General features: G+C 38.5%; 4 gene segments (V, D, J or C); 2 read left to right on the plus strand and 2 right to left on the minus strand.

The window, feature by feature from the left end:
- Positions 1-9931: 9931 nt before the first annotated feature.
- LOC131906354 (immunoglobulin kappa variable 1-39-like) lies at positions 9932-11110 on the plus strand. The segment is given in 2 exon segments: positions 9932-9935; positions 10767-11110. Coding segments are annotated over 2 exon segments (348 nt in total).
- A 5060-nt stretch (positions 11111-16170) lies between these two features.
- Positions 16171-19179, minus strand: LOC131906355 (Ig kappa chain V-V region MOPC 149-like). The segment is given in 3 exon segments: positions 16171-16215; positions 18703-19004; positions 19128-19179. Coding segments are annotated over 3 exon segments (399 nt in total).
- Positions 19180-36352: 17173 nt separating this feature from the next.
- On the plus strand, positions 36353-36847 carry LOC131906357 (immunoglobulin kappa variable 1-39-like). The segment is given in 2 exon segments: positions 36353-36401; positions 36525-36847. Coding segments are annotated over 2 exon segments (372 nt in total).
- Positions 36848-45919: 9072 nt separating this feature from the next.
- LOC131906358 (Ig kappa chain V-IV region S107B-like) lies at positions 45920-46494 on the minus strand. The segment is given in 2 exon segments: positions 45920-46269; positions 46446-46494. Coding segments are annotated over 2 exon segments (399 nt in total).
- Between the last annotated feature and the right edge of the window lie 25595 nt (positions 46495-72089).

The following is a 72089-nucleotide window of genomic DNA, read 5'->3' on the forward strand; positions in this document are numbered from 1 at the left end:
CTTAGATTTCTACCAAGAATTGAATCAAGAGAAGCAGCAACAAGTTCAGATAACCCAATGAAGATTCATGGGAAGTTATGTATTTGTGTTGGCTAGACCCTTTCTCTTTCCAGGGATTCTTCTGGGTTTTTAAGATGCTACCACACTATGTGAAAGATAGCTTTGGTTTTCTGTAGTCTCTCATGTAGATTAGAAGCATATTGGCTTGCCATAAGGTGAGGTCTCTTTGAGTAGGATATAGAAGATGAATCTCACTACAGGACAACTGACACCAAGAGAGATGTATCCCATATCAAACTTTACTAACATGTTCTGGTAAGCTGTTAACAAAAATACCTGAATCTTGAATGGGATTAAAATTTCAGATGACAGTTTTTCTTTGTCAAGTATAGAGAGCCAAGGTAACTAGAAACTAGATTACGGTATTATCAATTTTCACATCTGCAATATCATAAAGGTGCTATTTAAAACATATGATTATATATATATATATATATATGTGTGTGTGTGTGTGTATGTATGTATAATTGTGTATATACACACATGCCATATATAGAGAGTATATAATATGTAATATATTATATGACATATAAAATTATATATATTACAAAATTCAAAGGAAGAATTTCAGGTGAAGAATCAGTTTTCCAAGGATAAAAAGTCTCTCAGTACATAGATAACAGGATTAAATTCTTTGGTATTCCTTGGAGATCCTCTGTGAGAAGAAGTCTTAAGAAGTCCTTTTTCCCATGTTCATTCTCATGCAAGGTGACAGCAAACAGAGAGCACAAAGCTGAGATGAAGACCTTTTGTTGCTTGGAAAGTTCTACTCCACTCCAAGAAATCTTTTGGCCCTCAGAGGAGCCAACAATAGTAGCTGTCTTAGTGTGGAATCTGTAGGAACAATATGCAAAGCAGATTCAGTTTTAGTTGAAAGTAAAGGGGTGAAAACACATTCTGTTTCCATTCTTTTCCACCAGCTACACTATTAGATGTGGTGAAATGTATTTGCCTCGGAACACATGGCAAAACAATTCATATTGGACCATGAACTAAACCAGAAAGGCTGGTGGGATGATTGGGAAACTATTTGGATCTAGGTAGTTTTCTTAGTGTTTTCAAAACTATGTTGTCAAGGTCTGCAAAAATGAACAGTAGATGACAGTTGATATTCATAAGGTCTACCCACCAGATGAACAACCATCTGATGAAGAAATTTTGTTAAGCAAGGCTTATGAGACCATTGCCTGTGAATAACTGATTGCTTCTGTCTGTAATTCTCTTGTGTGCTATCATAATTCTCCTTTAAAATGGCCATGGGATTCTTCCCACAACTCTTGGCAATGTGTTCCTCCTTTACTGGGCACTGTTACTCCTGTGAAGTGACAGAAGGATTATTTCTTCCTATACTGTATAATTCTGGTAAATAAAATAAATCTTGATAGTAAAGCCTTTGTTCAACAAAATGGTGAGAAACTTAGAAGCCTGCTTTCTATTACTAGCTAGCTGACAAGGTAATTAACTAAACTATCTCTGCGAACAGACCACAAGTTAAACTTTCACAGATAATTCACAAGGACAGAATTGCAAATGTCTGATTTGTTGAATCAAAGTCTTTTAGACACAAAAGTGACCTAAATTACTTGCCAGTTTCTAGCCAAGTCTAGCTGGTAGCACAGACAAACAAAACTCCCCACTCAAGATTCTTTAAGCAATTAACACTCTGCATGAACTTCTAAACCCAGTTTATGGTATAAGATTTGGCTCAGCTAACTAACTGTTTAAGTCCTGAAATTTATGTGTGTAACAGGAAAAAAAATCAATTAACCAATTAACCAAGTCTGAAGATAAACAGCTTTCTGTCCAGATAACCATGGGTAAGGCTTCACAAATGACCAGGACTGTAGAAGATGGCCTGGCCTCACAACCTTGAATAAGAAGTTACAAGCTTCCCTCATTGTGCTCTGGGGTTGCATGCAGGATAAGAAAATGTGTTTATAGACTTGGAACACTTTTCAATGTCTTTCCTCTGTAACCCCCTGTAGGCTATCTCCTTAAGACATGAAGTTATAGTCAAACTCCCCTTACAGCTGCCCGCTGATCAGAAAGCTGACAAATTCATTTTTGCACGTGTCCCTTATCATTTGCTTTTGTAACCTTTTTAATTGTCTAAAGTTTGTTGTTGAATGTGTATTATAAGCTGTGTGAAAAAAGAAGCTGGAGAGAATTAGAGCTGGAAAAAATAAATCTCATGACTCTCAGCTCATGTGTGAGTTATTCCCTCAAATAGATATGAAATATTTCTATGTCCCGTTACTCAGAAGGCATTCTTTCTGTAGCCCTGGTGCAGTTCTGGGAGCTGGTCTTTCAGGCTTTAATATGTTTATTTGATAATTTTTTGTTTCTGATTATTCTGATAATTTCTTCCATACTCTTCATATCTACAATGTTACAAACCAAAAACAACCAAAAAAATCCTGTGTCCCAGAATTCTGAAATGAGTCATATGTCATCAACATCAAAGGTGTCGTCTTGGCAAGTTCCCAGGGCAATATCTTTTAGTTTTTCTACCTTCTCAAGTCTGTCCACCTTCCTGTGCCCATGGAGTTATCGTTTTATTGTCACCACCATTCTTGCCTCTGATACTCTCATGATCTCTCCTATAGAATCTTATCATATATCCTTATCATATAGATAGGATATGAGGAATATCCTATCCACAATAATCATCCAAGACAATCTCCTAGTCTCTACATCATTAAGACAAACATTTGTGCATAGTTGTTTTCCTCTGTGGAGACATCTTCACAGATTCTTGAATTATGATGTTAGAGTTGCTAATATTTTGCTGACAGAATATTCAATATTTAAAATGAAATGAGTCTCCTGTGCCATTTGTTTTTATTTTAAGATTAGAGATTCAATCTCTCTTCTAGATATAATATTTTACTATTGTATACCTTAATAATTATTCAGTTGTTTCCTGAATATATATAAATTAAGTGGTCAACAATCACATATTTCATTAAGAACTAGAAAATTGAGTAGTACACTAGAAACTATTTCAGGCTTTGGAAATGAAGGACTGAGTCTTCTGATCTTTATCACAGGATAATAAGAGCCCTAGTACTAAGAAAGACATTGCTTTTGGGGGGGGGAGGGCTGGAAGCAATTTCAAAATGATGTTGAAATGTGAGAGAATCCTAAGAGATTCTGACTCTTTCATTGGGGTGAAAATACAGAGATTGGATTTAGAGGCAATAGAGGTACAATTTTGCAAGAAGGACATTCTCTAGAGGAGGGAGCTGCTAGTTGAAGGGTTTTCCAACAACTGAATGGTCCCAGGTAACATTAATCAATACTATGTTGAATATATTACATGCATGTACATTCCCAGAATGAGTTCCTTTATTCTTGGCACAATTGTCATTCCAAATGCAGTTCCAGGAAGCAAAGTTCTGACAGTACTCAGAATTCAAATTCTCCAGCTGGGTATCATGTGTACAGTCATTAATGCTTTACCTTTATGAGGGTTTGTAGACAGGTCTCAACTCTCTGTTGTACCCTAATTTTGAGGGTAATTTGAAGATGTTATTATCTTGACACTTCATGAAATCTATCAAACCATGTGATAAATCTAGTCCTTTACCAATATCAGTGACAAAAAAAGATGTGAAAGTCAATACTTTTTATTTATGAGAGGAGTTTGTGGTTTAGTGAAACAGAATTTGAAGGACATATTTCTTGGAAGTTGAACCCTTGTTACTAGGAGTTAAAGTTCTTGAGGCTTTTTTGTTTGTTTGTTTTGGTCTGCTAAAGACAGTTGATTTTCAGGATTATCAGCTCTCATTGACTGAATGTAGATGAGTGCTCCATGTTCCCAGGCCACTCTCAAATAAATGGTCAGAAAGTAGAGGAAATTGTTGGTTGCTACATGGATTAAGAGTCTAAGAACTTGTATCTGTTTTTCCTAAAGTTTCAGTAATTGTGCTTTTTGTGTATGGTAACCTTGACCAAATATACATTTGTGCTTCCCCTACTGGATAGATTGTAAAATAAACACAGAGTTATGTACTCTTCCAAGTCGCAAACTAGAAGACAAACTATGCTACATTGACAGTGGGCAATGAGTAACACACACACACACACACACACACACACACACACACACACACACGCAAGTCCAAACAGGAATTTTCTCATGGATTGGCACTGTATAATAGAAGAACTGTGCATATGCAACCACGCATATGCTACACATAAATGTTCTACTTCTTGCTTTCAGGAAGTATGAAAACATTAACTAGAAGGAGTCAAAAACACAGCTGCAAAAGGGTATCAATTCCTGTGAATATATCATATCTATAATGACAGATATTCCCTATCTAAGCGTGCCCTCCTAAACTCCTGTAGATCAAAAAATATGGCAAGCAGGGAGATATTTCGGTTTTTTTATTATTATTATTATTTTTACTATTACCTCAACAAATATTGAAAATTTAAATTTTGGGTAAAACATAATATGCACTAACTGTAAATTTTATACATTTCTCTTAACTCAGTCATTAAGAGCTATGTTCCCTTGTGCCCAGTGTGAGATTTGATGATAGTATAAAATGCAGACTTAGGGATCACACTGGATTGAAGAGTGTAAATGACTACATGGTAAATAAAATCCTCAACTTCTGTAGGGAATGGCCTGGGTTAAGAGTGGGTAGAGAATCCAGAAACCAGAGGTACCCAGGGAACATCCCTCACGGCTATTTTCAATTACAAGCAGAGCTACCATTGTACCTCAAAAAATTCAGACTTCATAAAATGTCTAGTAATAATTTTTAAATAAAAATAAAACAAAGAGAAGAATCTGAATAATAAGCTTCAAGGGAAGAGCATTCGACCATTAGATGACATTTATCGATAAGCCAAGGTAAGAGGCCTCACAGAAGAATAATACTGCTGATGTCTTAATTCTGTACAGCTCAGCAATAGTTAACAATAGTTCAGGCTGCTCAGTCCTAATGTTCAGGCTGTGGTGCTTGATAGGGGACTTTATGGGGACTTTTTCTGGGGAAATGCAAAGACACTCCTGTTAATAGCAAATAGCACATCAATACTCCAAAGAAAGGATTTCATCCAAATTAATGTTAGCAAACCAGTTAATTTAGTAAGTTGTTGGGCTATAGATTATTAGGAAGAAGCATAATCGATATGTCCCACTTGAGCTTGGATAATGTGTCCCAGCAGCTGCTTCACAAGAATCCTAGTTCATTCACCGTCTATATATTGTAGTAACCATGTGGAGTTGGGGTGGGATTATGCATAGCTATATGCTCATGATTGAGGGAGTGTCTGGACTCTCAAGTGAAAGTTGATAACCACTACATTTAAATCTCTCTCTCTCTCTCTCTCTCTCTCTCTCTCTCTCTCTCTCTCTCTCTCTCTCTCTCTCTCCCTCTCCGTCTCCCTCTCTCCCTCTCTCTCTCTCTCTCTCTCTCTCTCTCTCTCTCTCTCTCTCTCTCTCTCTCTCTCTCTCTGTGTGTGTGTGTGTGTGTGTGTGTATGTGTGTTTATATAAATATGAATGACTATGGGCATAGTCATGGCACAGCTGTGGATATCCAAGGACAACAATGTGTGTCAGTCCTTACTTTCCACCTTCTTCGAGGTTGGATCACTTGCTACCCTAGTATACCAGACTGGTTTGTCTCACATCACATCATAGGACAGAGAGCTGGAATTACATATGCATTCTACTTTTGCTTGCTTTACATTGTTTGTGGAGATCTGAACTCAGATTCTCACACTTGTACCGTACCACAAGGACTTCACCTACTGAGCTATCTTCCCAGTCCCATGATTCCCTAGACTAAGAAATACCAACAGGTACAGTCTTGTGAGGGTACCATAAGAGTAATCAAAGCTGCTATGGTTTGTTGTTGTCAACAGCCAGGACATATTGACAAAGTTCTACTACACAGTCCTGCAGAGAAGCACAGTATCAGTGGTACAACATTTGCACAACTACTATGCTGAATAATTAGAAAAGAAAAAAATCCAAAATGAAGGATATAATTATATACTCAAATATCTCTTTGACATGGCACACAAATCTTCTTTATCATTTATTGTGGTTTGGTTGAAATTTGCATGTCAGCAATCAATCATGTGCTGGGTTTGCATCTTCTATTGTGCACAAGCAGAGGCTGAACACATTGACAGTTTCCAGAACTACAACAGGACTTAAATAGCTATTAGAAATGGAAATTTATGTCTGTGATACACGTGTTCGTGGTAGATAGAGTACAAAACTCTGGACACGAGTCTTAACAACATAAAAAAAAAAAACCCCACAATTGTTAGAAGGATCTTGATTCTTGAAGTAGTAGAAGCAACTACTCCAGAGTTTGTAACTCAGATCTCATCAAATGTTTGACATAAAAAACAGGCCTTATGAAGCCTCAAAATTCAGCTCTTCTTTTTCTCTTTTATCCTTGTGTTCTTAGTGATCCAAGTCAGAGCTGTCCATATGGACATGAAATTTCTAGAAAAACATCATAAATTTGATAATTATTGCACCATTTAAATTTCTTTGAGTGGTAGGCAGTCTGATTATAGTTTTTAATCCATACTCTTGTTGTGAAATTTAATTACCATTGTGTTATAATCAGAAGAAATACATGATTTAACTTTTGTGTCATGCTCTTTTCTATAAAGCAGGATTTCTTTGTTGTTGGAGGATTAAATTCTTTGTAAAAGAGATCTGCTTGCTTCAACTTCTCATATACCTTGGCATATAAGCATCCTCTATCATACCTAGTGATTTTGTGCTTTTATAAATTTAATATAAATTGTTTTGTGAACTACTATATTAGGGAGAATGTTTCATAAATCTTTGAATTGGATATCTTTTCTCTTTTTTAAATGAATGTTCAGATGTCTTTTCGAAACAAGATAATTATTATATTGTTTAAGACATCTATGCACTTAATATATTTTTAAATTTAATTTTTGAGATTTAATTTTAGCATTTTTATTTATGTGTACATATGTTTCTGTATATGGTGTGTTCACATGAATGCATGTACCTGAAGTGTTCTGGGGCTGAGTAACAGACATTTGTCAGCCACCGGATGTGGGTGCAAGGACTGAATTCAGATCCTTCACATTTTAATCTGAGATTCCTCTCTAGATCCTTTATTAAAATTGTAATTTTAAAGTGGTATCTATTTTCATGAGTCTGTGTAGGTTTGCCCATGAATGGAGTGTCTAAGGAGAGCAGAAGAGGCAGCAGAGCTCATGGAATTCAAGTTAGAGGCAGTTGTGAGCCAACTGACATAGATGCTAGGAGTCAAACTCTGCTGAGCCATCTCCCTTCCCTACTTAAAGATGTTGAATGTAAACTATTCTATACTTTGTTGAAACTGTCCACTTAATTTTGAAACAAATCTTATGGAACTCTTTTTTTTTTCCAGTAAATATTTCAGTTTAGGATCACAATATATTAGAGCTCGATCAGGATCCTGTTATTTATGAATGTTACATTTTCTTTATAACATCATTTGAGAATCATTCATTCCTGGGATGACAAGATGACTCAGTAGGTAAAGGCTATTGCCAGCAAGCCTGATGATCTGAAATCCATCCACAGGACCCACACGGTGGAAGGAAATTGTCTTCTAACCTGGGGACATGGCATGTGCCACCTCAATGCATAAATAAATATAATGAAAAAAATTAAAAATCAAAGTAAATAAATAAAGGAACTGACCTTTTCCATTTGCGTGCATGGACACAATAACATTCTTTGTGTCTTGTAACTTTTTTTGTGTTGTATTCCACATGCCTGATATTAACACAGACATAGCTTTTTCATGTGTGTGGACCTTGTCTGATACGTCCTTTTCTAGCTTTGTATTTCAAGATATTCTGCCTTGAGATACAAAGTGAATCTATGGTAGATGACTAATATTTTGATTATCTGGAAAATATTATTTTCCAGATCTGCACTTGGCTGGAAAGTCTAATCTAATTCTGTTGTTTTAGAGCTGATAACCCAGGAGAAGCACTTCTGCCTGTCTGCTGTTTCTGGAGAGCACAGTAGGAGAACCACTTCTGCCTGTCCCCTGTTTCTGGAGAGCACAGTAGGAGAAGCACTTCTGCCTGCCCGCTGTTTCTGGAGAGCACAGTAGCTCACTTCTCTTTTTGCAGCATCAGGTTTGCTTCTCAGCTCTTCCGCTTACTTTGTGTTGAAAATCTTCCAGATTTGACTTACTTATGTTCTTTATTTTCCTTCTTTTTTTTTTTTTTCTTTTTCGAGACAGGGTTTCTCTGTGTAGTTTTGCGCCTTTCCTGGAACTCACTTGGTAGTCCAGGCTGGCCTCGAACTCACAGAGATCCACCTGGCTCTGCCTCCCGAGTGCTGGGATTAAAGGCTTGCGCCACCACCGCCCAGCTATTTTCCTTCTTATATATCCTTTCTTTTTATCTTCTTCCTTTCCTTTCTGCATTGAATATTACAAGGATTGTTTTAATCTGTAATCATTTTATTGTATTTAATACGAACTTAGATTCAGTAGTACCAAAAACACTTTGCTCCTACAAAATTGTATTTCTCACCCCCCCCATGTATTCCCTAGCAAATCGCATTTGTGTACCCATCAGTGTAGGTTCACAATTAATCACCACTTGTTTTTGCTTTTAAGTCATAGGACAAAAGAGAAAAAGTTCAAATCCATGTTGTTTTTGTTGACTTTCATATTTACTCCAGTATTTACCTTTTCATTATTTCATTGTGTGTGTTTTAGTTACCATCCCATTACATTTCAGACACAGATGCTCCCTTAGCCTTGTAATGTAAGGGTTAAACACAAAAGAACATTCTGTTTTGTGTATGAGCCTATCCTAACTTCTTATTTATTTGTGCATCTATTTATTATGCTTATATTTATTAGCTAATTTATTTTAATAATTAATATTTTATTTAACAAATGCTTTGATGAAGTCTGATAAGGTCTATTTTGCTTTGATAATGTATATATTATAATGTAATGTAAATATATTTTTAATATTAAGTACAAAATTTCCTCAGATTTCCCCATGATTTTGTAGCTTCTACTTTATATATTTAAATAAGTAAACTAATTAATAAATAATCTGAATATTAACATGCATCTTTTTCACTACTGGAAAAAGTCTATAGTAAAATATACAAGCTCTCAGTAGTAGGCAGGCACAGCTTGTTTTGATGTTTTTCACTATTTAAACATTTAATCAGCACATAAAGCAACAGTTTTTCTTGGGGCATTTTCATATATTTGGTTTAGCTTATGCCCATCTTACTTAATCAAACCTCATTTTCTTGTCCCTGTTCACAACTGTCCCCTTCACACTTAGCAACCCGCCTGCTACTTGGCTGTCACATGTTTTCTGTTACCCTCCCACTCATAACAGAAAAGAATCATAACATTTACAGCATATGTCTTTCCAAATCCTCCAGAGAACATTCAGATTGTCTGCTCAGTTTTGTGTCTCCCTCTTGAGCAATGCATGGCTGTGGGTGATTTCATGGATGGGGGAGTGACATAAAACAGATATATGAACCTAAAATCATTGTATTCTAAATTTAAAATAAAGATAAGTAAAGATTATTGACCTTCCCTTTATTAAATATAATATGGGTGGTCTATATTGCTAATTTTTGAAATGCCAGTCAATATAAATTCTGTAATCATATTGAAAATCTACATTTTAGGTAAAAATACAATAAGTAATAAATGTGAAATCTATGCATTGCCCTCACCAACCATTAAAAGTTGTGTTCTCTCAGCAGCTGAACTACTTTTTGCTTTTAGATATCTAATTTTAATGAGCACAGTACCTTCAAAAGACTGAATGACTACTTGGCCAGGGGAAGCTCTCAAGGTTCAAACACAATGGGTGAGTTATAGAGTGGAAAGACACCAATACCATGAAGCATCTTAAGAACACTATGTATGGATACTTTTAACTAAAATCAGAGATGATGGGACAACTCTCATGCTTCAGAAGGGGAGGTAGAATATACTTGACTTGAGATACCAATGGTAGAAAGAATGGGGCAAAGTGATCCTGAATAGCAAAAAGTTACTAGAAGAATACCGCTTAGGTATCATAGACTATGTCCTTCCTTATAATGAATGTTACTCATGACAGCTTTGATCTTTAACTTCACAGTAAGAATGTGAAGAACTTGTATTACAGAGGAGTCCTCTGTGATCTCAGCAATACTAAAGAGTGCCAAATGGTAGGAGCTTGAAAACTTGTTGCCGTTTCTTAGATTAGGGCAAGGAAATATGTTGCATACTCAGAGAAAATAGAAAGGCCCTGTTTTTCAGTCAGAAATAAAGAATGCTCTCTGTGCTGTGGTAGGAATGAGAACTCTTAAAGACCATGTGATTTCACAGAGAGAAGTTATTTCTGCACCAGTTCTTAGCTCTGCCCAGCTCCTGATGATTTGCATTTGCCCAGAACACAGCCCATCGCTTTGAGTATAATTTTAAAGAGCTGGTCACACCATCCAAAGGAATCTATCTGAATCACATGTGACACAGCATGGACATGAGGGTCTCTGTTCAATTCCTGGGGCTGGTGTTGCTCTGGCTCACAAGTAAGGAGGATTGGTCTTGGGAGATGTCTCAAATCACTGATTATTGTTGCTTGTCTTTGAGGGTAATCATGCCATAGTATTATTAATTGCATAAGTGTCTGCTTTTAATGTTCCAACTTCAGGTGCCAGATGTGACATCCAAGTTACTCAGTCTCCATCATCCTTGTCTGCATCTTTGGGAAACAGAGTCACCATGACTTGTAAAGCAAGTCAAGATATTAACAAGTATATGGCTTGGTACCAGCAGAAACCAGGGGAAGTTCCTAAGCTCCTGATCTATTATGCATCCACTTTGCAATCAGGAGTTCCCACGAGGTTCAGTGGCAGTGGATCTGGGACAGATTATTCCTTTACCATCAGCAGCCTGGAGCCTGAAGATGTTGCAACTTATTACTGTCAGCAAAATTATAACTTGTACCACAGTGGTACAAGTCATGACAAAAACCACTCAGAAAAGCAGAAGTGAGGGTGTAAATTGTCCCCAATACTCTTCTTTGTTCTTTTTCCTGACAGCATTTCTCAAATGCAATCAGGCTCTGGTGCCCATGTGGAGGCTTTTATGAAAGGCACAGGGATTTTGTTATGCACCCCACTCTCCATTTTATCAGTACAATTTTAGAGGCATGACAAAGCCTCCCATAATTCCACAAGAACAAAAGTATATACATCTGATGCATCTGGATGTCAGCAGGTGAGATGCATAAAGGAAAACAAGAATGACTGTAGATATTCAAAGAAGAGACTGTTTTAATACATGGAGGTAGAATATGAGTAATAGCCATTAACTGGCTTTAGTGCTCTTGTCTTCACTGAAGTATATAATAAAGAATATTATCAGCAGCTCTCTCAGAATACAAAGCTTTCTATCAGGAATGTCTAGGCTGTCAACCCATGTTATACTCAGACCTGTTCAGAAGTCTAAAATTATCACTGGGTGTTGACAACAGAAAATATAGTATGGTTGATGTTACTGAGTTTTCAGATAACGACAGACAAGGGCCAGATTCATAATATGTGTTCTTTGAAGTATTATCAGTAATTCTAGGATCATAGTGAAAAAAAAAAAACAGAAAAAATAGCCTTATTTAATTCATATAGTAAACAGAAAGTGAAAATGTGCATGAAATAATTTTGCAATTAAAAATCAACAGACTACTTAAACTGACTAAATATTGATATAACTCTCATTTCCATTGATAAATAAAAGTCCGGAAGCTAAATCTTATCAAAAGGTCACTCATTTCCTTCTGAATCAGCTTCTTAGAAATGAGAAATAGCATTCTATAATTTGTAAGCACTGGCAATGGTCTACATTTTAACAAGACATTTGTGTCAGATTGACATGTTCTAATTAGTGGCTTCTATATTTTAACCCAAATGCTTGCCATATTGGTCAGTTAAGAATGTATCCCATCTTTGAGCTATGATATACCAAGAAAACCAATTCTGATGTGAACACTTCAAAATATTTCTTAAAGAGAGTCAGATACCATGAAGCTGAAATTATATGTGGTTGTGAGCCACCTAACATAGGTGCTGAGGACTTAATTCCAGGTTTCTGCAAAAGCAAAAACCCTCTTAACCACAGATCCATCTCTCTGGCCCTTTAGAGCATTTCTTTCTACTTTAGCTCCCCTCTTTCCTTCCTCCCCTGTTGAATTTCCCTTCAGAGACCTTGTTTCCTCGCTTGTTCCTCACTCCTATTCTGTTCATTTTCTTTCCTTCTCCCCTTTATCTCTGTTTCATAGATCACTCCGAACATTTACATGTATATTTAATTACATATGGACAATTTCTTTCCTGCATTGATTGCTCACTAGTCTGTCTTAAGTGAATGAAAAGGTTTAATAGAGAGACAGAGGAGTAGGTTTCTTCTTTCTTTTTGTATTAAGGAGCAACCATTACCACCCTGAGGCAAAGGAATACATGACCCTGAGAAGATCAAGAGACATTTTTAAACTATACAAAATAAAGGGAGGTCCACTATTAAATTTTCATAAGTCTACATTGCATATTTTGATCAAAACATAGTATATGCATGTATGAAGTTCTCACAAAATAAGTTTTAATTTCATATTTGTAATTATTATTACTACTAGTAGTATTTTATTATTACTATTATTATTTTCATCTGGATGACAGTTTCCCCTCCATCCTCTCCGCTCAGTCCCTCTCCCACCTCCCCTTTGCCCTCCCATCCATGACTCCTTCATTTCTATTAAGAAAAAGGCAGGCCTCCCATAGATAGCAACCAAACATGGCACATCAAGTTGCAGTAAGACTAGGCACCTCCCCTAATATTAACGCTGGACAAGGCAACCTAGTATGAGGAATAGGGTCCCAAAAGCCAGCAAAGGAGTCAGAGAACAGCCCCTGCTCCCACTGTTTGGAGTCCCACAAGAAGACTAAGCTACACATTTGCTATATATATATGTATATATGTATGTATGTGTATATGTATGTATGTGTATATGTATGTATATATGGATAGAGGTCTAGGTCAGTTCCAGGCAAGCTCCTTGGTTGTTGGTTCAATCTCTGTGAGCCCCTGTGAGCCCTTGTCAGTTGATTTTGTGGGTTTTCTTGTGGTGTCCTTGATCCCTCTGGCTCTTACAATTCATACTCCCCCTCTTCCTTAGGATTCCCCAAGCCCTGCCTAATGCTTGGTGGTAGGTCTCTGCATCTGTTCCCATAAATTGCTTGATGAAGCCTCTCTAATGACAATTGGGGTAGGCACTAATCAATGGGTATAGCAGAATGACATCAGGCATCATTATTAACTTTTTTTTGCCAGTTGTATTTGATTTTATCCTAGGTCTCTGGGCTCTCCAGCCTCTGGGTCCTGGCCCTTAAGGTAGTTTCATAGGTGGATTTCCACTCTTGGTATTGGTCTCAGGCTGACCCAATCATTGATTGGCCACTCCCACAATTTCTGTGCCAACTTTACCCCAGTGTGGTGATATTTTATTTGTGCTGAATTGTTTAGAAATTCGTCTATACCCCAGCACATCTTTTAAGCTGGACAAATTGTAGGTTGACAGTTATGTGGCTGGGTTGGTGTCCCAATCCCTCCATTGGAAATCTGGTTACAGGAGATGTCCTGTTGAGGCTACATGTCTCTAGTGCTAGGAATCTTAGCTAGGGTCATCCTTGCTTATTCCTGGAAATTTCCTCACCCAGAATTGTCCTCCCTTTCCAGTCATCTTTTCCAATACTCTCTCCCCAACCCTCATCTGATCCCTCCTGTTCCCATCCTCACCCACCTCCAATCTACCCTCAAAATCTATTCTATTTCCCCTTTCCAGGAGATCCCAGTGCCCTCCCCTTTGAAAAGACCAAGAGAAATATAAACTATACAAAATTAAGGGAGGTCAATTATTACATTTTCTTAAATATACATTGTATATTTTGGTCAAAACATAGTATTTGCATGTATAAAATTCTCAAAAGAATGAAAAAGATTTTAAACACAGTAAGAGGTTTGCAGGATGGGAATGTTCTGTGTAGACCGTACTACTATCCAGATTATTCAAAATCAGATCTGGCTCTGTCCTTTTCTTGCATGACCAAAAGACAATGGGGAAAGAGCAGTCTTCATGTAAAACCATAACTATCCTCCCCCAGAAGACCTGTGGGCATTACACTCTGCTGTGCATTCTCACTGGAAGGAAAGGGATTTTAATACCATCGTGGGTAGGCAAGACAAATCATGACAAAAGGAAGATGAGAGGGAAGAGAAGAGAAAGATGGAGCGGGCACAATCGGGGACAGGGATAAGATAGTGCACATATAGAATGTACACGGATTTTACTGGGTTCTACCTCGGTGGTATGTCACTGTTTCCGCATTTATCTGATGGAAGATGATTGACCAGTTTGGCCCTGGATGAAATCAGAGCATTCTGACTAATAGATTAATACGGGCACAAATGATGCACATGACAACATGGAGAAGAAAAACAGGGCAATGTGGTCACAGAGAAGTAAGAGCTACAGAGGCTGTAAGAATCAACGGGGAAAAGTCTCCCTTAAAACCTCCCTTTCGCCACCACCCACATCTTTTAGAATTATTTTTTTTTTCCTTTTTTCTTTTTTTGGTTTTTTTTTTTTTTTTTTTTTTTTTTTTTTTTTTTTGAGACAGGGTTTCTCTGTGTAGCTTTGCGCCTTTCCTGGAACTCGCTTTGGAGACCAGGCTGGCCTCGAACTCACAGAGATCCGCCTGGCTCTGCCTCCCGAGTGCTGGGATTAAAGGCGTGCGCCACCACCGCCCGGCACCACCCACATCTTGATGTTGACTTGAACATCAAGTCAACTTGAACCTGACTTAAGAACTCTCTTAAGAACTATAAGAGATTACACCCCAATTAAAGTCCAAATATTGGTAATTTGTTACGAGTCCCTGGAACAACTATACAAATTTGACTCAGAACAAAATAGATTAAAGCTTCTCTGATTGATTTATTCTCCTGGTTCAGTTCTCCAGGTCTTTGTATGTAAAGGTAGAAGATGCCTATAGCTCAGAAAGAAAGCACATGAAACTTTGTAGTGTATTGTGAGGCTCACCATGGCTGTGCAATATACATTGGTGATTGTTGTGCCCAGCTCCTCCCAATCTTTGCTGATTTGCATGAGCAAAGAGCACAGACTATTGCATGAGTACTTCTTGGATTTGCTGGTCACATCCTGTGCAGGTGTCAGTTACAATCAAGACAAGGGTTGTTACTCAATTTCTGGGGCTGCTGATGCTCTGGATTCTAGGTATTAAGGGTAAACTCTGGGATTTCTCCCAACAAAGTGGTCTTTGCTGTTTGGAATTTGAGGAAAATCACATAGGAATATTACATATTTGGTGGATCTTGAATTTAATTTTCTAATCTAAGGACATAGATGTGATATCCTGATGACCTAGTCTCCATCTTCCCTGTTAGCATCTCTAGGAGAGAGTCACCATCATTTGCTAATAAAGTCAGGATATTAGAACTTACTTATGCTGTCATGAAAAGAAACAAGGAAAAGTTACTAATAACTTCACCTATGATGCATTTCATTTGCAAACTGGAGGCCCATCAGGATTCAACTGCAGTGATTCTGAGACTAATTTTATTCTCCCCATCAGCAGCCTAATGCCTGAAGATGTTGCAACTTATTACAATCAACAAAGCTGTGATACTCCCCCTACAGTGACTCATAATAGTAACACCTCAGGCAAGAAGAATAAGGCTGGGCTGCTCCAGCTGTTCCTCCTAATGTCCCACCTACTGACAACATCTTTATATGGAGCCAGGTTTTGAAGATCCCTAGGAAGTTTTAGGAAAGGACCCCAGGAGATGCCTACCTAAATATGATAACATCTCTGATGATTCTCTAAGAAGAGAAGTTTATGTGCCTTGAGTATCTGTGTGAGCATCAGGAGTGATGTTCATAGAAAAACAAAAGCAACTCTATGTTTCTTCATTTTTCCTTTATTTAAAACAGATTATTTTCTGTTATAATATATCCTGATTATATTTTGTCTTCCCTCTTTACTTCAAGTTCTTTCCCATCTCACTTCCATTCTGAATCCACTCCCTTTCTGTTTCTCATTAGAAAATTTTGACTTCTAAGAGACAACAATCAAATATAACAAAATAAAGTAAAATAAAGCAATAGCCATCATATCAGAGTTGGATAAGGCAACACAGCAGATATAAAAGAGTACTATGAGTAAGCACAAGTAGCAGATACCACTCCTTCTTATGCTCAGGAAGACCAGTAATGCAGAAGACCTGGTGAATACTCATGTTAGCTCTGTGTAGTGATCAATTCAATAAATGCAATGAGAGTCTGAGGGACACCTATGAATTTACATAAATTCATTAGCATTTTTATTTAAAACATTGGGTTCTCTGGTGCTATTCTGAACTCAGAGCTCTCTGCCATGAAGGTATAGGCTACCTAACTATGCTATCTTTAGACCTCCTCAGAATCCCAGTATTCTTCCTGAGTTTTGCCAATAAAAAGCCAACTGTGATTATTGTCATGGAATTTTCAGAATGTTAATTTTTTTGGGTATATTTATATGTATATGCAACCTTTGAAGTATGCTCAGCAAGTTTCAGGTCAGTAAAAAGAGAAATATCATAGAATCTTAGCGCATTTGGAAAATGAGCAGTTGTGTTAAAAATGTTGGAACCTTTTGGGAAGTTAATGACTAAGCTGACTATAGAAAAAATGAGACTATGACTCTCCTTTTTCTTATTTATTTATTTATTTATTTGTTTGTTTATTTATTTATCTATTTATTTATTTATTTATTTATTTATTCTGGAGCTGAGGACCGAACCCAGGGCCTTGTGCTTGCTAGGCAAGTGCTCTATCACTGAGCTAAATCCCCAACCCTGACTCTCTTTTTTCTTAATGGAAGAATAATTTACTGTGATCTATGCTGTCACAAGGCATCATGGATTTTATTCAGAATTAAAGAGAGGTACAGGACACATACACTGCATAGAACAGAAGCCCCTGCATGAAATTTTCTCAGCAGATAGTTCTATGAGCCTCTGTTTGTGGTTCAGAAAAGGAAGTGTTGATTGCTGAGGTATCTAATTTATGATTTTCTGTTTTTAATTTATAGATTCTGTTCAGTGCACATGTCTGTTTAACATGATGCATCTGATTGTAATCATTTGCATGATAGAATATGCATAAGATAATAAATAGGAAGTTTCTAAAAAATGTTATTTTAAGGACAATGTTAACTTCCCAAAGTCAGCTATAGGCTAGATTGGTCGACTACTTCTATTCCATTACATCTTTCTGAGTATATTTGGTCATGGTAGAGGTTGCTATGAAACCACAGGTTGGAATGAAATTATTGTGTTGTTTACAGAGTGATATGCATGAAGCTTGGTGAGGTTTTTGCTCTGTTTCCAGTTAACTCTCTGCCTCCCTGCCTCCTATTTTCAGATACAGATGTAAATTCTTAGCTACGTCCCCTGGGACATACATATATTAAAGATATCTACAGCAAAATACACTAGCTTCCTTCCTTTCTGCAACCATGTTTCTACCGTATTGATCATGGATTAATCCTCTGGAACCATGTCCCCCTAATTTAAATATTTTCTTTCATAAATTTTCAAGTCATGATTTTTTTCACTGCAATATAAAAGCAGTTAAGCACTTGCCCTCCTAGTAAGGAGAGTAATGAACAGTTAATGGAGGAAAACCTCCCCTCCATGCATATGATGAGAGTTGACACCCTATCTGAGGACTTGTGTTAAAAAATGGACTCCAGATTCTGAAAAAAAATGTGTTCCCAGTATTAGTTTGTCTGAATATTCGTCCCTTAGAATTTTCAAATACATAGATTTATTTTTACTTTATGTCTATATATCTTGTCCTGGCTTATATTTTGTGTACCTTATGAGTGTAAAGTTTTCAGAGGCAAGAAGAGAGGCTCAGACACCCTGGACCTGGAATTGTCAACAGTTGCTAACAATCATGTGGGTGTTGGGAGTCCAGCACAGATCCTCTGAAAGAGCAGCCAGTTTTCTTAACCAAAGTTTTGGACATGGTAGAGGCTGCTACAAAGCCATGGGTTTGAATGACCATATTGCTGTGTTAGAAACCTGCTTCCTCAGAATTTAAAGCTATAGCTAGCTAAAAATTTTCTGGCCCAAATCTGAATTACTGCAGCTTGGTGTATTATGTGTGTGTAGAGGTGTAAGTCTCTCTCTCTCTCTCTTTCTCTCTCTCTCTCTCTCTCTCTCTCTCTCTCTCTCTCTCTCTCTCTCTCTCTCTCTGGTGTTGACATTCTGCTGTATGAATATCAGCTGTTGCTATGACTGCTACTCATGAGAAGAATTCCTGTGTTTTTAATGTTGCTAGTCCTGGAGAAGTGGACAGCTTGTGGAACAGAAAAGTTTCTCTGATTCCACACAAAATAAAATCACTTTGCCTTCTAAATTCTGACAAAGAGAAACACTCTCAGCAGCTGGAGACACCAAGAGGAACAAACAGGCCAATGCTGACTCTCACTTCTGCTTCCCTGGGTAGTTTATGTCATGGCTTGAATCACCGTGAGAGGGGTAGTGTAATGATTTTGACAGTAATAAGTTGCAGCATCTTCAGACTGCAGGCTGCTGATCTTGAGAGAATACTGTGTACCAGATCCACTGCCACTAAACCTCGATGAGACCCCATCTACCAAGGTGTTTGCTTTATAGATCAGGAACTTATGAGGTTTGCTTGGTTTCTGCTGATACCATGCTAAATTCCCATAAAGGTCCTGACTTGCCTGGCATGTGATGGTGACACTTTCTCCCAGAGATGCTGACAGGGAAGCTGGAGACTGGGTCATCTGGATGTCACATCTGGCACCTGAGATTGGAAAATTGAAAGCAAATTCCTCCACAATAAATACTGTTATAAGAGGACTTTCCTAGAAACCAAAGAGTGCTGACCACACTCAGCTTAACACATTTCCAATGTTGTCTTCCTCACCTGTAATCAGGAGCAGCAGCAGCAACCCAGGAAGCTGAGTGGGGGCCCTCATGTCTGTGTTGTGATGTCTGAGGCTGACTCCAGCGCAGGGTGTGACCTGACTATGAAGAAGTCCTCAGGCAGTGGGCTGTGCTCTGAAAACTTGCAAATCAGCAATGATTGGCCACAGCCACAGGACTAGCCATGTCAGTGACATTTAATGCCCATGGTTGTCTTAAGTCTCAGATAAGAAAGGCAGTACATGTTTATTTGTAGCAAACATGCTCCTCTTGGGAGACCAAAGAACGTCATCAGTCTGTGAGTTGTACCTTAAATTGATTTGTATCATATTTCATGTAGAATTTCCTTGTTGACTTTTCCTCCATGGTAGGGCCTGTCAGATATGTTACAGTCTAGACAGTACATAAATGGTTAAAGGGTCTTTTGATAGATAGCTGTAGATGTTATTGAAGTCATGCAGCTTCTTTTATATGTAAATGTATATATATATATGTATATATGCACATATATATGTATATATAATTGAGTGTGTATTTGTGCATTACCAAACTCTAAAATTTAAAGTTCTCAACTTAAACTTTAGGTAGTAAAATGAAGACCTTATGTCATAATTTGAAACTTTTACAACATTCTTGTATTAGTACTTATTTGTTAGGAACACCCATATCCACAGCGCTTCACATTCCACAAAAATGCAGAAAGATATTTTTATTCATATTGCCCACCCTAAGAAGAGGTGATAGAGAAATGTGCCTTCACTGCTTAGATCTTCCCATTTGAAACACAGACAGTCTTTGATAAAGAACTGCTCTGGGAAAGAGCTATTATACTTCCCTAAATTAGAAAACATTATGAATATAAGAAATCCTAAAGCCCTATATATATTCGCAAAAGCCCAATGACACACTTCATAGGATAAGTATGAAGTTCAGAAAATCTGAATCACAGCTCTCATATATTCCTCTGAAAAGGATACCACAAAGATGAATCCTCTGATTGTCTTATCCCATTGTCTCCATCTACACATTTTCTCTTCTTTTAAGGGAGAAGTTGCTTAAGGCCAATGCATAAAACTCAGAAACATTTCCATTGTAGAAATATTGAGAGATTCTATAACATATTAGTCCCAATCTTAATCTTATTGATTTTCTGAGGGAGAAATCAGATGGGCCCTGAGTAGCTCAAAGGAGCTTTATTCCAGTTTGTAGAACTGTGTGAATGGGGGACTGTTCTGTGGTTGTTACTAAGTGGCAGCATCTTCAGCCTCCATGCTGCTGATTATGAGCGAGTAAGAGGTCCCAGAACCACTGCTGCTGAAGAGATCTAAAACTCCAGAAGCAAGGTTGGATATGCTACATATCAGGAGCTCCCAGCTTCAATTTGAACCAGGGGAAGTTATCAGAGATACCACTTGAGCTGGCCTTACAGATGACAGGGAACCTCTTTCCTTGAGGAACAGACAGTGATACTGGAGACTGGGTGAGAATAATTTCTTTATTCAATACTATGGGGGAAGGTGAAGATGAAAAGAGATAGAAGTTAATAGATCACGATTCCAGCATCTCTTCACACTACACACTATGCAAAGAGGAAAAGCTAATGGCAAAATGAAGTAGAAGAGGAGGAGGATAGGAAAGGAAGGAAGGAAGGAAGGAAGGAAGGAAGGAAGGAAGGAAGGAAGGAAGGAAGGAAAGAAAGAAGGTAAGGTGCAGATTTTAAACTAAAGCTCCCATGAGGAAAAGGATGCTGTGTTTGAGTTGGAGCTGCCCCTCTTCCTCACCCAGAACATTGAGTAACAACAGCAAGTTCACAGTTTGCATCAGCAAACCCACCTTATTATCTGGTCCCTGTCTCTAACTACAGACTTCTCTTTTCTAAGTTCATTCTCTTAAAGGCACGTCTGAGCCATCTCTGATTTCTGAGGAGTAAACATGCAAAAAGCAGGGTATAGGCTAGGATGTTCTTGGCTCATAAACACACGTGTTTTCACTCACTTGTAGTATTTAATTTAGTAAACACTAAAAACTGAGTTTTTTTTTTCTTTCTGTACAGTGTTGTACATTCCTTGTAGAGTGTATTTTGTCATAGTTACGCTTAATTTGGCCTACATGCCATGGCAGGTTCTATTGTCCAGTGTGTAGAATTAATTTTTTTCATGATAAAGCTCAGCTAAGGATGATTGGAATAACATTAGAAAGCCCGATGACCCAGATCTGTCTCCCACTTTTACTGGCTAAGGCTTTTCTCATTCACTCCAATTTAATCAAATGGTCCTGAGCATATAAAGCCCTGGGAAAACCAGTGTGTCGGTGTGTGACCTGTAACTCAGGTACTTTCAGGGATACTTCCACAGAAGCCCCACTCTGATAAACCCTCCTTTCTGAAACAGAAAGAAGTATTGATTTTGTAGCAACTATCATGAATCCAGCACTGTCTTGTGCTGCTTTTAAGAGGACCCTGAACTTCTGATCCTACTGAGCCAGGGTTGTTGTTATAAATAGGAGTGAGCATCTGGGAGAAGATTGCAAATACTCAGGGTCACCAGATTCCAGAGGCTGTGCCAATGAAATGTGCTCTGACTTTCTCACAGAAGTGGTCAAAGGCCTGGTGACATTTGTAATGCTAAGTGGATCAAGAGCCTGGGAACCTCTATCTCCCCCAATAAGATCTTCCAGTCATTACCAGCTCTAAGGCTGGTGTCTTTCTCTAGATAATGATAAATACTGTCCTCTGTTGGTGATATGTGTAATAGGCCAAGTCAGAGCCTAGATGCTGCAATGATGCTGCCCACAGCAAATCCTAGTGTGACTGGAAAAAAAAGGGGGGTGGGGTGGGGGTGAGGACAAAGGCTGGAGTTTTTCTCACTCTGCGTGGTCAGAGAAAAATGAAGAATTGTGCAAATACAGTCAGATACACATGTGTAAACACAAAAAACAAGCATCCCAAGTCTTGTTATCAATAAATAAGGAAACACTGAGAATAAGGCATTAAATATAGATGCAAAAGCATGGAAATTATGTAAGTTCAATGAACATGTTCTGTCCATATTCACAGATATTATTTCTTACACTGGTGATACAGGAAGTAAAATTATGTCAATCAGAGAAGAAAAAGTTTTATGTCAAAAGTTCATTTGACACACATATCCTCCAATAACTCTAAGCTGAAATATGTTCAGAAGCTTATATTGGTGTACTCTTGAATGAGATAATGCAATATAAAGCCACTTAATAATATATGGTTGACTATTCCATGCTGTTCATTACATATGGTACACAGTAATGTACTGGTAATTTGAGCTGTGGATTGCTGACATTACTCAGCAGTACAGATGGACATTTACAATTTCAAATAAGGTTTCTATTAAGTATGCAAGGTTTTGGAAAATTATTTTAGAAATTCAGTTTAACTATTGTAAGTAGTCACATAAGAAATTGAGGACTAAGTATATGTGTTTAAAAATAAATATGTGCAACCAAAATACAAAATTTAAGAATTGATAATCATTTTTCCAATTTCAAACTATATGGAGTAGGGATAGCTATGAATGAATATCAATTAGAAAAATGTTAATTTCAAAAAAAATTGGGTAACATTAGCTTTTGGCTTACTTGGCAACTTCACTGACAGACAAAAGAAATGATCACAGAAAACATGAAAGATTAAAATAGAAATTTAAAAGTTCAATCATTTAGCAGAAAATATCATAAATTTATAATTATTTTTCATCTTTAACTATGTCAAAGAATGATAGACTCTGCTTAGCTTTATGTTTTCCCTCTTTTCCTAGTCCTCTTCCCTCTGCTTGGTTTCTGCTTGAGAACTGGATGGCAGTGGACAAAGTCATGAACTGTGGGCTGACTGAAAATAGATATGCAACATGTAATTTAATATCATAAATTTATAACCTGTAAAGATTATTAAATTTATCATATAACACATATGATACATGGTGGCCAACTGTCCTAATGTTTTATAACAGCATTTAAATGTTGTTTTCTCAAATGTGTTAAATTTTTACTTTTATGTAAATACCACATCCAATGACGATGAATTTATATAATCTTCTAAAGACATCCGTTGAGAGCTGAGGGAAGAGATAGTTTCTCCTTTGAAGCCTCTGGATATATCCTCAATCCCAAACAGTCTGATGCTGACTGAAACTGATTCCAGAGTTTTGACATTTAGGACTATGAGAGATTATATCCTTTTTGCACCAAACCACTAGTTCTTGGTAAATTTCTACAACAGTCTTTGGAAACAAATGCAAATGGGATTACGTGAAATAAAACTCCTCAGTTCAAGTTGGCTTTTTTTTTTCATTTTATAATTTCTATGGTCAGCTTTCTAATGCTATACATGAAGAGATGGAAGATTTTTATAAGGTGGAAAGAAAATATTTGAAATTCTGTAGTGAAAGCATAGAACACATGGTAATTATATAAAGACCATTGACGACTTTGAAAATGACATGTGGCTAATAATATCTTGTATAGCATCTCAGGTCTAAAGTATCCAAAAGTATGTAAAATAGAATACAATGTGTGACATCATTTGTAATTTAAAAAAATCATGCTTCATTGTGGATCATGTATAATCTTAGTCTCCACATCAGAGAGGATGTACTCAGCCCTCAGAACACACAGGCAATTTGCACAGAATCACATTGTCAGTTATTCCAAGGGAGAAATTTCAGACCTGAAGTATATCCTTTCTTTATGATCATCTAGTCCAAGAGAACAACACACAACATACAAACGGGGGAGAGGGACAGATCTGGAAGATGTTAAAGTCTCAGCTTCCCAATGTCTTTTGAACAGGCACATGCTGACTGAGAGTTCTATTTCAAAAATTCTACCCTCCTCCAAGTTTATCAAGCCCATACTGATTCTTTTTGTTTTATAAAACAAAAAGGCAGTGGTTTGGACTGAACTTTGCTTCATTCTGGCGCTTTCCTTCCCTCTGATTCAGTCATTTCCTGTAATATTCTATTTTGTTAACCTTACCTGCTCTCCCAACAAGAAACGAATGAACAAACATTGACGAAGAAACCCTCCTTCCCACACTGAGAGTCTGAGAGCTGACCCTGAGATATTCGCACATGCTGATGGCACAGGAGCTCACCAGGTCATATATCACTTACAGAACAGTCACCTAAGAAAAACTGAACTATTAGATATTTTTATGCAGTAAAATATTCGGGTTTCCTTTTTAAAAATACACCAAATTTTAACAAGAATCAATCTTTTTCTATGTACAGAGAAGACCCATCATTTCTGGAAGGAAAAACCCTCTTCACTTGTATAAACCCCCTTTTTCTACTCTAAATAGTATTTCTAACATCACTGACTACAAAACACCCACAAAGATTATCTCAATGTTCCTCAGATCAGAATTCTTACTCATATATAATCAGAGTCAGAAAAGCAAGTTCCTCTAGCATTCCATCTGAGATCATCTGACTTGTGACTTTCAACTGAATAGATTTTTTTTAATTGAAGCCTTGAGTTGTTACACAACTAACCATAACCCATGCGTATAAAGCATGCAAAACATTATTAAATGTCAGGAAGGAAGGTAGAGTATTAACATCCTCAAAACAAGAAATCTATTCAGTTCAGGGGCATAAGAGCCCTGCAGCTTTAGATAACTTTAAATCTCAGTGACAAACTCATTAAAGAAACATGGCATGGTCATGTGTATGATCAGTAATTTTCTTGTATTTTGGAGAGTAACAGTGAGACCTATCAGACAGCTCAGAGTGTACAGCTATCGCTGTTAAGCCTCAGAATTTGGTATCAATGCGTGGAACTGACAGGGAGGAGAGAACCACCTTCCCACAAGTCGTCTTCGGGCTTTCACATGTGCACCATGGCAGGTCATCACTACAAAATAGAGAAATGTGACAAAATTTCAATAAAAAGAGATACAAAGAATTGACCTGGGTCCACTGCAAAATGATTTTGATGGTATTAGAGGCATACAATTTAAGTGATGAGTTTAATTTCATAAATTGAAGCAATTTAATGACAGAAATGTTATAAATATAGCGTAAAATATTCACTTATATCAGCCATAAATACTTGTTAAGATTTACTAGACAACAAGAACATTATCTATTTTTCTTATGAAATAAATGATCACATGACCATATCATTAAATGCTGAAAAAGCCTTCATAAAATTGAACACCTTTTCATAATAAAGGTCCTGTAGAGATCAGGAATACAGGAGCATACTTAAACATAATAAAGGCAATTTACAGCAAGCCAACAGCCAACATCAAAGTAAATGGAGAGAAACCCAAAGCAATTCCACTAAAATCAGGAAGAAGACAAAGCTGTCAATTCTCTCCACATCTATTCAATATACTACTTGAAGTTCTAGCTAGAGCAATAAGACAACAAAAGGAGATCAATGGGATACAAATTAGAAAAGAAGAAGTCAAACTTTCACTATTTGTGGATGATATGATAGTATACATAAGTGATCCTAAAAATTCTACCAGGGAACTTCTACAGCTGATAAACACCTTCAAAATGTGGTGGGATACAAGATTAACTCAAAAAAATCAGTATCCCTCCTATACAAAAATAATAAACAGGCTGAGACTTCATGCCCTCTTATAGAGCATCTGTAAAAAACAGATTGGTATTGGCATAAAAATCAGCGTGTGGACCACTGGAATTTAGTTGAAGATTCTGACATTAATCCACACACATATGAACACCTGATTTTTGACAAATAATTCAAAACTGTACAATGGAAAAAAAAGAAAGCATCTTCAACAAATGGTGCATGCATAACTGGATGTCAACATGTAGAAGATAGCAAATAAATCGACATCTGTCACCATTTATACAACTCAAGTCCAAGTGGATCAAAGACCTCAACATAAATCCAGTTACACTGAACCCGATAGAAGAGAAAGTGGGAAGTAGCCTAGAAGGCATTGGCATGGGGGACCACTTCCTAAATATAACACCAGTAGCACAGACACTGAGAACAACAGTCAATAAATGGGACCTCCTGAAACTGAGAAGGTCCTTGAAGGCAAAGTACATGGTAAATAAGACAAAATGACAGCCTACAGAATGGGAAAAGATCTTCACCAACCCCACATCTGATAGAGTGCTGATCTCAAAAATATATAAAGAATTCAAGAAACTAGACATCAAAATATCTAATAATCAAATTAAAAAATGGGGTACAGATTTAAACAAAGAATTCTCATCAGAAGAATCTCAAATGCCTAAAAGACATTTAAGGAATTGCTCAACATCCTTAGTCACCAGGGAAATGCAAATCAAAACGACTCTGAGATATCATCTTATACTTGTTAGAATGGTTAAGATCAAAAACACTGATGACAGCTTATACTGGAGAGAATATGAAGCAAGGGGAGCACTCCTCCACTGTTGGTGGGAGTGCAAACCTGTACAGCCACTTTGGAAATCAGTATGGTGACTTCTCAAAAAATTGGAAATCAATCTACCTCAAAACACAATTATACCACTCTTGAGCATATACCAAAGGGATGCTCAATTATACACAAGGATGTTCTCTCAACTATGTTTATAGAAACATTATTTGTAATAGCCAGAACCTGGAAGTGTTCTAGATGCCGCTCCACTGAAGAATGGATAAAGAAAATGTGGTACATTTACACAATGGAGTATTACTCAGCAGTAAAAAACAATGGCATCATGAAATTCATGGGCAAATGGATGGAACTAGAAAAAATTCATCCAGAGTGAGGTAACCCAGACCCAGAAAGACAAACACGTTATGTACTCACTCTTAAGAGGATACTAGATGTAAAGCAAGGGATAATCAGACTACAACCCACAGCTCCAGAGAAGCTAGGTTTCAAGGAGGACCCCAAGAGGGAGGAATAAATTACCCTGGGAAGGGGAAAGAGATGAGATTTCCTGAGTAAACTGGGGGCAGAGGGGAAGGTAGAAGGGAGGGGATAGGGGTTGAGAACGTGAGAGAATGGAATCATCAAGCTGGGGAAGGATGGATTAGGAGAGTAATAAAGGAGATATCTTGATAGAGAGAAACATTATGGGGTTAGGGAGAAACCTGGTGCTAGGGAAATTCTTAGGAATCCATAAGGATGACCCCAGCTAAGACTACTAGCAATAGTGGAGAAGCCGACTGAGCTGGTCTTCCCCTATAATCAGACAATATTCTAATTGTCATCACAGAGTCTTCATCCAGTAACTAATGGAAGCAGATGCAGAAATCCACAGATAAGCACCAGGCTGAGCTCCAAGAGTCCAGTTGAAGAGAGGAGGGATTATATGAGCAATGGGGATCAAATTCATGATGGGGAAATCTACAGAGACGACTGAACCAAGCTCATGGGAACTCAGGAATTCTATACCAGCAGCTGTGGAGTCTATGTGGGACCAAACTAAGCCCTCTGCATGTGGGAGATAGTTGTGTAGCTTGGTCTGTTTGAGGGGTCCCTGGCAGTGGGAACAGGATCTATCCCTGGTGCATGAGCTAGCTCTTTGGAGCCCATTCCCTATGGTGAAATGGCTTGCTGAGCCTTGATGCAGGGTGGAGGGGCTTGGTCCTGCTTTAGCTGAATGTACCAGGCTTTGTTCACTCCCCGTGGGAGGCCGTAACTTTATAAAAGAGTGGATGGGTGGGCATCGAGGGGAAGGGGGGGAGTGTCAGCAGGAGCAGGGATGGGAGGGGGAACTGTGGTTGTTATGTAAAATGAATAAAAAATTAAAAAACAAGAATATTATCTATATTTCTTATGAAATAAATTACACAATTAGGTCCAAGTTCAATTCATGCTGAATATTTCCTCCTAAATGATTTTTTGGAGAAAAACTATCCCAGGGAATATATGTTTTCTGCAGGCAATTTGTGGTATTCTGACATGTGGGGTTCTGAGTTGAGCACAACTTATCCTGAAATAGATTATCCATGCCAATCAGGTAAGATTTGTATATGCCTAGAGCACAGTCCACAGCCCAGAAGACTTCTTAACAAACTAGTCTAGATTGTGTAATAGTGAGTCTCAGCTAGATCTCAGCAAGCCTTGAGATGAGTTGTTCAGTTCCTAGGCTGCTGCTGCTCTGTTCCCAGGAAAGGAAGGACAGTACAGAGAATATTCTAATATTCAAAAGCTCATTGTGCTTTTCAGCAAAGTCTTCATGTAACTTGATTACTTTACTATATTCCTTGTTTGCTTTTCCTCCAACATATGAAATATGACATCCAGATAACACAGTCTCCATCTTCCGTCTGTGATTCTCTATGAGGCGGATGAACCATCAATTGCAGGGCAAGTCAGCGTATTTGTAATTATTTATTCAGGTACCAGAAGAAATATGGAAAAATCTCTTAAACTTATATATAGTTCATGCAGTGTACAACTTAGTGGCCCATCAGGTTCAGTGGGAATATATCTGGGACACACTTTACACTTAACATCAGCACCTTGGAGTCTGAAGATGTTGCCACTTATTAGTATCAATGGTATTATAGTAACCCTCTTACAGTGTTGCAAGCTGTAAAATAACAACCCCCACCCCCAGGGAAGCAGAAGTGTGAGGATAGGAGGTCCCACGTGCTGCTCCTCATCTTTCTGCCTGCTGACAATTCTCAGTTGCAGTCAGGCTTTCAAAGTCACTGGAATATTTTGGAAAACAGAGCAAGGGAATCTCAGCTGTGACTGAATTTCCTTCTGCTGAGCCCATGGCACAGACATGATAATGACCTCAGAGTAATAACGGACTAGGAATATGGGACACTCCTGTGTGTCAGTGTGGTCATTTCAAGCAAGGATAACTTTAAATGTGATGTATGGGAGTTCTAAAGCAGTCCTTAGCTTTTTTAGGGGGGAAGGTGGGGGGTTAGTGTTGAGGAAAGTTGTTACCATAAAAACAAGAACATTGCTTTTCTCACAGAGCATATCTGATAGAGACTGTAGAACACTGGTCCTCAGACCTATCAGTGAATTCCACATTTTGGCTGGTGACACTCTCATCTTACTGTAAGGCCTTACTTGGTGAATCTTCCTTCTCTCTGTCCAATCATCTTCCTGATGATCTTGGTGGATATTGTATCTTCAATCATTGTTCTCATCCCAACTAAAGAGAAATCATTTTAGTAATATCTTCAATGATCCATATAAGATTACTGATCTCTGTTTAAAGGGATATTTACTTCAAAAAATAATCATAATATTTACATTTTAGTTCTTTCTCCATCTTCTTTTTTATTCTTCTTACTGGTAATTATAATTTTTTTTTTTTTTCAGTTTTTTGAGACAGGGTTTCTATGTGTAGCTTTGCGCCTTTCCTGGAACTCACTTGGTAGTCCAGGCTGGCCTTGAACTCACAGAGATCCGCCTGGCTCTGCCTCCCGAGTGCTGGGATTAAAGGCGTGCGCCACCACCGCCCGGCGGTAATTATAATTTAAAATGTGTTTTTAATTATTTACTCTTCACCAATTTCACTGATCTACATAATATGTCTTGGTTACATTCATCTCTCTACCTTCATTTACTCTCTTCCCATGCCACCACCTACTCCTACCACAAGATTCCCATCTCCTCATGATTTGTGTTTTGCTTTTTTCTTGTGACCCACCATGTTTCATCAGGGCAACAAACATTGGCATGAATATGAAGCTCTCTACCAAAGTATGAGTAGTTCACCAATGTCTACATCCATGAAGGTAATGCTTCCCCTTCCCGAGTAGCTCTCAATGATCATGAGCTTTTCTAGTCCATCTACTACTGAATGTTAATGAGCCCAGTATTGTGCAGACATCATGCAGACCACTGAAGCTCTTGTGTTGTCATAATTGCCATGTGTGTGCCATGTGTGTTCCTAGCCCATTTCCTCATTGTCTGGCTCTTACATTCTTTCTTCACCAACTTCTTCAGGTTCCCCATGCCTTAAAGTGGGTGGCATGGTGTTTGTTTTATGGCTGAGCACTCAGCAGTCACTTGCTTCAAACATCATAACCAGCCAGGCGGTGGTGGTGCACGCCTTTAATCCCAGCACTCCGGAGGCAGAGCCAGGCGGATCTCTGGAGTGAATCCAGGACAGGACAGGAACCAAAACTACACAGAGAAACCCCTGCCTTGAAAAACCAAAAAAAAAAAAAGGCTACACCTTTCTTTCTTTCTTTCTTTCTTTCTTTCTTTCTTTCTTTCCTTCCTTCCTTCCTTCCTTCCTTCTTTCCTTCCTTCCTTCCTTTCTTCCTTCTGTCTTTTCTCCCTTCCTTATTTATTTCCTTCCTTTTTCCTTTTCCTCCTCCTCTACTTCTTTGTCATCATGCATTTCTTTTTACATAGTGTGTAGTATAAAGATATACTGGAATCTTGCTTTCTACTAACTTCTATTTCATTTCATCTTTCCCTTCTTTGTATCAAATGGAAAAATAGTTCTCCCCCAGTCTCAAACACCCCTTTCTGTTTTGAAAAGAGAAAGGATCACTATCACCTGCAGGGCCAGCTCAATTGGCATCCATGCTAACCTTCACTAGCACCAGCAGAAGCCAAGAGCCTCTCCTTAGCTACTTATTCATGGCACAGCCAACCAGGCTCCTAGGATCCCAACTTGCTTCAGTGACATGAGTCTGGGACCTCTTAATCTCTCACAATAAGCAGAATGGAGCCTTAAAATGCCTCCAATGTCGTGATATTTTATTTGTGATGAAATGTGATATTTTATTTGTATGTTAATAAATAAAGTTGCCTGGAGATCAGAGGTCAAATAGCCATTAAGCAGAAGTCCGGTGGTAGTAGCACACGCCCTTAATCCAATCACATGGTAGGTGGAGTCTCTATGTGGTCAAGGACACAGCCAGGCATGGTGACATGAGCCCTTAATCCCAGTACCAACCATAGAGGCCTGGAGGTTTGTATAGACAGGCAGTGATGAGGAAGTCATGTGGCTGGGCTTACAGCCAATGAGAAGAAAGAACAGAAAGGCAATAAAAACACAAGTCAGGCAGGAAAAAACTCTCTCTGGGGAAGCTACTGCTGGTAGTAAGCTAAAGCTAGTCATGGCTGTTGCTCTGATCTCTTTGGCTATTTTCTCTGTATTTTACTCTGTGTTTCTTATTTACTAAGACTGTTTAGAATTTTGTCTACAATGAGCCATAAACAGAAGTCAGGAGGTGGTAGCACATGCCCTTAATCCAATCACATGGCAGGCAGAGCCTCTGTGTGGTCAAGGACACAGCCAAGCATGGTGACATTAGCCTTTAATCCCAGTACCAACCATAGAGACCTGGAGGCCTATGTAGACAAGCAGTGATGAGGAACTTATGTGGCTGGGCTTAGAGCCTATGAGAAGGCAGAACAGGAAGGCAATAAAAGCACAGGTCAGACAGGAAGAAGCTCTCTCTGTGGAAGCTACTGCATGGTGGTAAGCTAAGGTTAGTCGTGGCTATTCACTCTGATCTCTTTGGCTATTACCTCTGTATTTGGCTCTGTGTTTCTTATTTAATAAGACTGTTTAGAAATTCATGTACACTCCACTTACTAATGACAACAGAAATGTAGTATCCCATTCACACAGTTCTACAAAACAGAATAAAACCCCTTTCAGCTTCTCAGGACCCAGAGGCTTACTCATCAGAAGACGAATTGTGGTAAAGAGTTTGACTGAACTGTAACAGATTCTCTCAATATTTCTGCAGCAGACACAGGGCAGTTTTACTGATGGACCTTAAGCTGTCCCTTCCTGCAAGGAAATAAAGGAAATGTACAGATGGAGATATTGGGATAAGACAACCAGATGCCCCATCTTTGTGGCATCCTATGCAAAGGAGTGATTGAGAGCTGTGATTCAGATTTCTTAAACTGAGAATTGATCCTGGGTAGAACATCAATGGGCTTTTGAGAAAATATGCAGCACTTTAAGAATTCATATTTTCATAAATGTTTCAAATTCAGTGAGGAACAACAGCTCTACCCAAGAGTAAGCTTTCATCAGTGATGATCTGTCTTCATCTGGAAGAAGTAAATAATGAAATCAGAGTTGTCTGTCTTTCCTCTTGGGGTGGGGAATACTGATGATAGTATCTTTCTATGTATTTGTAGACTGTGCAGCACTGTGTAAATGGGTGTGTCTAACAAACAAACACTAATGAAACAAAGTTGTGAAGCTTTCAATTTACAGCAGAGTCTTCATTCTACTTCCTAAAATGTAAATTGAGAATTTGTACTCTAGTCTTTAAAATTTAGATTTTGGAAGTATACACAAACATGCAGACTAACACAGAGAGGTCCTGAACTATATTCATATAAACAACAATTCAACTTAATAATTAAAAAAATTATTTCAAGTAATTACATATTCAATACAACACTTCTGTTAGATTTTAAATGTTCAACACATCCTACCTTCTATTTTGTGGTGCCAATGTTTTTGCTTGACTCTTAGCTACAGCAGCAGTAGCAGCATCACCGAGGCACCACATCAACCAAGCTACCTAAAATAGCCTAAAATTTGTTGTAGAACCATGGAACAGCTTTATATTAGATAGCTTCAGCACAATACTGGGAAATGTAAGTTCTAATCATATATGTTTAGGGTTTTCAAAAAACTATGCATATTAACTTTATCCTTGGCTAATACTATTTCCAATCTACATAGTGTTATTTGAAGTAACTCAAATGTGCCTTGAAAATTTGTGTAGGGAATAATAACTTCTTTACTCCATTAACTAAGTTTAATATATTACAATCAATATTTCCTTACTGGTTTCAGAAAATCAGATTTTTTTTCCTGATACAGTCCAGGTTTCACATAGATGTGCCTGAACACAAACTTGCAGTAGAAGATGACCTTGAAATTCTGGCATTCCTGCTTCCTACTCTCAAGAGCTGGGACTAGAGGAGTGTACCAGTTCATGCCATGCTGGGCCTCTAACCAGGCGTAAAGTTTTAATAGTAGGCACGAAGTTCATAAATTAAGCTACTTTCAAAAAAATAGTTTCTTACCTCTTAGGAGCAAGAACTGAACTGCATATGAATGTGTCCTGCATATATTTATGCTTTATAGACTACACGTTATTCTCCTAATGCTGCTGATCATTCACAGGAAGAAAGAGTTGCAATTTTGGTTCATAAGTTTTGCTGAGTACATTACAATTACCATTAATGATTGTCCATATTTTTTCTGGGTTCCACATGGACAAAGGCCCAACCCTGTCCTCTTTCTAACAATTTCTCCAGCAGGAGGAGCCAATAACACATGTTTATCCAATCAAGACACCAGCCTTTGGACTGCTATCCAGTAACAGTAACTGTAACATTAGCGACAAGAGAAGTTTCCAGTTTCTGATTCACTTGCCATCCAGCATTTTTTCCCTAGTCCACCTCCACTTCTGTTAGAGTGGTCTGGGCACATTTTGTATTTATAGTTAGCCAGTGGGAACAAAAGGTCCTGATAATTCCTTGTTTTGTAGATAGAGAAAAGCCTGTCCTGGGACACTAGCCCTGAACAATTACCTTCCTGGACAGGAGGATTAGTATCATACCTGTTTCCTTTTACTTTCATCCATTGTAGTCTAGCGCAGAGCTGATGCAGCTGCTGGAGTGCAGATTCTTGTCACCTGAATGGAGGTTGCTGGTTAGCATCTTAAAAAGTTTCCAAAGTTGAGAATATAAAGGCCATAGGAAGAAATCTGTCAGTATGCCTGAGAGAAAACATTTGACATAATACAGCTGACATGGAATATCTCCACTTTGATTTCAAAGTATCATTATATGAATGGGAAAGACAGGCAAGGTGTGACTTTTCATTGGCTATTGAGACATCTCTTTTGGTATTTTTTTTCTATTTTGCATATTGCTAATGGTATGAATCTGTGGAAATGAATTCTTTTTTATTCTTTCAAGGCAGTTACTTCCAACAGTGGAATAAATTACTATTTTGATATATTCTGTATGTTTGTGGGCATAACATGGTTGCTTAACCAAAACATACATACATGGTATCAGTTTCTTAAGTATATTCATATTAATGGATATAATCAGGACATGGGGCATATATTTGTCTCTGCTGCAGACTTTTTGATATATCTCTCAAACAAAACACTATGACCACACACTCCAGTCACCTTTTTCTTTGACTTTTTAGGTCAACCAGTTTCTTAATGTATCCACTTATTCTTTTAGAGACAACTCAAAATGCTTATCATCCTTTCCAGGCCCTGTGTAGGTGCCATTCTAACCCTGACAGATCTCTGTCTCCTGTGGAGTAGTTGCCTGCACATGTTAAACTCTTTGCATTCAACCCTTCATGAAAACTCACACTAAGTCCACCATATCCTTACTCCCAGTGAAGACACAATCTGGACCCCAATATGGCTATAACTCCCTGTGTGTAGTTTCCACTTCACTTTCTTACATGCTTCTCTTACCACACAGCTTATATCCCTCTTCCTTGATCCTAAACAAAGAGATATGTTCTCTTAGTATCTGGAAGAGTTATGGTGCCTGTAGCCAGAAGTTTTTCTGTGTCCCACCTAGTCCACAGGCTCTCAGACCCAAGTAAAACACACATAGGCCTATATTAATTCAAACTTCATGGCCATGGCTCAAGCCTTTTGCTAGCTAGCTCTCATATGTTAAATTAGTCCATAATTATTTCTCTATGTATCACCACAAGTTCCGTGGATTTACCTGTATCCCATTACACATTGCTTCTTGGGCAGCTCCCTGGCGTCTCCCCCCATCTTCTTCATTTCTCTTTCTTTGCATTTCCTGCCTGCTTATCCACCCTATACTGCCTGCCTGGCTACTCGCCAATCAGCATTTTATTAAACCAGTGTTCAAAAGCATTATCCCACAGCAGGTGCCCATAGCATATGCAAGGTTAGCAACCACTGTACATTCAAAGACATGAATGATATTTCTAACATAAAACACCTATTACTTAAAGAAAATAATTTGTGTTAAAGAGGAAATGGAAATCAGATACAATAATCTGAAGCCTCATGGGAAGACTGGGCATAGATATAATTCTAGCCTAATCCAGGAAGAGAGATCACATCCACAGTTTGAAGGGGAGAAAACCTATGACTTTATCCAGCTTTCACAGTAATTCTTTAAAAACTGAACTGTCATAAATAGAGTAAAATAAGATTATGTGAAAAAAAAGTTAGTTATATGAGATCCTAACCTTTATAAACCATGTCTTCCAATATTATATTTTTATTCATATGGAAATCATCATGATCAAGAAGCTGCTTGGTGAGTTGTGGAGATCAGTCCGAATGTATACTCTAGGTTCAGGGAACATTTTGGAAAATGGGATAGAAAAATTCTAAGAGCCAAAGATCAGAAATTTTGCTCTGAGATTATATCTCCTAATAACATCAAAAGCTATATCTGCTAAATCTCACCAATATGTGTGCACAAATGTGAGCTGAACAAGGAGGATAACAATGAACCTGTCATACTGGTTGGGAAAATTTCATGATGTCTCAGTTCTTCCCAAAATCTACATACAACTGAATAAAGTTCATGGCAGAAGATGTGCTCCTCCCCAGGGAAGAGCACACCAATTGATTGTCTATGGCCAAACGGACATGTAACATGTGCATGTAACATTATACAGATCCAACAATGTTATTTAAGAATATATATATATATATATATATATATATATATGCAATAAAAATTAGTAAAAATAAAAAGAATTCAAAAATTTGAAGATGAGCAGGAACAGGTATTTGGGGGGTTTTAGAGGAAGGAAAGATAAAAGAGAAATAGTATAATTAAAATTCAATCTCACATATAAACAGGAAAGGAAAAAGATAAAGCTGAACCACCTCAATCACATCTATATAACTATGAAAGGACCCTGTAATAATTTGTCTACTGTTTAGAACTGTACCATATGTCATAGTCCCTGCCATTGAGGGAACTGGAACAAGAAATCCTATTTTGAAAATAATAGAAAAGAAAATAAGGTGCAATTCATAGACTGGACCTGCTCTTTGGTCTCCCAAGAGGAGCACATTCCCTACAAATGAACCTTTACTGCCTCTTTTGTCTGAGACATTAGAGGACCACAGGCATTTAAGCAATCACTGACCTGACCATCCCTGCAGCTGTGCCCAGACTTTGCTAATTTGCATGTGCCCAGAGCACAGCCCACTGCCCTGAGGACTTCTTCATAGTCAGGTCACACCCTGCTCAGGAGTCAACCTCACACAAGTCATAGCACAAACATGAGGGCCCCCACTCAGCTCCTGGGGTTGCTGCTGCTCTGGCTTAGAGGTAAGGAAAACAGCATTGCAAATGTATACAGCTGAGCGTGGTCTGTGCTAGCTGGTCTCTGGAAAAATCCTCTTATCACAGAATTAATTGCATGGGAATTTGTTTTCAATTTTCCAATCTCAGGAGCCAAATGTGATGTTCAGATGACCCAGTCTCCAGCCTCCTTGTCTGCATCTCTGGGAGAAAGTGTCACCATGACATGCCGGACTAGTCAGGATATTTACAGTGATTTAGCATGGTATCAGCAGAAAACAAGGGAACCTCCTAAGTTCCTGATCCGTGGTGCAAAAAACTTGGCAGATGGGGTCCCATCAAGGTTCAGTGGCAGTGGATCTGGCACACAGTATTATCTTAAAATCAGAAGCCTGCAGCCTGAAGACGTAGCAACTTATTACTGCCAACAGTATAGTGTTTTTCCTCCCACAGTGATTCAAGTCATAACATAAACCACCCAGGGAAGCAGAAGTGAGAGCCTAGACTGCCTTAATTTCTCTTTTTGTGTTCACTTCTGCTGACAGTATTTATCTTAGGCAGGATTCAAATGTCAATGTGATATTTTTGTATAGTGTTCATATAAACTTTTCTAAATCCTAAATTTCTGTCCTCTTCTCCAGCACTAGCATTAAAAATACAGAAGGCTTCTCATAACTTGCATGAAAAAGTATGATTTCTGAGTAGAGTTATGGCAATAGCTAAAATTCAAACAACAGATGTCAAAACACACACATACACACACACACACAGAGACAGAGACAGAGACAGACAGAGAGAGACAGAGAGAGAGACAGAGAGACAGAGACAGAGAGAGAGAGAGAAAGAGAAAGAAAGAGGGAGAAAAAGAGAGAGGGACAGATAGAGCATTAAAAGCACTGGCTACTCTACCAGAGGACTTTGATTCTCAGTACTTGCATGACTTCTAGTAACTGTCTGTAACTCTAGTTCCAGAGCATCTGAACCCCTATTCTGACCTCTGAATATATTGTCCTCATATGGTACACAAACATATGTGTTGGCAAAACAGCAATAAACATAAACCAAAAGTAAGTCTGAAATATTTGAAAATCTTAAGGGACTAGTATTCAGACAAAATGATATTGAGAAAAGATTATTCTTAGACTCTATAGTCCATTTTTAAATGAAAGTAAGTCTTCATGACCACAGGGTTGTCAGCTAGGGTGTAACTTGAATATTATATGTGTGGATGGGAGGAGGCTTTCCTCAGGTAACTTTTTGTTCATTTCTCTCCTTACTAGAAAGGCAAGTGTCTTGGTTACTTTATTATTACTGGAACAAAACGTTATGACCAAGGAAGTTTATAAAAGAAAACATTTAATATGAAGGCTCACAGTTCCAGGTTTGTCCATGACCAACATGGTGGGAAAGACCGGCAGCAGGAAAGTACACATGACACTGGAACAGGAGCTTAGAACCTGCATCTTTTTTGTTGTTGTTATTTTCAAGGCAAGGTTTCTCTGTGTAGCTTTGGAGCATGTCCTGAAACTCACTGTGTAGACCAAGCTGGCCTCAAACTCACAACAAACTGCCTACCTCCACCTTCCTAGTGCTGGAATTAAAGGTGTGTGTCACCATTGCCTGGCTCTAGAACCTGTATCTTTATCTGCAAGTGGCAAGCAGAGAGAGAATGGTTTGGAAATTTGAAACCTTAGAGGACACTGACCATAACACACCTCCTCCAACAAGGCCACACCTCTTAATCATTAGCAAACATCTATAAGTTGGGGGCCAAAGATTCATATGTGTGAGTCTATGGGGAAAATTTTTCATTAAAACCACCATAGCATGTACAATTTCTTAGACAGAACACTCTAGGGAAGGACCAAGTCAGAAAAGGACAGGTTAAGTGTATAGCTTAGCAACCTTGAACTCAGCTAGGCTTGAGTTACAGACACATCCCTTTCCAAAGAAAATACTTAGCATCTTGGAACTACAACTTCATCAAGCTGCATGCACACCACTCTCCAAACAAAGCAATCAGATCATTCTAACCCATGGTTCCATAGCAGCCTCTAGTATGGCTAATACACATGGAAAGATATAATGAAGTTGTCATTATACAATCCAACCTATAACTGATGTTGGGCACTAACCAGTGTCCTTAAAATAACACTTTATGGAAATCTTCCTATTTCTTGTCTTATGCATATGCATGATCTACAACATGTATGATTGCAATCAGAAACATCTGCATCCCCAGTAATGGGGTTAAAGGCATTCACAACCACAGACTGGCCATTTTACTGCAGTTTTGTTTTTTTTTTTTTAAATAATGTGCAGCATGGTGGAAATGGATGTGCCTAACAAGCACTAATACAAGAAAGTTGTAAATCTTTATATTTATAATAAATAGACTTCATTCTGTTACATAAAATATAGGTATAGTACATTGTATTATCTAGTTTTTAAATTTTAGAGTTTGGAGGTACAAACATATCTACATATACGCATATGCTGCAGTCCCCAACTGTGTTTTTACATACAATGAACCAACTGAGTAATTAAAAAAATATTCTGCCAGGCAGTGGTGGCACATGCCTTTAATCCAAGCACTTGGGAGGTAAAGCCAGGAGGATCTCTGCGAGTTCAAGGCCAGCTTGATCTACACAGTGAGATCTAGGAAAGGCACCAAAACTATACAGAGAAACCCTGTCTTGAGAAAAAAAAAAAAAAAAAAAACAACAAAACAAACAAAAAAATTCCAAGGCAGTAAATATTCAGTATGATCCTTCTCTCAGGTTTTAAATGTTTGCTTCTTTCTGCACTGTTGTTTATGGTGCCAGTGTTTCTGCTTGACCGTGAGGTGCAGCAGCAACAGCAGCAACACCACCCAGGCGTCCAAGTGACCATGGAGGAAACATCAGTACTCCACAATGAACCATATTATCTAAGCTACATGACAATAGACTACAATTTGTTACTGAAGGATGGATTGTTCTAAATTAGATGGCCTTGGCACAGCATTGTCAACTATAATTCCTGATAATATATATGCTTAGGGGTTTCCAAAGATTATATATATTAATTGTATTCTTGGTTAATACTTTTTCCAATCTATAGTTTATCTGAAGTAACTCAAATGTGGGTTGGGAATAATAAATTCTCTACTCCATTTACTTATGTAAGTATGTTTAATAAATTGTCATCAATATTTCCTAACCTGTTTCAAGTTAGATTTTTTTTCCTGATAAAGTCTGGGTCTCATGTAGCTCCGGCTGGAATCTCCAAAGAGCTGGAACTACAGGAATGCACCATCAGGCCAATTCAATGTTGGGGCTCTAACCCAAGGATCTTTTTTTTTTTTACAGTAGGCAAAAAGTTGTGATTAACATGCATCAAAACCCAATATTTTCTTACTTCTTAGTATCCAGTATTGTATTAATGATATATGTGTTCTGAGATATTTATGTGTGATAACCTATGTAGAATTCTCCCTAATTCTGATTATCATATTCACAGGAATAAATATTTCCAAGTTTGATTCATTAGTTTTCCTGAGCACGTTAAAATTTGCCATGAACTATTTTTTTACTTTTTTCTGGGCTCCACTTGGACAAAGAACCAACCATGACCTTATTTTAACAATCTCTCCAACAGTGGAGGCAATAATACATGTCAAGAACATGACAGTAATTCATTCAAGATCATCAACATTTGGGCACTCAGTCATTGTAGCAGTAGGGACAAGAGAAGTTTCTAGTTTCTGATTCACTTTGGTTCCAGCATTTTTCACTAGTCCTTGCCCATTTGGTAGGTGTGGTCTGGCTCATTTCTTTCCCACAGTCAGTAGAGGCTAGAAATCCTAATAATTCCTTGTGTTACAGATGGATAAAATCCTGTTCTAGGGCTCCAACCCCAAGCAATGATCTTCTTGGTTTGGAAGATCAGTGTCACATCTGTTCTCTTTTATATTGGCACTGACTTTAATCCAGAAGTGGTGCTGCTGCTGGATTGAATAACCTTATAACCTGAGTAGAGATTGCTGTTTAGCATCCCAAATACTTTCCAAAGTTGAAAATATAAGGAGCATAGGAAGAAATCATGTCAATCAATGACTTTGAAAAAAAAATATTCTACCTAATACACCTGACATTCTAATCTCCAGCCTGATCTCAAAGGATCATTATTGAAAGTGAAAAGACTAGCAAAGCATGGCATTTCATTAGCTACTGATAAGTCTCTTTTGTCCATTTTTACTACCTTGACTATTGATAATGGTATGAATCTATGGAAATGAATCCTTTTTCCCTGTGAGTTTTTCTCTGGTTTGGGAGATTGTCCACAGCTTCTTAAAATTGAGACACTAGGCCAAACCATCCCTATATCTGGGGCCATGAAGAAACTGGTTGTGAACCAATTTGTGTGTGAAATTCATGATCTCCAAAGCCTTGTCACTGTTGTGGAAAGATTCTGCAGGCTTGTGCTTTTTCCTCATTATATGAGTAGCACTTGATTTAATGTGTAGGTTCTCAGTTTCCTTCAAAAATCAATATATAGACCACACTCCAAGGACATTACTCATGGTATTACAATTAGACAAACCCTCTTACTGACAATGAGTTTTTCTCAGTATAATCTCACCCTTTAACACACTTCTATGGATAGTACATTAACCATCAGTTCAAGAATTAGATCTTTTGTGAACTGTATTGTTATTTTCTTTAAAGCAATGGCATGTACTAGAAAATGGGCTTTCTAGAAGAGTGTATGGACAGGGACAGGCTCAATTCTTTCCATTTTATCATATCTCATGTCCAATAATACCTGTAGAATTTTCTGAGAATGCAAGTTCTTAAAGGAGGTGAAGCTTGAGGTAGCCAGATGAACATGCCCAGAAATTGTGTCAATCCAACCTTAAACAGATGTGTCAATCATGAAGTCTTAATTCCAAGAGAATAAGACAAAATACGGTCTTCTCTGTTGATTCCTTCAGATGTGAGGCAGGTCCAGTGCATACAGAGACTGTCTTCCAGGAGATGCTTTCTTGACCTGGGATACGAGTAATAATGAATTTACCCCTTTTTGTCTGTGCAGAACAAACACACTCCATATAGTCACTGTATGTGTCAATGTTCTGTGCTTCTATGAAATGCACCAGAGAATGTGAAAGCCATTATGTGGTTGGGGTAAGTTAGGACAGATAATGAAAAGGTGAGAAATGATAACTGTCACTGAATATTTGCAAAAGGGTCACAAGTCAACTGAAATATAATTTTCATTGGCTGGTTGGAAATATTGCTCAGCAGTTAAGCACATATCATGTTCTTGTAGATGACTCAGGTTCAATTCTCAGCACTGACATGGTGGCTTGAAAACATTCCAGTTCCAGGAGATCCAGCATTTAACATACTGCACCGACTTCTGTGGGTACCAGACACACATACAGGCAAAATAATCGTATACACAAAAGACCAAATCTTTAAAACCTTATTGACAATCTTCAGTGATATTCAGCATAATACCCAAATGAAAACATTTCTACATCAACTGTATTTTTTCAAGGCAGTTGTTGTCAACTCAGAAAAAAAATTTCCGTTTTGATAAATTCTGTGTGTTTTTGAGCATTATTTTATTGCTCAGTCTAAACATAAAATATATGGTGTTAGTACATGAAAGATATTCATATTAATGGAGAGAAATAGAGCAGGGTGCATAAGGTTTCTCTATTGCAGATTCTTTAATATATCCATCAATGCAAAAATTATGACCACACACTTCAGAGTTACCCTTGTATTGGTTTTTCAAGCCAATTAGTTTCTGAACATATCCACCTACCTATCCTTTCTGACACTCTTCCTGTGTCTTATCATCATTTTCATTCCCGGAGTAGGTGTAAAATAACAAGGAAAACAGCAAGGGAATTCTATATTGAATATGATATAGACCAAATAAAGTGCAACTCACAAACTGATTCTGTTATTTGTTTTCCAAAGAGGAGCACATTCTCTGCTAATAAACCTTTACTGCATCTCTGATCTGACACATAAGTGAAACACAGGCCTTTAATGAGTCACTGACTTGGGCAGTCCAGTGGATGTCCCCAGCCATTGCTGATTTGCATGTGACCAGAGCACAGCCCAGTGCCCTGAGGTCTTCTTCATAGTCAGGTCACACCCTGTGCTGGAGTCAGCCTCACACATGTCACAGCACAGACATGAGGGCCTCCACTCTGCTCCTGGGGTTGCTGCTTCTCTGGCTTACAGGTAAGGATGTCAGCATTGGAAATGTGTTCATCTGAGTGTGGTCACTGCTGCCTCATCTCTGGGAAGTCTTCACCTAATAGGATTAATTGTGTGGGAATTTGTTTTCAATTTTCCAATCTCAGGTGCCAGATGTGAAATCCAGATGACCCAGTCTCCAGCCTCCCTGTCTGCATCTCTGAGAGAAGTATCACCATGACATGCCGGGCAAGTCACCAGTCACTTGCTTCAAACACCATAACCAGCCAGTCGGTGGTGGTGCACACCTTTAATCCCAGCACTCAGGAGGCAGAGCCAGACCAATTTCTGTGAGTTTGAGGCCAGCCTGGTCTACAGAGCAAGATCCAGGACAGGTACCAAAACTACACAGAGAAACCCAGTCTCAAAAAACAAACAAACAAACGAACAAACGAACAAAAACAAAAAAGAAAACAACCATCATGACCATCCATCAGTCTCTGTGTTAATTACTATTCAATGAAGAGGATGACTTCTTTTATTAAGGCTGGCTATTGTATTAGTCTAAAATTGATTCATTAATTCAACAAAGAAAGATACAGCCAAAATTATAATCATTTTAAATGATGGATGATTTAATTCCTTCAATCAGTCACTACCATGTGATCTAGTCCACATACTCCCTGTCTGTATCTCTCAAAGATAGAGTCACCATCACTGCTGGAGCAAATTAGAGTATTAGTAATATATTAGAGCTGCATCAGCAGAACTTAAGAAAGCTCCCAACTTCTGCTCTACTATTTTCATATCTACTTTACCATATGGTATACAAGCTAGGCTCAGTGTCAGTGGATTTGGGATAGATTTCACTCACTATAAGTATCTAATATTCTGAAGGAATTGTAACTTATTACTGTCAATAGTACTATGTGCTACCATCTACCAATGATATAGCTCATGATATAAACCATTCAGATCAGCAGATATTGAGGCTCAGATGTCAAAGCTGCTTCTCCCAGCATCCCTACAATCTAATAATGTTTTCAAGTACAGATAGGCTTTGAAGTTCATGGGGAAACTTGGGTGGGAAATTTCAATAAGATTCCTCTGTTTGCAACTGTATTTCTTCTCTCTTAACCCAGCAGCACAGGTATCAGGCCAGTCTCATTCAAAACATCACAGTCCCAGTCCTGTGTTGAGAGTTCTTACTGCTTGCACATGTTTTAGCTCACTCCCTGACACAGAATATTCCATATCTTCCAAAGTTTTCAGTTGCAGATTTGACATTGAGGTATTTGAACATTTTGGAGCTAGTTTTTGTATTATTGAAAGATAGGAATCTGCCGGGCGGTGGTGGCACACGCCTTTAATCCCAGCACTCGGGAGGCAGAGCCAGGCGGATCTCTGTGAGTTTGAGGCCAGCCTGGACTACCAAGTGAGTCCCAGGAAAGGCGCAAAGGTACACAGAGAAACCCTGTCTCGAAAAACCAAAAAAAAAAAAAAAAAGAAACATAGGAATCTAGTTTCATCTTCTGTATGTGTACATCAGTTTTCTCCCCAAGAACCATGTTTTGATGACACTTTTTTTTCCTTTTTTGTTCATTTGTTGTGGGATTGTGTTTTCCTATGATTGTCAAACAGTTGACTTTAATTGCTTTGACATAATCTGAGTATTCAGCAGCTAAAGACGCTTGCCACCAAGCTGAAATCTGAGTTCAATCCCTGTAATACACAGGGTAAAGAATTAACTCCAGAATATTGTCCAATGACTTCTATGTGTGTCCTCACAAATACACTAAAATAAATATAAATAAATAAATGTAAATGAATAATATAATACCCATTCATTAGTTTTCTGTTGCCTTAGTACTTTCATTAATCGTAGTGTGCTTCAGAGATTCTCCATTAGAATAGAATGATAATAACATATATGACTCCCAGGAACTATTTCTTCTTTGGAGAGAAGAGAATATCAAGTTTAAATTAACAGGACAGTTTCAGAGAAATGGTCGGTTAATGAAAGTGAGAAGACACAGGAGGATGGACACTACTTTTAGTAGGAAGATAGATACAATTTAACTTTAATAAGCAAATTCCTGAACGAGAACAACCTGCCAGAGAAGACCCTGAGATGAGTGAAGGTAGCAGAAACCAGGTGCAAAGGCTCCTGGAGAACTCTAGTAAAATAACTGAGGGGAGGAGCCTGCTGCACTTTCCTTGAACAAACAGAACCAAGTTCAGAATAAACAAATGTTGTCCAACTAGATTACTAGAAGGAGAGCATTGAAGTACCCAGGGATACCATGGAGACACTAAGGTACCCCAAAATGCACCTGACATTGTAGAGAAGTACTTGAAGCACTCTGTGGACTACTGAATGTTACCATTTGAGATCAACTTGTAAACACGGGGATTTTCTGTGACTGTAAGAATAAAGGTGTGAGGCCTACCAGAGTCCCCATGTATGCCACAGACAATGAAGTCTTCCTGCTGGTGAATCCATGCTCACCGGTCGCTAGATCAGAGATTGAATGTGCTGAAGTATCATCACAGCATTTCATCATATAAAACACCTAGGAGGGAGGATCTGAGAAGATTCAGGGCAGGAGAAACCATGAGAAAAATTTATTGTATAAATGAGCAAATAAATAAATACATAAATACATAATTAAATAAGTAAGCTAGTCCATAGTGTGCTATCGTTCACAGAAACTAGTGTTTCATAGAATCACTTTAATGCTGTACCCACCAGTGCCCTGCAGAGATAGCCTGTTGACATGCCCTGCTGTCTACTTGTAATGTTATTCTATCCCAAGACATGGGGTGATTCCAACTTCTTCATAGCCAGGAAAAAAAGATACTGAAGCCACCTAGTCACACAGCTGGAGACACTGATGGACCTGTCCAAACCTGCCTTACTTAAAACTGCAGGGAAACTTAGTAGTCTGAGAAGCCTCACATCCCAGTAGGTGAACAAAATTCACACTCCCAGAAACCAAAGTTGCTGGGACACCTGTAAGCATTGCTGGTGTTAATTATAATTTAAAAAGAATTACATAGACAAACACAGTTTTGTTGACCCTGATCCCTACCCAATTTACTGTAGCCAGGTACCTTCCAGGCACATTTCCATGAGGAAATCTTTCATCATAAACACAACCAATATAAGTGGTGGAGGTAAAAGAATTTACCAGATTCATATAAAATTTTTAGATATGAGAAGCATTAAAATATGTAAAAGTATATATCTCTAAACAACATTAATAATACCTTAAAGAAAATTTGGGAGATCCTGCCACATGTCAACCAAACTCTTGGCCACATTTCATCTCTAGGAGGAAGCAGCTAGGCCCAAGGAAGCAAAGGTTTTTGTCCCAGTCTGTAGCACTGTGAGGGTGGGCTACTACTCCCCTGCTGACAGTAGTAAGTGGCAGCATCATCATCTTGCACGCAGCTGATTGTGAGAGAATAAGAAGTCCCAGACCCACTGCCAATGAAGTTACCTACGACTCCGGCAGCCAGAAAGGATGTGCTATAAACCAGGAGCTTAGGGGAGGCTCCTGGCTTCTGCTGGTACCAGTGGAAGTAATTGGAGCTTACACTTGAGCTGGCACTGCAGGTGATAGTGACCTTCTCCCCCCTGGATGCAGCCATGGATGCTGGATACTGGTTGAGCACAATTTCTCCTTTGGACACTATGATCAGAGGGAAGTGAGGAAAAGAAAGAGATGTTAGTAGACATAGAGAGATAAACATAACTTCATACCTCCCAATATTTAGAAGAAAGAGAATGAGAATTTTTTATCTTAGACTCAAACTCCCCAGGGAAAGGGATTGTGTATTCTGAACTCAAAACCCTCCCCTCTCTTACCTGTGACACTGATTAGTAGGAGGCTGACAATTGGCACCTGAAAATCCATTGTGCTTTCTAATCTCAGTCTCAGGCTAATTACTGCTCTTTTCATAAGTACGTCTCTTTAAAACAATTGTGAACCATTTGTGGTTTCTGAGGAGGAAGTATGCAAATAGCAAGATATAGTCTTGATGTTCTTGTTTTATAAACCCATGTGGTTCTTTATTAGGGCAAACCTAGAATATACTTAGTTGTAGATATTACACAGATGAGGAAGAAAATCCTCTTTTTTCTTTTCTTCTTTTGTCATGTATAGTTCTGACCCAGAGTAATGACCATTTATTTATGTGAAGCCTGACTTAACTTGCCTCTAAGCAAGGCCAAAACTACTGAGCAGTTTGAGGCTTAACTCATCCATGGTAAAACTGTGTTGATGATGACTGTTTATAAAGTTTTCAGAGAACTTTTAGATCAATTATTTGCTTCCTGATTTTTTGGAAGCCACTCAGCTGTGACCTGCACTTGGAAAACAGCATTAAACTATGTGTCATAGAACCTGAGTGTGCTCAAAGACATCAAAGTGTGTGATATAGAACGTGAGTGTGCTCACAGACATCAAAGTGTGTGACATGGAACCTGGGTGTGCTCACAGACATCAAAGTGTGTGACATGGAACCTGGGTATGCTCACAGACATCAAAGTGTGTGACATGGAACCTGGGTATGCTCACAGACATCAAAGTGTGTGATGTGAAAACTGGGTGTGCTCACAGACATTAAAATGTATGACATGGAACCTGGGTGTGCTCATAGACATTAAAGTGTGTGACATGGAACCCGGGTGTGCCCACAGACATTTCTGCAATAGTCAACACAGATACCATCAACAGGAGAGTAGAAAAAATAGTAACCCACCGCAGTAAAAAGGATAGAAATACATGTACTGATTTTGTAAACTCTCATTTGTTCAGAATTGTACCTCATGTTGGATTTAAGAGAACCCTAGGTTGTATGTTCATGAAGATGCACTTATCTGAAAAAGCACCATTCTCAATATGCACCCTGCTTTGTTACTGTTTTCTTTTCTGTCATATTATTATCTGGAAATATCTGAACACACTTATCAAATAAATTATATTTTAGTTATTAAAGAAGGACAGCTCCTGAGTCTGAAAATTTGTGTATAATTTTAATCAAAAAATTGAAGGTATTTTTGAGCAAATTTAGTTATGTTCTTCTAAACTTTGAAGTTAAGAAGAATCCATGAAGAAGTTGGGGTTCTCCCAAGATCTTCCTTAAAAAAGAGAACTCCCTTTCCTCCCATCATAAAAGACTTCTTTCATTGTGTATTAAAGATTAGATAAAACAATAGTGAGAATTTGTGAATAGATATGCACATTGAGAGACAGTGACCTAAGATTTATTGAAATCAAATTGTAACATATGCTTTTCTGAGCACTCAATTCTAAGTAAATGACTTCTTTCAAGATAACCTGTGGTCTCATCTTTCATTGTTTATGGTTAGTAATTAGTAGCTAGTCTTATTCTCTCTTAAGAATAAAAAAAAACTTTCATTATTCTTCTGAAGACTGTTTTTATATTTCAGCAGTAATGGCACTAAATTATCTTTTGTGTTATCTAAAACAAGTAAATCAGTACATTAATCAAAGAGCCTCCTTGTAGATAACAGATAGGATATCTCCTTCAGGTCAGACCTTAAATTAGGTTTTGGTCCTCAAGAGAACCCCAAAAGCACAATAATTTTCTTGGACCTACTGAGAATGAGAGACATCCAGTCTTGTATTTTAATTTGTTTAAATTTATTTATTTTACTGTATGTATATGTATGTTTTGTCTGTATGTATATATGTGCACCACATGGATGTTTGGTGCCCTGGGAATTTAGAAGAGGGCCGCACATCCGATGGAATTGATGTTACCAGTTGTGAGTCATCATGTGAATGTTGACATGTGAACCTGGGTCTTCTACAAGGGCAAGAAATGCTCCTAACTGCTAATCCATCTTTCCATCCTGTGGGACATCCACTCCAATCAGCTATGGTACTCTGACTATAACAAACTACCAGTGGATATGGATCCTACTGAACAGAGGAGACTGTTGCTAGAAGTCAGAGTTCTAGGACAACCTTGTTCCCCTGGACAGTGGATTGCTGAATCTCCAGTTTCAGTAGGCTAACTGTGGGTGTAGTCAGTTCCAAGAGAACTCTAAAAGAAGTAAGCAGAGACTTGGAGATTTTCCTGGGGGCCTAGCTGATCAAGAACCAAGAGACTGCTTGTTTTCTAGTTACAATGGTTGCAACTCCAGGGCTGGTGATATTGAATTGAAAGATACATGTTAATGGTGCCCTCTGCTGGTAAGATTGGCAAAATGAAAACAGGGTTGGGTATTGTCTGTTGGGGAATCTAGAGGAAGAGCTGCATTCACAGTGATCAGTGCCAGATACTAGTGTGCTTATGCTTAAAAGTCCAAAAAAATGTGCTTATGTTGTGTAGTGGGAAGTTTTTATGTGTCCCACAACTGTTCTGTCCCAAACAAACACACAGAGACTTATATTAATTACAAGCTGATTGGTCTATGGCTCACACTTATTACTAAATAGCTCTTTTATCTTAAATTAACCCATTTTTTAAATCAATGTATCACCACATCTCTCATGGCTTTATCTGTTTTCTATTGCGTGTTGCTTCTCAGGTGGCATCTTTCAGAGTCTCCACTGACCCCATCCTTTTTCTTCCTGTATCTCTCTTCTATTTCTCACCTGTCTATCTCCTATCTTGCTATAAGTTAAAGCAGCTTTATTTATTAACCAGTGGGAGCAACACATATTCACAGCATATAGAAAGACATCTCACATCAATGTTGAAAAACCCAGAATGGAATTATTCTTTCTTCCCAGCAGTCAGAGGTATAAGGAAGAATAATGTCTACACAGTCACACACATATATATTCCAATTTTTGTCATAATTAATTAAAGAAACATTAATAAGAGAGTGTTAAACATAGCTGCAAACATGTCAAAAGTGCATTTCCAGATTCATAGATACTACCTTCTCTCTGTCTTACAATGAGGTTACTACCAGATAAAATAATGTAGAACTTTTTATACTAACAAGGGTACAAAGTCATTTAATATAAAGCCATAATACATCAAAGTATAGAATATGCTATTAAAAGGAGTCCACTCTATTGATATTGATGTTGCCCTTAGTGATCACATGGCTGCCCCTGAGTTAAACATTGTCACTGCTACTCAGCATCAAGGGAAAGAACTGATACCATACAACAAGGTACAGAAAAGATAAATACTTTAATTTACAATCAATTTTCTATTAGAAATACATTATTTGGGTCACCGTATGAAGGCAAAAAGTTACTCTGCTGAACTGAGGACCATGAAATCCCACAGAGGACAGCAGGACACTAGAAGTTGTGGGATAAGTGTTGATGACTTTTACTGAATTTTAATTATACTATCTTCCATTACATCTTCATTATGTCATATTCAAGAATGGATGAATAAATGAGTGAATCTCTTGTAACTGGCCCTGTAGATCACCTGGTAAAATCAGAAGACCTTCTGGCTTTCATTGGCACTCAATTCTAAGTAGCTAGAATGAGGAATCAGACCATCATCTTTTGAGCTAAACTGTTTTGTTCCACAGCCTAATGGACACTGTATTGTCACAAAAAGAAAATGGAAATAGCTACTCTCTGTTGGATGTCTCTTTAATTGAATTGAAACTGAACTCACTCTTTGGAGACTTCCCTGAGATTCTCCTCTATTTTGGATTCCCAGAGGTGAGATATATTTCCAAGAGAAGATTATGGCTCTACAATCAACACTTAAACTTTTTACATATCTAAATTTGGATCCCTTTTATTATCTTATCGGTAATTTTTGTCATCAGTTTCATTGTGAATAAGATTCTTTCATAATTACTTTTTATTTTTGAAATTATAATATAATCACATGATTTTCTCCCTGATTTTTCTTTCCTACAGACACTATGATTTACCCTCCTTGAATATACAAACCTTAGTTTGTATGAACTAAGCACTTTGTGTACTGAAACACCTCAACTGCCCTAAATCTCATGTTCATGTATATTCATTCTGTCAGTTCTGTTTCTTCAAAAGAAACTTGAGCAACAGAATCCCTTTTAATGTAGGTCCAAGATATTTTTCCATCCACATTTGTATTTTCTTGACAGCAAATGGGAAATTTCGGAGGGATAGAAAGAGAGCTGGTGACTCTTCATCAGCATGATGTACCCTCTTACCACTAAACATGTAATGCTGTGTGCAGTGTTGACGGTGTACAGCATCGTCATACATGAAGTAGAATCTCTCCAGCAAAGAAGAGAAGGTTTGTTTAAGTATGCACTCTATATGGCCTCACTACATCCCTGCTTTCCACAAAGTCAAGGTCAAGACAAACTACACTTAAACTTAAGGAATATGGTATAGCATAGAGGGAAGTAGAGGAAGAATCCAGGGGAGAGGATCACAATCTTTCTTGTTGGAGACAAGTAATCCTTGGAGTCCTGGAATGACTTTCAGTTTTGTGTTATACAAATTCCTCTTTTAGAGTTGGGGGATGAAGCAGATACTTTATTTTTCATTATTTTATTTTATGTCTCTGTGTGTTTTACATGCATGTATGTCTATGTACCACATTCATGTAGTGCCAACAAGTCCAGAAAAGGGTGTTGGATATCCTGGTTTGGGAGTTACAGATGGTTGTGAGCTGCCTTGTGGATGTTAGCAGCTCAAGTTAGGACTTCTGGAAGAATGGCCAAAGATCTGAACTGCTGAGCATCTTTCTAGAGCTAGAATCAGAGGTTTTGTTGGAGTCTCCACCATCACTATTCACCCTACATACTGAGGAACTGTTAGTAAACAGCAGAAGAGAGGGTTTTATATCATAGTTTGATTGAAAATAAGAACTCCAAACCAGAACATCGTTGCAGCCTATTGAGTAGTTGTGTGAGAATGAACCCTGAAGATTTTCCAGTGAATGATCTACTAAAGCCACACCCTTAAGAAACACTCTGGAGATACTGAAATGGCTCTGCTGGTAAAAACCATTAACCACCAACCTCGAACACCTAAGTTCAATCCCTGTGACTTATATGGTAGAAATAGAGAACTACTTCCCTCATGTTGTCCTCTGACTTACACACACACACACATACACACACACACACACACACCACCACCACCACCACCAACAACAACAACAAATGTTTTTTTTTAATATTTATTTTTTCATCACAATGTATATGAGTATTTTGCCAGCTTCTATGTCTATGCACAACATGTGTGCCTGGTGCATCTGGAGGCCAGAAGATAGTTATGGTTCCAATTGAACTGGAGTTACAGATGGTAGAGTGCCATCATGTGTGTGCTGGGAATCCAATGAGTGGTCTTAACTGCTGAGAATTGCCTCCATCCCCTGTTAATAGAATATTTTTTTAAAGAAACAATGTTATTTTTGTATATTGACATCAAAAGATTCAGTATAGCACACAAAATAACTGTGCTGAGAGGTTATCACAAATGATTTGAAATTCATTTGTGTTCTTGATAAGAGTATTCTAATATTATTTCAAAGGGAACAATTCCTTACAGAAGTGCTGTAAGTAAAGACACACTTAGCCAGGCTATGGTAGTGCATACTGTAATCCCAGAACTTGGGAGACAGAGGCAGATGGATCTCTGAGTTCAAGACCAACCTAGTCTACACTGTGAAGTCCAGGACAGCCAGAAATACTCAGAGAGACCCTATGCTAAAATAAAGATAAGAAAGAAAGAAAGAAAGAAAGAAAGAAAGAAAGAAAGAAAGAAAGAAAGAAAGAAAGAAAAGAGAAACACTAGTTAGTAATTAGAGGTGAAACCACTTTCTAATATTTAGTGTGGGTTTTTTAAAAATTGGTGTTGTACCTCATCCTAATACAATGAAGAAATTGACTTCATACCTGAATTTGTATCCATTGCAATGTTGAAAAATGTGCCAAAATATCTTTTGTAATAAAATCCACCATTGTCAGAAATAATCTGCCACAAAATCTGCAATATTCTGGCCAGGCTTGGGACACCTGTATATGGCTCAGCTGTATTATTAAGATAAAACAGCATTACAGCTGTGCCCAGCCCTGCCCAGGCTCTGATGATTGTTGTGTGTGTACTGTGCTCACTGAGAACTTCTTAATAGTCTGGTCATACTCTGTCTATACTTCAGTCAACATCATGCCACAGCAGAGACATGAAGGCTCCCTCTCAACTTTTAGTGTTCATGCTGTTCTGGATCCAATGTAAGGAAGGACTACTATGCAAATTCATTTGGCCCTTTGTAATCAGTGCTAAGAGAAAATACAGAGAAATCATTTCTATCATTATGAACAACGTATATTGGTTGCATGTTTCCAATCTCAGGCACGATGACTGGCATCCAAATGACCCAATCTCCATCCTCCTTGACTTCATCTCTAGAGACAGAGTCATGATTCCTTACTTGCAGGGCAAGTAAGGACATTGGTAATTGGTTAGCCTTGTATAAACAGAAACCACAGAAAGCTCCTAAACTCTTACTATATCTTGCATCTGGTTTGGAATTTGGAGTTCCTTCAAGGGTCAGTGGCAGTGTATCTGGGACAGATTTCACTCTCACCATTCACAGCCTGCATCCTGAAGATGTTGCTTCTTAATACTGTCAAAAGTATTGTTGCATCCCTCCCAAAGTAACACAAGCCAAGACATAAACTACTGAATGATGCAAGAGAGTTCTAACAGCAGAGAATTCTGTGCATAATAAATCCATGCCCACCAATGAAAGAAATGAATTAGATTTCATCAGGTTTTTGGATTTTATGTGTAGGATAGTCATTGTCATTGATGGAAATATAGCCAAAGGACATGCACAGTAACTGGAAGTGTTCTTGGGGCCACAGAATGGAGCCTGTACTTTGTAGACAAACCAGTGATCTTCCTTTTTTCCTTGGGCCCTCTGAAATGACTTGGTCTGTGCTGAGCCAATGACATGTGCTTAGGCAAACCCACAGCTGTGCCCAGCCTCTACTCAGGTCCTACTAATTTAATTTTCCCAAGGATACAGACCAGTGCCCAGAAAATTCCATAATAGCTTGATCATACTGTTCAGTACTCAGTCCAAGCCAGAACACAGCATGCATAAGAGTGCCGACGATCAGCCACAGGACTCTGACTACTCTGATTTTCAGACATTAGACAGTGGCACTGGGGAGTTTAGCATCCAGGTATCATACATGCTGCTTGGGTTTTCATAGGTTAACTATGAGTATTTATTGTTTATGGCCTTGAGCTGTGACATCGGATGACCTAGTCTTCATCTTCCTGATCTAGAACCCTAGGATACTGAGTGTTCATCACTTACCAGGCCTAGCCTAATATCAACAGAAATTAAGAATGACTTCTATGCTTCTCATCTTTAAGGCATTCGGCTTGTAATCTGGTGTGCCAGTCGGGTTCAGTGGCTGTACACCTGGGACAGATTTTACTCCCACTATCAACATCTTGAAGTCTGAGTTTATTGCACTAGAATATCCCTCTCACAGAGGAGAGCTAGATAGAAACTTTTATACTTAATCCAGAAGCTATTTTAATTAACAACTACTCACAAAGGAAAATTCAGTTTTCTCTTATGGAGTTTAAATTGGTATACTAACCACAGTTAAGGGTAGGCCAATTGCTCAGCAGTAGATGGCCAACATAAAATGAACTCTGGTTCATTTTGGAGAAGTTCTTTTCTCATAGTGCTTTGTAGTTTTTTTTTTAATTAACTAATTTACTTTATTGTTTTTAACTTACATACTATGGTTTCCTGTCATGTGTTTCTTTGATTTATGTCTCTGTATATGTATGTGTTTCTTTTGTTTCTTTATCCCTGACATGTTTTGGTAGTTTCTGGAAACTTTTGTGGTGAGTCCAAACTGGAGAAAGCAATTCACATGGGAAGGACACTTGACTTCATATTATCAATGGTCATTTTGTCCTTGCTCTGTGCTTCCAGACCCAATATGATATAACTGAGCAGCATTAAATGCCTCCCTCCTGAAGTACTGAAACCTCTGAAAATGTGAGCCCTAGACTACTTCATCTGAGAAGTACTCTCAGCCATTGTAGACACTAGTAGGAACAGCAGGGGCAGTGCCATATTAGTAACACTTTCCCTTCTCAGAGTGGTTCATGTTACAATACTATTCATTGTATCACTTTTCAAGTACCCCAAAAGTGTTGACAGTAATAATTTCCAGCATCTTCAGACTCCAAACTACTGATGGTGAGAGAATACTCTACCTCAGATCCACTGCCCCTGAACATTGAAAGGACTCCAACTGTCAAGTGAACCTCAGGAACTTTCTCTTGCTTTTGTGGATATAAAGCTAATGAGTAATCATTTTCCTCACTAGTCTATCAAGTGACAGTGACATTTTCTTCCAGAAATGCAAAGATGGAGTCTGGGTTGTCTTCACATTAGATGTAACACCTGGCATTAAAAATACAAGACAACCTGGGCACAAGCCACTCCGGGGAAGACCTGTCCAACTTGGCCCCAGGTTCTGGCCACCAGGCAGGTTCCCTTCTAGCCCCACCGGGAAGGATCCCCTTCTCCAAGACCCCTGGCAGACCCTGCAGTCTCCACGCCCTGCCCCCACACCCATCTGCCCGAGCCCCAAGCCTCTTCCTGAGACTTAGAGGCCGGCCCCCAGCTCCCATCTTGCCCCGGACTTCCCTTCTGGAGGAGAGAGAGAGAGAGACAGAGAGAGAGAGAGAGAGAGAGAGAGAGAGAGAGAGAGAGAGAAGAGCTCCCATCCTGCCCCGGACTTCCCTTCTGGACAAGAGCTCCCATCCTGCCCCGGACTTCCAATTTGGACAAGAGAGCTCCCATCTGGACAAGAGAGAGAGAGACTTCCTTAATCTGTCAGCTCTGTCTGAACCAAGTGTGAGGATAAGGCCAAGAACGAACCACAAGGAGATGGGCAGACGTCAATGAAGAAACACATACAACAAAATGAATAGCAATACAGCATCACCAGGCCCTAGCCCTCCTCCAACACCTAGACCTGAACATCAGAAATTGGAAGAAGCAGAAGAAAATAGCCTTATGAATGACATCATGAAGAAGTTGGAGGCTTGTGTAGAGGAAAAGACAAAAAAATGTGAAGAACGCTGTAAACAACTAGAGAAAAGGGCAAACAAATTAGAAGAAATCAATAAAGTCCTGGAAGAGAACAATAAAGTACTGAAAGAAAATCAAGAAAAATCAATGAAACAATTGAAGGAAACAGTCCAAGACCTGAAAAGGGAAATCGAAAAAATGAAGAAGACACAAACAGAGGGAATGCTGGAAATAGAAAATCTGAGAAAATGATTGGAAACTTCAGATGAAAGTATAATCAACAGAATGCAAGAGATGGAAGAGAGGATCTCTAGCGTTGAAGATACAGTAGAAGAAATAGATTCATCAGTCAAAGAAAACACTAAAGCCAACAAAGTCATGAACCAAAATGTCCAAGAAATTTGGGACACCATGAAAAGACCAAACCTACGAATAATAGGGGTAGAAGAAGGAGAAGAATACCAACTCAAGGGCACAGAAAATATATTCAACAAGATTATAGAAGAAAACTTTCCCAACTTAAAGAAAGAAATGCCTATGAAGATACAAGAAGCCTATAGAACACCAAACAGACTAGACCCAAAAAAAGTCCCCTCGCCACATAATAATTAAACAATTAAATGTACAGAATAAAGAAAGAATATTAAGAGTAGCAACGGAAAAAGGCCAAGTGACATATAAAGGCAAACCTATCAGAATAACACCCGATTTCTCAATGGAGACTTTGAAAGCCAGAAGGACCTGGACAGATGTAATGCAGACACTAAGAGACCATGGATGTCAGCCTAGACTAATATACCCAGCAAAACTTTCAATCATCATAGATCGAGTGAACAAGACATTCCATGACAAAGCCAGATTTAAACAATATTTATCCACAAATCCAGCCCTACAGAAAGCACTAGAAGGAAAATTCCAACCTAAGAAAGTCAGATACACCCTCGAAAACACAGGCAATAGATAAAGCCACAGCAGTAAACCCCAATGAAGAGAAGTACACACACATCACCACCAAAAAATAACAGGAATAAACAATCACTGGACATTAATATCCCTCAATATCAATGGACTTAATTCACCTATAAAAAGACATAGGCTTACAGAATGGATATGAAAGCAGGACCCATCTTTCTGCTGCATACAAGAAACACATCTCAAATTCAAAGATAGACACTACCTAAAAATAAAAGGCTGGGAAAAGACTTTCCAATCAAATGGTCTTAAGAAACAAGCGGGTGTAGCCATCCTGATATCCAGCAAAATAGACTTCAAACTAAAATCAATTAAAAGAGATCAAGAAGGGCATTACATACTCATCACAGGAAACATCCACCAAGATGAAGTCTCAATTCTGAACATTTATGCCCCAAACACAAGGGCACCCACATATGTAAAAGAAACATTACTAAGCTTAAATCACATATAAAACCCCACACATTAATAGTGGGAGACCTCAACACCCCACTTTCACCACTGGACAGATCTCCCAAATTGAAACTTAACAGAGAAATAAAGGACTTAACTGATGTCATGACTCAAATGGACTTAATCGACATCTACAGAACATTCCATCCTAACAAAAAAGAATATACCTTCTTCTCAGCACCCCATGGAACCTTCTCTAAAATCGACCACATACTTGGCCACAAAACAAATCTAAAGAGATACAAAACAATTGGAATAACCTCCTGTGTTCTATCAGACCACCATGGTCTAAAGTTGGATTTCAACAACAACAAAAACTACAGAAAACCAACAATCTCATGGAAACTGAATAATACCCAACTGAATCCACAATGGGTTAAGGAAGAAATAAAGAAAGAAATTAAAGACTTCCTAGAGATCAACAAAAATGAAGACACCACATATCCAAACCTATGGGACACTATGAAAGCAGTACTAAGAGGGAAATTCATAGCACTAAACGCCCACATAAATAAGCTGGAGAAATCTCACACTAGTGACTTAACAGCACACCTGAAAGTTCTAGAACAAGAAGAAGCAAAGTCTCTCAGGAAAAAATAGATGCCAGGAAATTATCAAAGTGAGAGCTGAAATCAATAAAATAGAAACAAAGAGAACAATGCAAAAAATTAATGAAACAAAGAGTTGGTTCTTTGAGAAAATCAACAAGATAGACAAGCCCTTATCCAAACTAACCAAAAGACAGAGAGAGAGCATCCAAATCAACAAAATCAGAAATGAAAAGGGGGACATAACAACAGACATTGAGGAAATCCAGAGAATCATCAGGTCATACTTCAAAAACCTCTATTCCACAAAACTGGAAAACCTAAAAGAAATGGATAATTTTCTGGATAGGTACCACATACCTAAATTAAATCAAGACCAGATAAACTATTTAAATTGTCCAATAACCCCTAAGGAAATAGAAACAGTCATTAAAAGTCTCCCAACCAAAGAAAGCCCAGGACCAGATGGTTTCAGTGCAGAATTCTACCAGATCTTCAAAGAAGAGTTAATACCAATATTCTCTAAATTGTTCCACACAATAGAAACAGAAGGAACATTACCAAACTCCTTCTATGAGGCTGCGATTACCCTGATTCCTATACCAAACAGGGATACAACAAAGAAAGAGAACTACAGACCGATCTCCCTCATGAACATTGATGCAAAAATACTCAATAAAATACTGGCAAACAGACTCCAAGAACACATCAAAACAATTATCCACCATGATCAAGTAGGATTCATTCCAGGGATGCAAGGATGGTTCAACATACGAAAGTCTGTCAATGTGATACACCATATAAACAAACTCAAAGAAAAAAAACACATCATCATCTCACTAGATGTTGAAAAGGCATTTGACAAAATCCAACACACTTTCATGATAAAGGTCTTGGATTGATCAGGAATACAGGGAACATACCTAAACATAATAAAGGCAATTTACAGCAAGCCAACAGCCAACATCAAATTAAATGGAGAGAAACTCAAAGCAATTCCACTAAAATCAGGAACAACGCAAGGCTGTCCACTCTCCCCATACTTTTTTTTTTTTTTTGGTTTTTTGAGACAGGGTTTCTCTGTGTAGCCTTGTGCCTCTCCTGGAACTCACTTGGTAGCCCAGGCTGGCCTCGAACTCACAGAGATCCGCCTGGCTCTGCCTCCCGAGTGCTGGGATTAAAGGCGTGCACCACCACTGCCCGGTCCGCTCTCCCCATACTTATTCAATATAGTACTTGAAGTTCTAGCCAGAGCAATAAGACAACATAAGGAGATTAAGGGGATACAAATTGGAAAGGAAGAAGTCAAGCTTTCCCTATTTGTAGATGACATGATAGTATACTTGAGCAACCCCAAAGATTCCACCAAGGAACTGATACAGCTTATAAACAATGGACAAAGAAGCAGAGAAGGAAATCAGAGATACATCACCCTTTACTATAGCTACGAATGACATAAAATACCTTGGGGTAACACTAACAAAGCAAGTGAAGGACCTATATGACAAGAACTTTAAGTCCCTGAAAAAAGAAATTGAAGAAGATGTCAGAAAATGGAAAGATCTCCCATGCTCATGGATAGACAGGATTAACATAGTAAAAATGGCAATCTTACCAAAAGCAATCTACAGATTCAATGCAATCCCCATCAAAATACCAACACAATTCTTCACAGACCTGGAAAGAAAAATACTCAACTTCATATGGAAAAACAAAAAACCCAGGATAGCCAAAAGAATCCTGTACAATAAAACAACCTCTGGAGGCATCACGATCCCTGACTTCAAGCTCTACTATAGAGCTACAGTAATAAAAACAGCTTGGTACTGGCATAAAAACCGACATGTGGACCAATGGAATCGAATTGAAGACCCTGACATTAATCCGCACACCTATGAACAAATAATTTTTGACAAAGAAGCCAAAAGTGCACAATGGAAAAAAGAAAGCATCTTCAACAAATGGTGCTGGCAAAACTGAATATCAACATGTAGAAGGCTGCAAATTGATCCATATCTATCACCGTGCACAAAACTTAAGTCCAAGTGGATCAAGGACCTCAACATAAATCCAGCTACTCTGAACCTGCTAGAAGAGAAAGTAGGAAGTAGTCTTGAAGGCATTGGCATAGGAGACCACTTCCTAAACAGAACACCAGTAGCACAGACACTGAGAGAAACAATCAATCAATGGGACCTCTTGAAACTGAGAAGCTTTTGTAGAGCAAAGGATGCGGTCAACAAGGCAAAGCGACAGCCTACAGAATGGGAAAAGATCTTCACCAACCCCACATCTGACAGAGGACTGATATCCAGAATATATAAGGAACTCAAGAAATTAGACATCAAAATGCCCAACAGTCCAATTAAGAAATGGGCTATAGAACTAAACAGAGAATTCTCAACAGAAGAAACTCAAATGGCTGAAAGACATTTAAGGAATTGCTCAACATCCCTAATCATCAGGGAAATGCAAATCAAAACAACTCTGAGATACCACCTTACGCCTGTCAGAATGGCTAAGATCAAAAACACTGAAGACACCTTATGCTGGAGAGGATGTGGAGCTAGGGGAACTCTCCTCCACTGCTGGTGGGAATGCAAGCTTGTACAACGACTTTGGAAATCAATATGGCGCTTTCTTAGAAAATTGGGAATCCATCTCCCCCAAGATCCAGCTATACCACTCTTGGGCATATACCCAAGGAATGCTCAATCATACCACAAGAGCACTTGTTCAGCTATGTTCATATCATCATTGTTTGTTATAGCCAGAACATGGAAACAACCTAGATGCCCTTCAACTGAAGAATGGATAAACAAAATGTGGTACATATACACAATGGAATACTACTCAGCAGAGAAAAACAATGACATCATGAGGTTTGCAGACAAATGGATGGATCTAGAAAAAATCATCCTGAGTGAGGTAACCCAGACTCAGAAAGACAAACATGGTATGTACTCACTCATAGGAGGATACTAGATGTGGAACAAGGATGACTGGACTGCTACTCACATCACCAGGGAGGCTACCTGGAAAATAGGACCCCAAGAAAGACACGGGGATCGCCAATGACAGAGAAATGGAATGAGATCTACATGAGCAGCCTGGACATGAGTGGGGGTAGTGAAGGGCGAGGGTCAAGGGAAAGAGAGCTTGGGGGAGCGGGAGATCCCAGCTGGATCAACAACAGAGAGGGAGAACAAGGAATAGGAGACCATGGTAAATGAAGACCACATGAAAATAAGGAAAAAGCAAAGTGCTAGAGAGGCCCACAGAAATCGACAAAGATACTCCCACAAGAGACTGCTGGCAATGGTCGAGAGACAGCCTGAACTGACCTACTCTGGTGATGGGATGGCCAAACACCCTAATTGTCCTGCTAGAAACCTCATCCAACGACTGAGGGATCTGGATGCAGAGATCCATGACTAGGCCCCGGGTGGATCTCTGGGAGTCCAATTAGCGAGAATGAGGAGGGTTTATATGAGCGAGAATTGTTGAGACCAAGGTTTGATAAAGCACAGAGACAAATAGCCAAACGAACGGAAACACATGAAATATGAACCAATGGCTGAGGGGTCACCAACTGGATCAGGCCCTCTGAGTGGGTGAGACAGTTGATTGGCCTGATCTGTTTGGGAGGCATCCAGGCAGTGGGACCGGGTCCTGTGCTCATTGCATGAGATGGCTGTTTGAAACCTGGGACCTATGCAGGGTTGCTTGGCTTGGCCTGGGAGGAGGGGACTGGACCTGCCTGGACTGAGTCCACCAGGTTGATCTCAGTCTGTGGGGAAGGCTTTGCCCTGGAGGAGATGGGAATGGGGGGGCGGGCTGGGGGGAAGGTGAGGAGGGGGGAGGGGGGAGAACAAGGGAATCCGTGGCAGATATGTAGAACTGAATTGTATTGCAAAATAAAAATTTAAAAAAAAAATACAACACAAAGCCGGGCGGTGATGGCACACACCTTTAATCCCAGCATCTGGGAGGCAGAGGCATGCGGATCTCTGTGAGTTCGAGGCCAGCCTGGGCTACCAAGTGAGCTCCAGGAAAGGCGCAAAGCTACACAGAGAAACCCTGTCTCGATAAACCAAAAAAAAAAAAAAACAAAAACAAAAACAAAAAAAAAAAAAAAAAAAAAAAAACAAGACAAATAACCACATGATTAAACATTCCTAAAACGGTCATTACCTGACAATCTGGACAGCACTGACCAAAGATAAGCAAATACTCGAGGTCTGCATTATTATACCTTGTACCATGGTGATACAAGTCATGACAAAACCTACTCATTGAATCAGAAGCAAGAGTGTAAACTTATCAAAATATTTTTTAAAACATGGGGCACTTAACTATGAGTTTTTTTTTTTTTTCAAAACACAGTCATTTTCATGATGTAGACTCTTTACTTCATTGATGCCACACTAACTTCTAAAAGGCTTAAAACAGGGGATAGACATGGTTTCTTCTTGAGATATGGGCAAATACTTCTACCTTGAAACTAAGGGATATAGGAATCTGAAAGGATCCAGAGGTGTTTTTAAATTATACAAAATAATGGGGCACCTATTATTAGATTTTTGTAAGTGTGCATTGTGGACTTTGGTCAAAACATAGTATAGACATTTATGAAATACTCAAAAAATAAATTTTTAGAGCAAACTAAAAGTTGTATAGGCTGTGAACATTCTGTGTAAATAGTGCTACTATCCGAACTATTCCCACTAATCTCTGTGTCCTTTCCTGAATAACACTGGAGAAAAAGCAGATCTTCATGCAAAACTATATAACTACCCACATACAGAATCACTCTAAGTATCATGCACTTGCTGTATCTTCTCTCAGAAGTAAAGAGATTTCCATACTATTGTGGATAATGGAGACTAAAAGTAACAGAAGGAACAAGAGTGTGGAACAAGGAAACAGATGAAATGGAAAAAGAAAAGGCAGAATGTAGTGTACACATAGAAAGTTTGATGGTACTGCATTACACCTCAGTGGTGTGTCATAGTTGTAGCTCTTATGTGAGGGAGGCTGATTAATCAGTTGGACCTTGGATGCAATCATAAACATACTGAATAAAAGATTTAATACAGATGTGAAAGAACTGCGTGTGAGCATGGAGAACAATAAGGTGATGTAACCACAGAGAAGTGAGAGCTACAGAGTCTGGAAAAATAATCAACCAGCAAATTATCCCTTAAATCCTTGCTGGAGCCTCTACACCAACATCCTGAACTTGACTCATTGACCCTGATTCTACAATTCCTTTCTTTAGATCGGTGAGATATTACATCTTCTTCATTTAAAGTACAAATGTTGGTAAATTATTACAATAGTTCATGGAACAACTAATATAAACTTGACTCAGAGAACAAAATAGTTAAAGCTTCTCTTATTGATTTAATCTCCTGGTTCAATTCTCCAGTGCTTCGTATGAAGAAATGGAAGATGTTTATTCCTTAGGAAGAAAGCATATGAATTAGTGTATCATGAAGCTCACGATGGCTGTGTGTAGATATAATTCTAAACTGTCTTATTAAATAAGAAACACACAGCCAAATAAAGAGTTGAAAGCCCAGAGATCGAGCAGTAGCCAAGAGCTAAGACCACCTTATCTTACCACTCGCTGCTGTTCTTTCCCTGAGAAAGAGACCTTCTTCCTATGTCCTGTCTTTTTATTGCCTTTCTGTTCTGCAATCTCATTGGATGTAAACCCAACCACGTGACTTCCTCCTCACTGCCTGTTTATACAGACCTCCAGATCTGTATGGTTGATACTGAGATTAAAGGTTCGGGTCACTGCTTGGCTTGTCCTTGAACACACAGAGATTCTGCCTGCCATGTGACCAGATTAAGGGTGTGTGACACCACCACTGGACTTCTGCTAAATGGCTTGCTCTTAGTTCTGATTTCCAGGCAACTTTATTAACATACAAATAAAATCATATTTCAGCACAAAAAAAAAATCACCATAGCTGTGTAGTGCATATTGATTACTGTTGTGCCTGGATCATATAAATCTGTGCTGATTTTCATGTGTCCACACTACAGCCCACTGCATGCGTATTTCTTGAATAATATGGACGCAACCTGTGCAGGTGTCAGTTAAAATCAAGACACAGCATAGGCATGAGGGTTTCCACTCAATTACAGGGGCTGTTGATGCTCTGGGTTCTGGATGAAAAGGGCTAAATATGGATACTAATCCATTTATAGTAGCCATTGTTGCTTGGTCTATCAGGAAACTCCTCTGGGAATATTATTTACTGTGTGTATACTTGTATATTTGCAATCTAAGGAGCTAGATGTGACATCCTGATGACGTAGTCTTCATCCTCCCTACTGGTATATCTAGGAGACTGTCACCATCACATTTCTGGCAAGTTGGGATATTAACAGTAACATTTGCTGACACCAGAAGAACCTAGGAAATATTCCAATGATTTTCATTTATGATGCATTCTGTTTGCCATCTTGGGTTCGCATCAGGGTTCAGTGGTAATAATTATGGGACAAATTTCACTCTCCCAATCAGCAGCCTTGTGCCTGAAGATGTTGCAACTTGTCACTGTCCACCCTCCTACAGTGATTCAAGTCATAACACAGACCCCTCAGGCAAGAAGAGTAATCCTAGGTGCTCCAGGTATTTCTCTTATTATCCCCACCTGCTGACAACATCTCTCTATGTAGACAGGATTTTAAGATCACTGGGAAGTTTTGGTGGGAGGGTCCAGGAGACTGAAGTTTACCGAAATTTGCATTATCTAAAACTTAGCCCCAAATGAGCATGTGCAATAACGTCTCACGATTCTCCAAAAATAGAATTTTTTGGACCTGAAGTTTCTGGGTGAGCATGATGTCTGATACATACAGAAAAACAAAAGCTACTATATATATGTATGAACTTTTCTACTTGAAGCGTTGGATTCCCTAATGCTGTTCTGAAATCAGAGCTCCCTGCCTTGAAGATACAGGCCTCCTAACCATGCTGTCTTTAGACATCCTCAGGCACCCTAATATTGTTCCTAAATATTGGCAAGTACAATGTCAACTGTAATTGCTGTCACAGAATTATAAGAAAGGTGATCCTTATGAACATATTTATATCATGCATGAGCAACTTTTGAGGTATCCTCAAAAACTTTCAGATACGTAGAATAAGAAACTTTATAGGATCATAGAGAAGATTAAAATGAGCAATTTTATTAATTATATAGGAGTCTTTTGGGAAGTTAATGAATAGATAGATTATAATGAATAGATAGATTATAGGAAAAATGAGGTTAGAATTCATTTTTCTTCTAATAGAGGAATGCCTCACAGTGATCTATGTTACAGCAGTATATCAACGATTTTATTAAGAATTAAACCAAACTGCAGAAAAGATAAAATGCAATAGAACAGAAGTCCCTGTATGAAATTTCCTCAATAGATAATTCTTATAAATTTCTGTTCCTCATCCACCAGGAGGAAATGTTGGTTGCTAAGGGGGTCAATATGCATAATTTTCTGTGCTGATTGATAGATTTTGTTGAATGCATATGTTCTTTTCTGGTGATATATCTGATTGCAATCATATGAGTGGTAGATCATGCATATGCCGAAGAGAGTAAAAACAATGACTTCCGTCAGGCGGTGGTGGCCCACGCCTTTAATCCCAGCACTTGGGAGGCAGAGCCAGACGAATCTCTGTGAGTTCGAGGCTAGCCTGGGCTACCAAGTGAGTTCCAGGAAAGGCACCAAAACTACACAGAGAAACCCTGTCTTGAAAAAACAAAACAAACAAACAAACAAACAAACAAAAAACAATGGCTTTCATAAAGTGTTATTTTAAGGACTCTGTGTGCAGCACAAAGGCAGTTATAGGCTGAATTGTTTGACTACCCCTACTTCATTATATTCCTCTGGGTGGATTTGACTGCCATGAAGTCTGGGATTGGAATGACCTGATTGCTTGATTGGAAATTGGTATGTGCGTGCAGCTTGAGGAATTTGTTGTTTTTTCTCAGTTAGCTCTCTTCCTCTCTATACTTTATATTTGCAGATAAAGATGTTAACTCTTAGCTACAGGGCGATCCCTGTCTGCCTATGCCTGCCTCTAACCATGACTGTCATGGACAAATCTTCCACAGCAGTAAGCCTCCAAATTAAATGCTTTCTTCTTTAAATTGCCTTGATTGTGGTGTTTTGGCCCAGCAATAGAAAAGTGACTAAGACATTTACCCTCCTAACAAGGAGAGAAACGAATAAACACTCAATGTAGAAAAGGCTCCCTTCCTCCATGCATATAAGAGAGTTGACAAGCTGTCTGAGGACTCCATGAACAGAAAGCCTTATTTTAGTAAATAATAGACTCTAGATTCTGAGAATACTCTGTTGCCAGTAGCAGTTTGTCAGAATACTAGTTCCTTAGGATTTTAAAGTATATAGAATTTACTTAATTTTATTTTATGTGTATTCCTATTTTGCGGGCATATATATTTGTGTGCCATGTGAGTGCAATGACCTCAGCACACAGAGGGAAATCTCAGCCATCCTGGAAGTAGTTACAAAGAGTTGATAGCAGTACTTTGGGCTCTAGGAATCAAACCTGATCGTCTCAAAGACAAGCCAGTGTTCTTAACCAGGGCTCTGGCTAGAACAGATGTTGCTATGAAGCCATGGGTTTGACTGATCATACTGCTTTGTTTGCAGCCTGGACCCACAGGGTTTTAATATTATAATAAGATACTAATTTTCTAATTTTAATTGGATAATAATTTTTCTATAACTTCTTCATGGTATATGTTTATGTAGGGGTATCAGTGGACTTGGTCTTTGTGTGTGGATGTGTGTGTCTGTATGTTCACTTCAACTGTTGCCTTATCTGCAACTCAGGAAAAGGTAAGATTTCTTGTGAGTCAAGAGACCTACTTCCCTGATTTCAATGCTAGTGCTCAGGAAGAGGACAGATATATAGGATATTAACAAATGCATTTGGTCCCTATACCAAAACATCGCATTGAACTTTAAATACTGGTGAAGAGGAAAGAGAAACAATCTCAGAAGTTGAAGACACCAGAAGGAGCAATTTGGGCAGCCTAGTCTCTCACTTCTGCTTCCCTGGGTGGTTTATGTTATGGCTTGAATCACTGTGGGTGGGGTACTGTAACCCTGCTGACAGAAATAATCTGCCACATCTTCAGACTGTAGACTACTGATCTTGAGAGAAAACTGTGTGCTAGATCTACTGCCACTGAACCTTGATGGGACCCCATTTACCAAACTATTTCCAGCATAGATCAGTTTCTTAGGAGGTTTCCCTGGTTTCTGCTGATGCCATGCTAAACCTCAGCCAATGTCCTGACTTGCCAGACATGTGATGGTGACAGTGTCTCCCAGAGATGCAGATAGAGAGGTTGGAGATTGGGTCAGCTGGATGTCACATCTGGCACCTGAGATTGGAAAATTGAAAACAAATTAATTCTGTTAGAAGAGGACTTTGCCAGAGACCAGGCTGCACTGACCACACACAGTTGAAAATTTTTCCAATAGTCTTTTCCTTACCTGTAAGCCAGAGCAGCAAACCCAGAAGCTGAGTGGGGGCACTCATATCTGTTTTGTGACCTGTGTGAGGCTGACACCAGCACAGGGTGTGACCTGACTATTAAGACCTCAGGGCAGTGAAGTCTGAGCACATGCAAACCAGCAGTGGCTGAGCACAAACACAGGACCAGCCAAGTGACACATTGTATGCCTGTGGTCCTCCCCTGTACTCCAGAGAGGCAGTACAGGTTTATTTGCAGGAATGTGCTCCTCCTTGAAAAAGAAGAACAGCACCTGGCTATGAGTTCCACCTCATTTTGATTTCTGTCATTTTCAATGTGGAATCCCCATATTATGTTTTCCTCCATGGCAGGCCCTGTCAGATGTGGTACCATTCTAGAAAGCACACAAAAAGTTATATTTATTTTCCTTGGTAGGTGCAGATGTTATTGACACCATGCAATTGTTCCCTTCCCACCCACTTTATATGTTGGATTGTAATTTCATTACAATATTTCTCTCATTTTCTCTTTCTATACCCTCTGAAATATCCCTCCCCACTTGTGTTCAAATTTCTGGCCTCTTCTTCCATTGATAGTGCATGAATATATGTATTTGGAGATACATATATAAACTGTTGAGTTTATATAACCTGTTACATGTATATATGTCTTTAGGGATGACCATTTGATACTGGACAGTCAGTGTGCTCTTCTGAGTACCTCTAACATTCCCAGCTTCACTTAGTAGTCTACAGTACTTTGTGTAGAACTGAGGCTTTGTGGCCTTTCCCTTGACCTGTCTACATGTCTGTTTGTATCCTCCTTATTCATCTACCATTTGTTCAGTAATGTTGGTGAGCCTTTACAGGTAGAGCTTCTGATATAACTAGGAGACACAATTACACAGTAAACTCCCTGAACCTTTGGCTCTCACAATCTTTCCACTACCTTTCAAAATGTTCCCTGAGCCTTAGTTATAGGAGCATTTTGTACATGTATCCATTAGGACTGGGCTCCAAACCTCACTATGTATCTTTTTACTCATGATGAGTCACTGAAGAGTAATAGAATAATACTGAGACACGTGACTTTTAGGGAATGACAGGATCTCACATAACTAAACCAGCTTTTCAGATGAACAATCTTGTCTTATTCTATTTTCCATAGCTCAGTTATTCAATAAACACTTCCATCAAGGACAAATAATACTTGGGTTTTCATACCTTCCATAGGGGGATATGAGTGCCCTTTTAAATTATGCTGGGATTGTATCTGTGTCCTATGTTCCTTTGAGTCTTCATATTATAGCATAAGAGCCACTTTAAACACAGGTTATTATCTTTAAGGAATATGAGTTTTCTCTCTGAAGTAATCATGTCCTTTAATACAGTGTTTCCTAAACTTTCATATGCTATGAGTTTAGTTTGGATAAGAGGGGCACAAGATGTGTGGTGAGAGAAGAGGAAAAGTTAAAATAGAAGCTAAACATGGGGAGTTACATACACAGTAGGGTCTAGAGCCTGCGCTCATTGAGAGCAAAGATGTGGTGAACATAGTATAAGTTTCCATGAGGGGTTTAATGGGAAGAATTTTACATGTTCAGGCAGACACTCTGTAGGAAATAATGATAGGGAAGGATGAGAAAGACACCCACTCAGGGAATGAGAATGATGGTGGTCACAGGAGAAGTGCCAGAATGAATGGATAGGTTGATTTGCTAAGAAAATGGCTGATCTGCAAATCAATGACAAAGGTGGCTTAGACATTTTTGATTATAGAGTTTGTGTTGAGGGACATAACAAAGTATCTGTAACACAGAAAAAATTATGTTCCCTGACATAATTCTAAGCATTTACATGAGTATGTCTCATGTAATGACACCATATACATATGTTTTGATTAAACACTAAAAATATTTGCACAGAGTCCAACAAAATGGGAATTTATTTCACAATTGACAGCAACTGTCTTTAAAAATACAGTTGATGTGAAATGCTTTTCATATGAATACTGAACTGGACATTACTAAAAATTTAAATCTTTTTTAATGTACATGACAGATTTCCCTACATGTATAACACATGGGTGTCTGAAACTGGACAGAACAGGGTGTCACATCTGATGGAACTGATCAGGTTTCAAGGCACCATGCCTTTAGGCACTGGGAATTGAACCAGGGTCATCTGTGAGAACAAGATGTGCTCTTAACTGCTGAGTCATCATTTCAAATAGTCCCTGAAAATTATCATTTCAGTTGACTTATGACCTTTTTTAAAACATATACTCCCAATTATGATTTTTCCACTCTACATTATCTGTCGTTATAGCTCTCTCAAACCACATACTGAATGTCATATTCTCTGATGCATTTCATAAAATCATGACACAGAACATTCACACACAGTGATTATATGGAGTGTATTTGATCTCTACAGACATTGTTTCTCAGGTACCAGATGAGGAAAACAGATGATGGAAGACAGTCAGTGTGTGCTGCACCTGCCCCACACCTGACTCACACAGAAGCCCAGCTTCTGTCTTATTGGCTGTGAAGATTTTACAAGAAACAAGTGTTTTGTGGTTGGATTGACACAGTATTGGGCCTCTATCAGTTGGCTTCCTCTACTTTTACCTCCTCCATAAAGCTGCATTCTCAGAAAATTATACAGGTATATTGGACATAATATAATACAATGGAGAGAACTTGGTCAGTCCCTGATCATCATAAATCAGTCTAATTAACACTCCTCTGGAAGTACATTTCCCAGCACACTCCATTGTCTTGTATCACTGTGGTGCATTTAGGATCTATTTCTTGGACTGCTGGTTAATCTACCATAGCACCCATAATGTATTATCTATAGAAGTGTGTGAAATGATGAGATTGCTCAGAAGAAAAACATATTGTCAATAATAAAGTTTGCCTAGTTCTGATATTATGGTCTATTTCCCTGCAGTGTGGTCTATGTATTGATAACTGAAGGGCATCAGGAAACCACACATTAAGGTGTTACTCATTTAGTGTTGAGAAAGTACATGCCCTCAGATCCTTCCAAGAACAGTATCAAGAGACTTTGGAGAACACTGATCTTACTCATCAGGAAGATCATTGTTCAGGGCTAGAGTCCTGGGATAGGCTTTTGTAACTCTGGAACACAAGGAATTCTCAGGATCTCCAGTCTCCACTGACTGGAGTTAGTGTGAAATGTACCGAAACTACTCTCACAGAAGTGGACAGGAACTAGAAGAAAATGCTGGATGACAAAGAGTAAGAAATTAGAAACCTGGTTTGTCCCTAGTGTTAAACTGATTGGCAGTCCAAGGGTGGGTTATTTTGACCAGATCAACATGTATTATTGCCTCCCTCTCCTACAGAGATTGTTAAAATGAGGATAGAAGTAGGTCTTTGTTTAAGTGCAGCCTAGAAAAAAGTGGACAAGGAATGATGACAAATTGTAATGGACTCAGAAAAAGGTAGTATACCAAAGGTGGTAATGTTTCCGCCTGAGGATGAAAAGAAGCATTAGGAAGAATTTTGTTGTAGGCTATTACACATAATTATGTGCAGAGCACATTCTTACACATTCCAATTCTTGCTACAAGGAAGTAAGAAAATATTATGCTAGGATGTAGCTTAATTGGTGGAGTTCTTGCCTAGTATGAAAACAAAAGCAAAAACAACAACAACCCACTGGGTTATAGCCCCAGCATTGCATGAACAGTGTCTGCTGGTTCACTCCTGTAGCCCCAGCTCATGGGAGTGGGAAATAGGGCTGCTAGAAGTTCAAAGCCATCTTCCTTCACAATTTTGAGGTCAGTCACAGCTAGATGAGTATAGGAATTTATCAGGAAAAAAACTCTAGTTCCAAAATATTGCTAAATGATTAAACATAGTTGTAAAAGTTAATGGAGTAAAAAGCATAGTATTTCCTATGCAAACATTCAATCTACTTTTAAGTTACATCAGATCATATCAGATAGATTGGAAATAGTATCACCAATGAATACATTCAACATAAATATTCTTTGGAATATCCTAAATGTATTTATATTTGGCAATATTGTGGAAAGGCCAGCCAATATAAGCACTTCCATAATTCTATAATAAATTGTAGACAATGTTTTGAAGCTTATTAAATAAGATACAATGAAGGGATTCCTCATTCATCACATGGCTAGCTGGATTTTGCTGCTGTTACAGCTTCTATAGCTCAGGGTCAAGCATAAACACTGGCATCACAATCCACAGTGCAGAAGAGGCGAACAATTTAAATCTGAAAGAAGGCTTGTGTTGAGTATGCAATGCCTTAAGGTAAAAATTTAAAAATGATCCAGTTGAATCATTGTATGTAGGGACATAATTGGGGACTTCTGTCTGTGAGCATATGTTTGTATGTGTGTACCTACAATCTCTAAAATTTAAAGTCTACATAATATACAAAGTTCTCAAGCTATATTTTAGGTAGTAGAATGAATGATGACCCATTGCCATAATTTGAAATTTTTACAAGTTTCTTATATTAGGCCTTATTTGTTAGTCGCACCCATTTCCACAGTGCTGCACACTCTACAAATAGTCAGAAAGATACTATCATCAATGTTTCCTATATCATGAAGAGATGATAGAGAACTGTGAGTTCAGTATTAGTTCTTCCCACTTGAGACCAAGCTATAAGCCATTCTCTGATGAATGAATACTCTCGGTGACAGCTGTTGGTTACCCCTTCATTGGAAACAGTTATATAAATATGACATGTACAACCCTGCAATTATTCTCAAAAGCCCAGTGACAGCCTCTCCAGAGTCAATTCCCAGTTCAGGAAATCTAAACCACAGCTCTAAAAAAGTTCTCTGCACAGAATTCCAAAAAGATGGGGTCTCTTGTTGTCTTATCCCACTATCTCCATTTATATAGTTTCCTCTTCTTTGCCAGGAGAAGTGGCTTAAGACTCCTGAGTGAAATTTGACCCTGCTTCT

Source organism: Peromyscus eremicus, chromosome 3, assembly GCF_949786415.1.
Source record: "Peromyscus eremicus chromosome 3, PerEre_H2_v1, whole genome shotgun sequence".
Classification (NCBI taxonomy): domain Eukaryota; kingdom Metazoa; phylum Chordata; class Mammalia; order Rodentia; family Cricetidae; genus Peromyscus; species Peromyscus eremicus.